A 64,002-nucleotide genomic window follows, 5' to 3' on the forward strand; every position below is an offset into this window, starting at 1 on the left:
GAAGGTATGAGAGCAGAATTGATTAGAGTGGACTGGGAAAATAGATTAAAGAGTAAGACGGTACATGATCAGTGGTGTACATTTAAGGAGTTATTTTACAACTTCCAAAAAATATATATTCCACTGAGGAAAAAAGGGTGTAAAAGAAAAGATAGCCATCCGTGGCTAAGTAAAGTAATTAAGGATAGTATCCGACTAAAAACAAGGGCATATAAGGTAGCCAAATCTAGTGGGAGGATGGAAGATTGGGAAGTCTTTAAAAGACAGCAAAAAATAACTAAAAGATTGATTAAGAAAGGGAAGATAGATTATGAAAGTAAATTAGCAAAAAATATAAAAACAGACAGTAAAAGTTTCTATAGTTATATAAAAAGAAAAAGGGTGGCTAAAGTAAATGTTGGTCCCTTAGAGGATGAGACCGGGAAATTAATGGTGGGAAACATGGAGATGGCAAAAACACTGAACAATTATTTTGTATCAGTCTTTACAGTAGAGGACACTAAGAATATCCCAACACTGGACAAACAGGGGGCTCTAGGGGGGGAGGAACTAAATACAATTAAAATCACTAAGAAAGTGGTACTTGGTAAAATAATGGGACTCAAGGCGGATAAATCCCCTGGACCTGATGGCTTGCATCCTAGGGTCTTGAGGGAAGTAGCGGTAGGGATTGTGGATGCATTGGTAATAATTTCCCAAAACTCACTGGACTCAGCAAAGGTCCCGGCAGATTGGAAAACTGCTAATGTAACACCCTTATTTAAAAAGGGTAGTAGAAGGCTGGAAACTATAGACCTGTTAGCCTAACATCTGTGGTTGGTAAAATGTTAGAGTCCATTATTAAGGAGACAGTAACGGGACATTTGGATAAACATAATTTAATAGGACAAACTCAGCATGGTTTCATGAAGGGGAAGTCATGTTTGACAAATTTGCTGGAGTTTTTTGAGGAAGTAACATACAGGGTGGATAAAGGGGAACGAGTGGACGTAGTGTATTTAGACTTCCAAAAGGCATTTGACAAGGTGCCACACAAAAGATTATTGCTCAAGATAAAAAAAATCACGGGATTGGGGGTAATATTCTGGCGTGGGTGGAGGATTGGCTCTCTAACAGAAAGCAGAGAGTTGGGATAAATGGTTCGTTCTCAGATTGGCAACCAGTAACTAGTGGTGTTCCGCAGGGGTCAGTGCTGGGTCCCCAACTCTTTACAATCTATATTAACGATTTGGAGGAGGGGACCGAGTGTAACATATCAAAGTTTGCAGATGATACAAAGATGGGACGGAAAGTAGTGAGTGAGGAGGACATAAAAAACCTGCAAAGGGACATAGACAGGCTAAGTAAGTGGGCAGAGATTTGGCAGATGGAATACAATACTGGAAAGTGTGAGGTTATGCACTTTGGCAGGAAAAATCATAGAGCAAGTTATTATCTTAATGGCAAGAAACTGGAAAGTACTGTAGTACAAAGGGATCTGGGGGTCCTGGTGCACGAAACTCAAAAAGTTAGTATGCAGGTGCAGCAAGTGATCAAGAAGACCAATGGAATGTTGGCTTTTATTGCTAGGGGGATAGAATATAAAAACAGGGAGGTACTGCTGCAGTTGTACAAGGTATTGGTGAGACCGCACCTGGAATACTGCATACAGTTTTGGTGTCCATACTTAAGAAAAGACATACTTGCTCTCGAGTCAGTACAAAGAAGGTTCACTCAGTTAATCCCGGGGATGAGGGGGTGGTCATATGAGGAAAGGTTGAGTAGATTGGGACTCTACTCATTGGAGTTCAGAAGAATGAGAGGCGATCTTATTGAAACATATAAGATTGTGAAGGGGCTTGATCGGGTGGATGCGGTGAGGATGTTCCCAATGATGGGTGAAACTAGAACTAGGGGGCATAATCTTAAAATAAGGGGCTGCTCTTTCAAAACTGAGATGAGGAGTAACTTCTTCACTCAGAGGGTGGTAGGTTTGTGGAATTTGCTGCCCCAGAAAGCTGTTGAAGCTACATCATTAAATAAATTTAAAACAGAAATAGATAGTTTCCTAGAAGTAAAGGGAATTAAGGGTTACGGGGAGCGGGCAGGAAATTGGACATGAGCCTAGGTTCGGATCGGTCATGGCCCTGTGGGTAGTGGAGTGGGCCCAGGGGCCGTGTAGCCTGGTTCTGCTCCTACTGTGTTTTAATTCTGTGTTAGATTTCAGGAGATGGTTTTATTCCTGTTCCTGGCTGGGGTGGAGATCGCCTTTACAGAAGGTAAGTACTGTAGAAAATATAGGGACAGAGTGATCTCCTGGAAGAATTTCGATCGCCTAGATGGGCCGGAGAGGAATTTCCCAGATTTTTTTCTCCCAAATTGGCCATTGGGTCTTTATCTGGTTTTTCGCCTCTCCCGGGAGATCACATGGGTTCGGGTGGATGCAGAGTGATAGAAGATTTGAGGTTAGGATCAGATCAGCCATGATCTTATTGAATGGTGGAGCAGGCTCGAGGGGCCGATTGGCCTACTCCTGCTCCTATTTCTTATGTTCTTATGTTCTTATGAGTTCCATCACCGCTGATCTCATGGATGGACCCAGAGACAGAGGGTCGACATGCTGCTGAGCCGAGCTGGCAGAGTCCTGCGCCCCCCGACTAGGACTCTCTACTGCTGTCCCTGTCTCCACAATCTGCTGATGCTCACTTGTGAGCTGTGATACACCAGGTGACAACACTACTACCCGAAGGTCCCACCGAGGTGTGAGTGTCTGCGCTGGTGCTGGGTGCGCAGAATTCTGCTGACGCTGCGCCGTCAGAGGTTGCAGCTTCCTCTGAGGAGTCTGGCTGCTCAGCCTCTTCTTCCTGGCTAGGGGGGACGGATGCTTGTGATGGTCCTGTGGGGGAGTAAAGGAAAGAGTTACAGATGTGATGCCAAGGCTACATGCACATAGCTTTTTGCAGATGCTCATAAGTCCATCTGTCACAGCTTGACAATCATTATCAGCGACTCATGCAATGTCAAAGAGAGAGATGGGAAACTTTTCTGTCACCAGCTTGCTGTGTTGCACCCGTCTGTCCCCCACATGCGAATCATCCTCAATACCAATGATTTCCAGGACGGCCTCCTCCCAGGGGGTCAGGTGGGCTATTGAGGGTGGCCCTCCTCCTGCCCTGGCTCGCTCTCTTTTGTTGTGAGCTCTCTTTTCCTGCAGTGAGGGAGACAAGTGGAGGTTGAGTGAGAATGAAGGAGTGAGTGTAGAGATTGCAAAGCATAGATACTTAGAAGGAGACAAAGATGGAGTAAGGTTGCAAGACCAAGGGCCCTCCCTGTGTGTTGTCAGTTGTGTTCAAAGCATCAGAGTGAGAGGGAGTGTGAGGGCTGCATGGTGGAATAGTTATGTGAATGTGAGCATAGAGAGAGAGGGAATGGGTAAGGGTGCATGGATGTCAGTGTCAAGTGGGATGTGGAGGAAGAGATTGCTAAAGCTGAGTGCTGGTGAGGAAAGGCAATGGGGATCAGATTGAGGGTGATGGGAAATTCATACTCACTTTTCCAGTGCGCTGAAGGTCATGAAATCTTTTCCTGCACTGTATCCAGGTTCTGCGGGTGACTCCCAAGGAGTTGACCTCCTCAGCCACCTGCACCCACACTGCCTTGGTCTGAGTGGGAGGCCTCTTCCTCCCTGATGAAGGGAACAGCACCTCCCTGTTGGCCCTAGCCACATCGACTAATGCCTGCAGTGCCACCTTGTCAAAGCGAGGAGCTGATCTTGCCCTCCCGCTTGTCATATTTGCTGCAGCTCCCTCACACTGCACAGTCAAGAAGTTTGGCAGTCTGCAGAAGAAGCAAGGCTTGCTGTGGACCTTAAATGCAGCAGGTAGTTAACAGGCAGAAAAGGGGAGTAGTGCCATTTTACCTTCACAGGTGAAGGCTTCCCGACCTTGGAGAACCCCGCCGGGTTGGAGGAGACGTGGAGGAGGTCTGCGGTGGTCGGAGGCACCTGGAAGTAAGGTGTAGAGGTGAGTGATGGGTGTAAGTGTGGAGTGGTAAGTCTGCAAGGTGAGTGATAAGTTTAAATTGTTTTTACTTCTGTAGCCTTTAGCCGTGCTGGATCGGGAGAGCGGACATCCACCTTGTCAATTTCAGGTAATGGCTGATGGACCCTCCGATCCATCAGACATCTGAAATTTACTTTTTTACAATGTTTTTTCAGTCCTCACCACAAAAACGAATCAAACTCAAGAGAATGTCAGTGTTTGACAGCTTCACAGAGCTTCACAGAGCTGTCAAACGCTGTCATTTCTTCTTTCAAGAAGTCTTGACAGATAGCACGTCTGACGTTGACGTGACCTGTCAGTGACTTCTTCCCTAATTGGCCTGCTGAGCCCGCAGGGCGGGCTTAACAAGGTCAATCAGGGGAAAATCTCTCTGAATGGTCAGGCGAGGATGGAGGCGGGACATTGACATGACAAGCAGCAGTCACGCCTCCATTGACAAAACCAAGCCCAGTGTCTCTAATATACACACACACAGTGGGGTTGATTTTAACTCAGGTGCGGGCAATTGTCGGGTTCCCCGAATTTCGTGATTCCCACACGAATCTAAATGGATGTGTGAGATTGATGCAATTTTAACTCAATTGGCCAATTGATTTCCAACGTATGGGAAGCCTTTGCAAATGGGTTTTTCATGACTGCAAGTCCCCTCCATTGACGTCATCATTGCTGCTGCATTTAAGGTCCACAGCAAGCCTTGCTTCCTCTGCAGGCTTCCAAACTTTCCCCTTATGATGGCACAGGAGCCTGCAGGAACAATGGCCAGCGGGAGGGCAAGAGCAAGAGCAAGAGCAAGAGCAAGAGCAAGAGCAAGAGCAAGAGCAAGAGCTGCGCCTAAATTTGATTACGCATCACTGCAGGCATTGTTGGATGGGGCTGGGGCCCACTGGGAGGTCCTGTTCCCTTCTTCAGGGAGTTAGAGGCCTCCCAGTCAGACCAAGGCTGTGTGGCTACAGGTGGCTGGGGAAGTCAACTACTTGGGGCTCACACGGCGCACCTGGATGCAGTGCAGGAGAAGATTCCATGACCTTCATCGCACTGGAAAAGTAAGTATGAAGTTCCCATCACCCTCAATCTGATCCCCATTGCCTTTCCTCACCAGCACTCAGCTTTAGCAATCCCTTCCTCCACATCCCACTTGACACTTACATCCATGCACCCTTAGCCATTCCCTCTCTCTCTATGCTCACATTCACATATCTATTCCACCATGCAGCCCTCACACTCCCTATCACTCTGATGCTTTGAACACAACTGACAACACACAGGGAGGGCCCTTGGTCTTCAACCTCACTCCATCTTTGTCTCCTTCTAAGTATCAATGCTGTGCAATCTCTACACTCACTCCTTCATTCTCACTCAACCTCCACTTGTCTCCCTCATTGCAGGAGAAGAGAGCTCACAACAGGAGAGAGCAAGCCAGGACAGGAGGAGGGCCACCCTCATTAGCCCAGCTCACCCCCTGGGAGGAAGCCGTCCTGGAGATTGTCAGGGCTGATACAGATGCGGAAGTTGGGGGAAGGACAGACCGGTGCATCCCCGCAAGCTGGTGACAGAATAGTTTTCCATCTCTCATTGACATTGCATGAGTCGCTGATAATGATTCTGAAGCTACATCATATGGACTTATGATCATCTGCAAAATGCAATATGCATGTAACCTTGGCCTCACATCTCTAACTTTTTCCTTCACTCCCTCACAGGACCATCGAGAGCCCCCGTGCCCACTGTGCAGGAGGAAGAGCCTGAGATTCCAGACTCCTCAGAGGAATCTGCAGCCTCTGAGGGCGCAGCGTCAGCAGAAATAAGCGCACCCAGCACCAGCGCAAACACTCACACCTCGGGGGGGACCTTCGGGACATAGAGTAGTGTTGTCACCTGGTGTATCACAGCTCACAAGTGAGCATCAGCAGATTGTGGAGACAGGGACAGCAGTGGAGAGTCCTCGTCGGAGGGCGCAGGACTCTGCCAGCTCGGCTCAGCTGCATGTCGACTCTCTGCCTCTGGGTCCATCCATAAGATCACAGGTGATGGAACTCCATGCACAGATGCAGGAGTCTCTGGCAGGTTTTGTCTCCAGGGACGCTGCGAGTGTGGAGCGAATGGAGGAGTCCATAGCGAACATGAGCAGAGCCTTTGTGGAGTCAGTGGCGCATGAACGCATCAACACAGAAAGGATGGCTACCTACGTGTAAATGATTGCTGCCTCTGTGGTAAGGCTGGCTACGGTAGAGGAGAGGAGGGCTACGGCCATGGAGGAGGTTACTCGCCAGGCTATGGAAAACATGGTGACTGTTCAGAATAGAATGACATCTCTTGAGGAGCAATGGGCATCTATTGAACAGCGAAACCAGACCTTCATGGAAGTCCTTCTGAGTAGGACTGCCATTGCAGATACGGGTCCCCATGGCTCCCCTGATGTGCAGCAAGGTGCTCTCAAGCCACTTGCAGGCGCGGAGGGGGAGCTGACCCATTAGAGGGAGGTTGGTGGCAGGCCTCAAGGAAGTGGGGGTTCCTCTCCAAGCGCTCACACTTCCATGCCACTGCAGAGCCCTCGGTCAGAGCCCCGCCGGAGTCCACACCCAAGTGAGACAGGCGTCTCAACCCCTGCACAGCTGCAGGAGCAGCAGACTGCTGGTGAGCCCTCACAGGCTCGCCACCCCAGAGGACGCCTGCCAAAGGTGTCGAGACAGGAGCAGCAGGAAAGTGAGCAAGGGGCCTCCACATCTGCTGACGCCACAGGGGAACCACCACGTAGGCGCATGCGTAAGAGGAAAATAAAGCACAAGTAGTCACAAGGGTAGTCACTTGGGTGAAATGTTGTGTATATTGTAAAAATGCCATCAGTTGGTTCTTGTGCATAAAAATTCTGATGGCAACTGTTGCAGTTCTGGCGTGTGTCATTTTGCGAATGGGGCTTTCACATTGAGGGCTTAGGATTACTTGCAGTTGTCAGGATGCTGGTCAAATAGCTAGGAATCCACAGGGTTTTGCCATTGTCGATGCTCAGGTAAGAAGCTGCGAGGCAAAAAAGTTTGATTTACTAGGCTAAGCAAATCTGGCCAAGGTGAGTGCGTTCCTTGCACCCCGGGCAGCAATGTTCTCGCGTAATGCTGCCGCTGGTTGATGGGCCTCTGCGGGATGTTCGTTTTTGCTCTCCTCCTCCTCCTCATCTGAGGAGGATATGTGAGGAGCCACTTGGGCCTCAGGAATCTGCAAGCCATGACGTTGTGCCATGTTGTGGAGTGCACAGCAAACCATGACAATTCTGGAGACCCTGGCTGCTGAGTACTGTAGGGCTCCACCTGATCTATCCAGGCATCTGAAGCGCATCTTCAGCAAGCCGATGGTTTGTTCGATTATGGATCTGGTGGAAATGTGGCTGGCGTTGTAGCGCTCCTCAGCTTCATTGGCTGGCCTCCTCATCGGCGTCATTAGCCAAGTCCTCAGGGGATAGCCCTTGTCTCCAAGTAGCCATCCGTGAAGTTGGTCTGGTGGCCTGAATAGCGGAGGCACACTAGACTGGCGCAGTATGAAGGAGTCATGGCAACTGCCAGGGTACTTGGCACAAACATGCAAAATCTCCTTCTTGTGGTCACACACCAGCTGAACGTTGAGGGAGTGGAAGCCCTTGCGGTTGACAAAAATACCTGGATTGCAATAGGGTGCCCTAAGGGCCACGTGTGCAGTCAATGACGCCCTGCACCCTTGGAAAGTCTGCCAGACTTCTACGCTTGCTACAACAGGGAGCCGGCTACCAAAGCCTTGCCACCCCCGGAAGACCAGGTGCTCACTCTGTCGACCTCCGACGTAAGGGGTGTTCTACGCGGAGTGAACACACGAAAGGCTGCTGGACCGGATAGCATCCCTGGACGGGTACTCAAGGAATGTGCTGATCAGCTGGCTGATGTCTTCACTGCCATCTTCAATCTGTCATTGGCCCAGGCAGTAGTCCCTACATGCTTCAAGACCGCTACCATTATTCCTGTGCCAAAACAAATGGCTGTGATGTGCCTGAACGACTATCGACCTGTCGCACTCACCCATCATAATGAAGTGTTTCGAGAGACTGGTCCTGGCTCACATCAAAGCCAGTGTTCCCGCCTCTCTTGACCAACACCAGTTTGCCTATCGTGCAAACAGATCAACGGAGGATGCAATCACAACTGCTCTACACTCGGCACTGAATCACTTAGATGGTAGAGACCTACATCAGAATGCTGTTCATAGTGTTGAATGCTGAGCTGTAGTCTATCATCCCCAACAAGCTGGCCACCAAACTCCAAACTCTTGGCCTGAACACTTCCCTCTGCAACTGGACCCTGGACTTCCTAACAAACAGACCCCAGTCTGTCAAATTAGGTAACCACACCTTTTTTCCCCCCCCCCCCCCCACCCCCGACCCTGAACACGGGGGCCCCACAAGGATGTGTGCTGAGCCCCCTCCTCTACTCCCTCTTCACCCACGACTGTGTGGCTGTTAATGGTTCCAACACCATCAAGTTTGCGGATGATACCACGGTAGTAGGCCAGATCACCAACAACGATGAGTCAGCCTACAGGGAGGAGGTCCAGCATCTCGTGAAGTGGTGCGCCGATAACAACCTGGCCCTTAACACCAAGAAATCATTGTGGACTTCAGGAAGTCTAAAGGCGGAAGTCACACCCCCATCCACATCAATGGGGTTGTGGTGGAAAGGGTGGACAGCTTTAAGTTCCTTGGAGTCCACATCACGGAAGACCTCTCCTGGTCCCTCAATACCTCCTCTCTGGTGAAGAAGGCCCAGCAGTGCCTATATTTCCTAAGGAGGCTGAAGGGATGTAACCTGTCACCCCTGATCCTCTCTAACTTTTACCACTGCACAATAGAGAGCATCCTGACGAACTGTATCACAGTATGGTATGGCAGCTGTAGCTACTATGACCGGAAAGCCCTGCAGCGGGTAGTCAAAACTGCCCAACGCATTACCGGCACCCGGCTACCGACCATAGAGCACATATACCAGAAACGCTGTCTACGGAGGTCACGGTCCATCATCAAAGACCCTACCCACCCCAGCCACAGTCTGTTCGCCCTCCTGCCATCTGGGAGACGCTACAGATGCATTCGCACCCGTACGACCAGATTTAGGAACAGCTTCTTTCCCAGGGCTGTCATCCTACTGAACTCCACAAATAAACTCTAAAGCCTGCACATCTGCCAATGCACTTTATTATGGTTATGTTTATGTTAATGTATTACAAGACAAATGTATGTTGAATGTTTAAATGTCTTAATCTAAATGTATACCCTCGGGAGCCGCAAGCCTACATTGCGTTGTACTGCACTTGTGCACTAACAATGACAATAAAAGTTGATTTGATTTGATTTGATGAGCTAATCCAACCACTCGCGCTATCACATTTGCGCGATCCCTGGTGAAATGGATGTGATTGTGCGCGAGGGCAAAGAGGGCATCGGTTACCTGCGTGATGCAAGTGTGTGCGGCCGACTGGGAGATGCTGCTGATGTTTGCTGCTGATCCCTGGAATGAGCCTGAGGCAAAAAAAGTTGAGTGCGGTGGTGACTTTGATGGCCACTGGTAAGGAGTGTCCACCTGGTCCTCTGGGCAGCAGGTCTTGCTGTATCATTGCGCAGATGTCAGTCACTACCTATCGCGAAAGTCGGAGCCACCTTTGGCACTGCTGCTCAGTCATGTTGAGGTAGCTGACCCTGTGTCTGTAGACCCTGTTTGGGGGGTATCTCCTGCGCCGACGGGCTTCCAGGCACTGGCCCCTTCTGGCCTGTGCTGCCTCAGGTGGGTGAGCAGCAGCCTGGCGCTCCTGCTGTTGTTTCTGGTTCTGCTGCTGCTACGCCTGGTGCTCGAGTTCCTCTAATGCCAAAAAGGGAAGGAGAAAAATGGCTCCCATGCTTCTGGCATATGCCTCCACTGAGGAAGCGCTGAGTGAGGGTAGCGAGAGGGGTTTCCTAGGAGTTCACACTGGAGATGTGTGTGAGGCTCCAACCTTCCACAGGTGTGGTTAAGCCTGGTAAAAGTTGCCCCAGGCCTGAAACAACAAAGTCCTGCCACCTGCAAATGATGACTGATCAAATCTCCTTCAATGGTTGACCTGCAGCTGATAGTCAACAAGCCAATAGTGCTCCCGCCAGGTTTCACAGGCGTGATCTCCACCAGGCGTGTTTTACGTGGGAAAAGGGTTACAAATGCAAGGGCCTGTTAAAATGGCATTATAAAGGCCAATTATTGCTGATTAAGGGCCTTAACGACCAGTCCCGCCTGTTGGAGGCAGGACTGATTCGGGACCATCAGACACGCCTGGGTTAAAATGGCTCGGGGTCGGGAACCAGGTGGGGGGGTCCCGCATCGCCAGTTTTAGCGATTTTAACCCCCCGCACGCCTCAAAGCCCGCCTCACGGCTCAGTTAAAATCGACCCCAGTGTCTCTAATATACTCTCACACACTGGCCTAGAAATTGAGTTTTGGCGCAGCCAGGGCTTTAGCGCCGGAAGTTAGTGCCGGAGCTAAGTCGCGCTGGTCGGGCCCAAAATTCAATAGTTCTGGGCCCAAACGGCTGCCGGCGCTGCTGAGAGGTGTTTGCGCCTGAAAACTGGCGCTACGCGCTGAATATCGGCGCTATTCCGGCGCTGCGGCGCCCGCTGCGGTGCGGCAGGTTCGGGAAGTGCAGGCCTCCTCCTTCCCTTAAGGAGGAGCTGCCTGCAACCGGCCGCGGCCTGCGAAAATCGTTTTAAAAATGAGCCCGGCACCTCGGACAAGTGCCGGGCTTGCTTCTGTTCCGGGGGGGGGGAAGTCCGGGGAGGGAGCTGCGGCCAGGCGGCCGGCGGGAAAGCGGCCGGCCGCCGCGGGGCCTTTAATGCGCTGGCGCAAAGTCAGGTAAGACTCTGTTGCCAGAGTCTTAGTTGCGGCTGCCACGGGCGAGGCGGCCGCAACTGAATTTCGGCGCTGGGGCCCGTCGCCATGGCAACCGGGACGCTGCGCACACCGATGACGTCATCGGCGCAGCGCTACCGGTCTACCGCGGCGGAAGGGCCCCAGGCAATTTCGGCGCCGGCGCCAATTGCAGCGCTAGGCCCTCTAGCGCCGCAAAATCGGCGCTAAGGGCACTGAATTTCTAGGCCAGTGTCTCTAATATACTCACACACTGTCTCCAATATACACACACACAGTGTCTCTAATATACACACACACAGTGTCTCTAATATACACACACACAGTGTCTCTAATATACTCACACACAGTGTCTCTAATATACTCACACAGTGTCTCTAATATACTCACACACACTGTCTCTAATATACTCTCACACAGTGTCTCTAATATACTCACACACACTGTCTCTAATATACTCACACACAGTGTCTCTAATATACTCACACACAGTGTCTCTAATATACACACACACACTGTCTCTAATATACTCACACACAGTGTCTCTAATATACTCACACACACTGTCTCTAATATACTCACACACAGTGTCTCTAATATACTCACACACAGTGTCTCTAATATACTCACACACAGTGTCTCTAATATACTCACACACACTGTCTAATATATTCACACACAGTGTCTCTAATATACACACACAGTGTCTCTAATATACTCACACACTGTGTCTCTAATATACTCACACAGTGTCTCTAATATACTCACACTGTGTCTCTAATACTCAGTGTCTCTAATATACTCACACACTGTCCCTAATATACTCACACAGTGTCTCTAATATACTCACACAGTGTCTCTAATATACTCACACACTGTGTCTCTAATATACTCAGTGTCTCTAATATACTCAGTGTCTCTAATATACTCACACACTGTGTCTCTAATATACACACACACTGTGTCTCTAATATACTCACACACACTGTCTCTAATATACTCAGTGTCTCTAATATACTCAGTGTCTCTAATATACTCACACACTGTGTCTCTAATATACACACACACTGTGTCTCTAATATACTCACACACTGTCTCTAACATACTCACACACTGTCTCTAATATACTCACACACTGTCTCTAATATACTCACACACTGTCTCTAATATACTCACACACAGTGTCTCTAATATACTCACACACTGTCTCTAATATACTCAGTGTCTCTAATATACTCACACACAGTGTCTAATATACTCACACACTGTCTCTAATATACTCACACTGTCTCTAATATACACACACACAGTGTCTCTAATATACTCAGTGTCTCTAATATACTCACACACACTGTCTCTAATATACTCACACTGTGTCTCTAATATACTCAGTGTCTCTAATATACTCACACACTGTGTCTATAATATAAACACACACTGTGTCTCTAATATACTCACACTGTGTCTCTAATATACTCACACACTGTCTCTAATATACTCACACTGTGTCTCTAATATACTCACACACAGTGTCTCTAATATACTCTCACACTGTCTCTAATATACACACACACACTGTCTCTAATATACTCACACACACTGTCTCTAATATACTCACACACTGTCTCTAATATACTCACACACTGTCTCTAATATACACACACACTGTGTCTCTAATATACACACACACAGTGTCTCTAATATACACTCACAGTGTCTCTAATATACTCACACTGTGTCTCTAATATACTCACACACTGTCTCTAATATACTCACACACAGTGTCTCTAATATACTCTCACACTGTCTCTAATATACACACACACACAGTGTCTCTAATATACTCACACACACTGTCTCTAATATACTCACACACTGTCTCTAATATACACACACACTGTGTCTCTAATATACACACACACAGTGTCTCTAATATACTCACACACAGTGTCTCTAATATACTCACACACAGTGTCTCTAATATACTCACACACTGTCTCTAATATACTCACACACAGTGTCTCTAATATACTCACACACTGTCTCTAATATATCTGGCAGCCATTGTTTCAGTGCCATGCCTTCAGCTTCCAGCTCAAACTACTTTGAAAGTTAGTATCTCTTTCTTTTAAAAATAACATAAGATTTACCAAAAACGTTTTATAAGTACTTTCACTTTCATCTTTCAAGGTATTAAGTGTGTGTGTGGGCGGGACTAATCGTTTTCATCTCAGGGATCTGCCAGCCATTCTTTCACTGCTTGCAGCTCAAACTACTCTCCTTATCCAGATTTGAAAAAGTTAGTTTCTCTTTTAAAAATAACATAAGATTTACCAAAAACGTTTTATAAGTACTTTCACTTTCATCTTTCAAGGTATTAAAAGGTAGAAATCTTGCCCGGCAGCAGATTCACAAAGGGTCACAGACAGGGCCCTAAAGCCTGGCACTCAATTTAAAATGTTGCCCGGCACCAGATTCATAAAGGGACACAGACAGGGCCCCAAAGCCTGGCACTCAATTTAAACCACCCGCCCCAAAACAGCCCTGGCAAAGCCGGGCTCCCCCAGCTAGTATCTATATATATAAAAGGATCTTTGAAGAAGGGTTCGACCCGAAACGTCAACTCAAATTTCTCTCCACGGATGTTGCCTGACCTGCTGAGTTTTTCCAGCATTTTCTGTTGTTATTTTGGATTTCCAACATCTGCAGTATTTTGCTATTGTATATAAAAGGATCGTTCTGTCTCTGTCTGTCTGTCCTCCGGTGTGCGTCTGTCCGGCTATGCAGTCGAAAGTTATAGAGCGTACCTACGCGTGCGTTACCTCCAAAGAAAGCTTACGGTTCCGGGACGGTCGTAAGCGTATTTACTTCTCGGTCGGACGAAAATTGTTCGCGCCTTATGCAAAAAACCTTCAAAATTAAACTCATTATCTGCTAATTAGCATTGATTGACTGACGTCATGGTTCGACCAATCCTGTGCCGTCACCATTGACCAATCCTACAGTTCAGTCGCCTGATGGTTGGCCAATCGCTGCGTCTGTGGGCGGGACTAATCGTTTTCACCTCAGGGATGTGGCCGCCATTGCCTCAAGCTAAAAACCCCATTTACTTGCAGCTCAAAATCTGCTGATCCGGCTTCGAAAAAGTTAGTATCTCTTATGTTATTTTTAAAAGATTTACCAAAAACGTTTTATAAGTACTTTCACTTTCATCTTTCAAGGTATTAAAAGGTAGAAATGTTGCCCGGCAGCAGATTGAGAGAGGGACACAGAGACAGGGCCCAAAAGCCTGGGACTCGATTTAAAATGTTGCCCGGCACCAGATTCACAGAGGGACACAGAGAGGCCCCAAAGCCTGGGACTCGATTTAAACCGCCCGGCCCAAAACAGCCCTGGCAAAGCCGGGCTCCCCCAGCTTACTTATTAGATCCGTGTATAATTGAGACACGGACTGCAGGAGTTGATTTAACAAGTCTTTACTGAATGGAGACAATCGGGAACTGAAACTACAGAAGGCTGTTAGCGCCTTTTATACAGGGGTGGTCACTGCCGGTACTGCAGTCTGAGACCAGTTATTCTCTTAAAGGCACATACACAACAATTCCTCCCCTTTTAGATAAACAGTACATAACATTCATTTAACAACTAAATGATAACTAATTACAATCACAATTACAGTTGCCAGTTACATTGGTTGAGGTTGAGCAATTATAAGTTCAGTCTTTGAGGAGGCTTCCTGATTCTGTCTGGATAACGCCTCTTTGGGATATCAGGTTCTTCTGGCAAGGTTGAGTCGGGATCAATGTCGTTGTTTGGTTCATCTGCTTCCAATATCACCGATTCTGCGGTAGCTGCAATTGGTACGTCGATTTCATCGCCAGGTGTATCAGATCGTGATGTGGAGTTGACGTTTTCCTGTGACTCTAGAATCTGGTCAGCATGGCGTCTTACAATGCTCTCTCCAACGTCCACGGTATACATGAGAGGTCCTTGCCGTGTACAGAACGTTCCTGGCTGCCATTTCTCTGTGTGGTAGTCTCGGGCCAAAACTGGTTGACCTATCTTAAAACTCCTGGTCGGCTTTTCATTCATATTCTGAAACTGCCTGTTCTCCACATCTCTTCTGATGTTCGGCTTAACCAAATCCAAGCGGCATCGTAGTCTTCGATTAAAGAACATCATGGCTGCAGTTTGGTTGGTAACCGCATGTGTCGCATTCCGGTAGGCAAACAAGAAGTTGTCCACCTTGTGTTGTAGGGGTATATCTTCATTACACATTGCCTTGATAGCCTTCTTGAATGTTTGAACAAACCTCTTGGCCAATCCATTAGTGGCTGGATGATATGGGGCGGATGTGTAATGCTTAACACCATTGTTCTTTAAGAACCTCCGGAACTCTTCAGACACAAACTGTGGTCCATTGTCAGAGCAAATCTGTTCAGGCAGCCCATTCCTGGCGAATATGGTTCGTAAGACTGTGATAGTTTTTTCTGTAGTGGTTGAGGACATTTTTATTACCTCTGGCCACTTTGAATGTGCATCCACCGCAATTAAAAACATCAAGTCCATAAAGGGACCAGCAAAATCAATGTGCACCCTTTGCCATGGAGATGAGGGCCACTCCCATGGATGTAGAGGGGCTTGTGCTGGGGCGTTTTGGACCTTCTGGCATCCTGTATAGCTCTTGGTCATCTCTTCGATTTCTCTATCGATCCCCGGCCACCACACAAACGCTCTAGCTAAGTTCTTCATTTTTACCCCTCCCAGATGACACTCATGAAGCTCATTGAGCACTCTATCCTTCAATTTGGGTGGAATTACTACTCTGGATCCACACATCAAGGTTCCTCTGCACACTGACAGCTGTTCTCTTCTCGGCGAGAATGCTGGCAGCAGTGGTTCGCCATGTGCTGGCCATCCCTTCACCGTTAAATCATAGACCCGGGATAGTGTCGGGTCATTTCGTGTTTCCTTTTCTATGTTTGCATTCGTCACAGGGAGACATTCGACTATGGTTGAGTGGAATATCTCCATTGGATCCACTGCAAGTTCTTCTTCCACCGTCGGCAACGGTAGGCGCGACAATCCATCAGCATTCCCATGCTGTTTAGTTCCTTTGTACTCGATGTCATATTGGTGTGCCCCTAGGAAAAGGGACCGCCTCTGTAGCTGTTGTGCTGTCATTATCGGTACGCCCTTCTGAGGGTTGAAAATAGAGGCAAGAGGTTGATGATCAGTTATTAGAGTAAATTTTTGACCGTGCAGGTAATGATTGAACTTCTTCACCCCCCACACTAGGCTGAGGGCCTCTCTGTCAATCTGGGCGTAGTTACGCTCGGCTGAAGTTAACGAGCGTGACGCAAAAGCTATCGGCCTCTCTAAACCATCAAGGAATTTATGTGACAGTACCGCCCCAATGCCGTAGGGAGACGCATCACACGCCAGTCTTATCGGTAGTGATGGGTTGTAGTGAGCCAATACTTCTCTTGAAGTGATTAAGTCCTTACTCTTCTGAAAGGCCCGCTTACAGTCATTGCTCCATTTCCATGCTACTCACGTTCATAGGGCGTTCAGTGGGTGCAGAATTATGGACAAATTCGGTAAAAACTTATGGTAGTAATTCACCAATCCGAGGAATGACCTCAGTTGCGACACATTTTCAGGCGTTGGGGCCTTAACAACCGCTTCAATTTTGTCAGGGGACTTATGTAACCCCTCTTCATCAATCACGTGGCCACAATACGATATCTGTTTCTTTAAAAACTCGCACTTGGCTCGTAGCCCATGTTCACGTAGTCTAGTGAGCACCTGTTCTAGGTTGTTAAGGTGTTCACTGTCATCTTCACCTGTCACTAGGATGTTGTCCAAGTAACACGGAGTCCCCGGAATCCCTTGCAGGACTTGTTCCATTGCTCTTTGCCATATCGCTGGAGCTGATGCTACTCCGAATACCAATTGATGATACTGGTAAAGACCTTTGTGAGTGTTTATCGTGAGATACTTCCTAGAGGATTCTTCAACCTCCATCTGTAAATATGCCTGTGCTAGGTCAATTTTTGTAAAACGCTTCCCTCCAGATAGTGAGGCGAAGATGTCTTCTATCCTTGGAAGAGGATATTGTACTGTGTGAAGGACTGGGTTCACCGTCACCTTGAAGTACCCACAGATGCGAACCTTCCTTGGCTCCTCAGACTTATTACTTAACGTTTTCTTCATGACAGGAACGATGGGTGTTGCCCACTCGCTCCAGTCTACCTTAGACAATACGCCTGCATTCTCCAGATTCTCCAGCTCTGCCTCGACGGCTGGGCGAATTGCATATGGTACCGGTCTTGCTTTGAAAAACTTGGGAATTGCATTCTCTTCTATTTTTATCAAGGCGGTTACGCCTTTAAGAGTGCCCAGTTCTTGTTGAAATACCTCTTTGGCGTTAGCTAAGATTGTTGACAATCGTCCAGGAGTGACGTCGTCATCTTTTTTACCAGCCACCGTCATTGCCTGAATGGAGTGCCAGTCTAAGCTTATCTTTCTGATCCATTCACGTCCCAATAACGGTGGTCCACCATCTTGCAGTATGTAGAGATACAATTTCTGTATTTTCTTGCCGTTGTATTCGACAGGCACCCTTATTTTTCCTCTGGGGTATACTTTTTGCCCCATATACGTCGTCAAGATGATGGATGTCTCTCTCAAGGGTATGTGTGAGAATAGCCGCTCGTAGTCTCGTCGATTCATGACGGTTAGAGCTGATCCTGTATCCAATTCCATTTTAACTTGGGACCCTGCTATCGTGAGGGTGACCCAAATGGTTCGGTGATCCTCTTTTGTGATTACGTTGTGAAGTTTGAGACAGCTTAGTCTCTTGTTCCCGGATTCACTATCGCTCATCTGGTCTTTGGAACTACTGTCCGTCATCTTTTGTACTTTCCTGTACGGTTCCTTAGTAGCCTTTTTGTTGTCGTTGGTCTTCTTCCCAGACCTGCAAACTCGTGCAATGTGTCCCATCTTTCCGCATTGCCTGCATATTTTGTCCTTGGACCAGCAGTTCTTTTGGTCATGGTTTGTTCTGCCGCAGCGATAACATTTTGCAAATCCCCGTGTCATTTCGTGGGTGCCGTATTCCTGTGGCTTTTGTTGTATTTCCACAGCTCCCCTTGCTGCTGCTTCGTACGATACTGCCACGCTGAAAGCCTTATCTAGCGTCAGCTCTTTCTCTGAGAGTAACCTCTTCTGGGTTCCTTCACTCAGGAGTCCACAGACAAATTTGTCCCGTAAGGTATCTGCCAGTCCTGCTCCGAACTGACAGTGCTTTGATAGCTTGCATAGTTCCGTAAGGTAATCAGCATTGCTCTCATCTTTATGCTGATTTCTCCTGTGGAATTTAAATCTTTCTGCTATCAGCAGCGGTGCAGGGTTTAGGTGTTCCTGTAGGACAGCAACAATTTCGTTAAAACTCTTCGCCTTCGGTTTGGCTGGAGTAATCGGGTCCCGCAATAGGCCGTACGTTCTTGCGCCCATTAAATTTAGCAATACCGATGCCTTTTTCTCATCGGCTATTTCGTTTGCCTCGCAATATACCTCGACTCTTTCCACATATGTGGTCCAGTCTTCTATTGCCTTATCGAAGGCAGTGATATCGCCAGTCTTTGGCATCTTAAAAATCTAAAATGGCGCCTCCCGCGCTTTGCCTTCTTCCCCGCCGAGTTAAGATAGCGCCTCCCGCGCTTTGCCTTCTTCCCCGCCGAGTTACGATGGCGCCTCCCGCGCTTTCCCGCCGCTGCCACTGCTGTCAATTTTTCTATCGCGCTTCAATATTTGCTCCGTTAATTGAAGAACCATTCCCGTCATGGAGCGGACCCTCTGGGACACTTCCCTCCCTCTTCTTAGGTCCGAATGCTGCCTGGCTGCGAAGCACCGGCCGCGCCCTGTGTGCTCCACCCTCTCTCTCTCCCTTTGCTTCCCGACTCGCTGCCCGGCCCCGTTGCAGAGCCACCCGATCGAGCTCCAGCCCGCCGCAGCCCAGGAAAGATCAGTGCACTACCTGCCACCAGCCCGATTAGCTGGGAAACCACAGACTGGGGAACCAAGCCTGGCTCTTGACAGTCTCTCCTGCAAGTTTTCAATCCGATGATTTGGAGGGCGGTTGCCCACGGTCGACGCCCGTTTCTCGAGTTTCTTTGGATTATTTTTTTTCTTCTTTCTTCTGGCTTCGACCTTCAATAACGTCGTCTGAGGTGCTGCCGAGTTGCAGGAAAGTTCGTTTCTTACTCGTCGCCAGTATTAGATCTGTGTGTTAATGGAGACACGGACAGCAGGAGTTGATTTAACAAGTCTTTACTGAATGGAGACAATCGGGCACTGAAACTACAGAAGGCTGTTAGCGCCTTTTATACAGGGGTGGTCACTGCCGGTACTGCGGTCTGAGACCAGTTATTCTCTTAAAGGCACATACACAACAATACTCACACACAGTGTCTCTAATATACACACACACAGTGTCTCTAATATACTCACACACAGTGTCTCTAATATACTCACACACAGTGTCTCTAATATACTCACACACTGTGTCTCTAATATACTCACACACAGTGTCTCTAATATACTCACACACAGTGTCTCTAATATACTCACACACTGTGTCTCTAATATACTCACACACTGTCTCTAATATACACACACACAATGTCTCTAATATACTCACACACTGTCTCTAATATACTCACACACTGTGTCTCTAATATACACACACACAGTGTCTCTAATATACTCACACACTGTGTCTCTAATATACTCACACACAGTGTCTCTAATATACACACACACAGTGTCTCTAATATACTCACACACTGTGTCTCTAATATACTCACACACTGTCTCTAATATACACACACACAGTGTCTCTAATATACTCACACACTGTCTCTAATATACTCACAGTGTCTCTAATATACTCACACACAGTGTCTCTAATATACTCACACAGTGTCTCTAATATACTCACACACAGTGTCTCTAATATACTCACACACAGTGTCTCTAATATACTCACACACTGTGTCTCTAATATACACACACACAGTGTCTCTAATATACACACACACAGTGCCTCTAATATACTCACACACAGTGTCTCTAATATACTCACACACTGTGTCTCTAATATACTCACACACTGTGTCTCTAATATACTCACACACTGTGTCTCTAATATACTCACACACTGTGTCTCTAATATACTCACACACTGTGTCTCTAATATACTCACACACACTGTCTCTAATATACACACACACAGTGTCTCGAATATACTCACACACTGTCTCTAATATACTCACACACACTGTCTCTAATATACACACACTGTGTCTCTAATATACTCACACACAGTGTCTCTAATATACTCACACACACTGTCTCTAATACACACACACTGTGTCTCTAATATACTCACACACTGTCTCTAATATACTCACACACAGTGTCTCTAATATACTCACACACTGTGTCTCTAATATACACACAGTGTCTCTAATATACTCACACACTGTGTCTCTAATATACTCACACACTGTGTGTGAGTATATTAGAGACACTGTGTGTGAGTATATTAGAGACACAGTGTGAGTATATTAGAGACACAGTGTGAGTATATTAGAGACACAGTGTGAGTATATTAGAGACACAGTGTGAGTATATTAGAGACACAGTGTGAGTATATTAGAGACACAGTGTGTGAGTATATTAGAGACACTGTGTGTGAGTATATTAGAGACAGCGTGTGAGTATATTAGTGACACTGTGTGTGAGTATATTAGAGACACTGTGTCACTAATATACTCACACGCTGTCTCTAATATACTCACACACAGTGTCTCTAATATACTCACACACTGTGTCTCTAATATACTCACACTGTGTCTCTAATATACTCACACTGTGTCTCTAATATACTCACACACCGTGTCTCTAATATACTCACACACAGCGTCTCTAATATACTCACACACAGTGTCTCTAATATACACACACGGTGTCTCTAATATACTCACACACAGTGTCTCTAACATACACACACACAGTGTCTCTAATATACACACACACAGTGTCTCTAATATACACACACACTGTGTCTCTAATATACTCACACACAGTGTCTCTAATATACTCACACACTGTGTCTCTAATATACTCACACACTGTGTCTCTAATATACTCACACACAGTGTCTCTAATATACTCACACACAGTGTCTCTAATATACTCTCACACACTGTCTCTAATATACTCACACACAGTGTCTCTAATATACTCACACACTGTGTCTCTAATATACTCACACACAGTGTCTCTAATATACTCACACACTGTGTCTCTAATATACTCACACACTGTGTCTCTAATATACTCACACACAGTGTCTCTAATATACTCACACACTGTCTCTAATATACTCACACACACTGTCTCTAATATACACACACACAGTGTCTCTAATATACTCACACACTGTCTCTAATATACTCACACACAGTGTCTCTAATATACACACACTGTGTCTCTAATATACTCACACACACTGTCTCTAATACACTCACACACTGTGTCTCTAATATACACACACACTGTGTCTCTAATATACTCACACACTGTGTCTCTAATATAAACACACACAGTGTCTCTAATATACTCACACACAGTGTCTCTAATATACTCACACACACTGTCTCTAATATACACACACACTGTGTCTCTAATATACTCACACACTGTGTCTCTAATATACTCACACACTGTGTCTCTAATATAAACACACACAGTGTCTCTAATATACTCACACACACTGTCTCTAATACACTCACACTGTGTCTCTAATATACTCACACACTGTCTCTAATATACTCACACACAGTGTCTCTATTATACTCACACACTGTGTCTCTAATATACTCACACACTGTGTCTCTAATATACTCACACACTGTGTCTCTAATATACTCACACACAGTGTCTCTAATATACACACACAGTGTCTCTAATATACTCACACACAGTGCCTCTAATATACACACACACTGTGTCTCTAATATACACACACAGTGTCTCTAATATACTCACACACAGTGTCTCTAATATACTCACACACAGTGTCTCTAATATACTCACACACAGTGGCCTAGAAATCCACTGGCCTTAGCGCCGCTTTTGAGGCGCTAGAGGGCCTAGCGCCGAAGTTATGGCCAGTTTAGAAATTGACAGGGGCCCTAAATCGGCGTTAGGCCGGTAGCGCTGCGCCGGCACCGATGACGTCATCGGTGTGCGCAGCGTCCCGGTTGCCATGGTAACCCGCCCGAACTCGGAAATTGAGTTGCGGCCGCCTCGCCCGTGGCAGCCGCAAGCAACGTTCTGGCAGAGGTGCCTTACAGAACTTTGCGCCGGCGCATTAAAGGCCCCGCGGCGGCCGGCCGCTTTCCCGCCGGCCGCCTGGCCGCAGCTCCCTCCCCGGACTTCCCCCCCCACCCCCCCCCCCCGGAACAGAAGCAAGCCCGGCACTTGTCCGAGGTGCCGGGCTCATTTTTAAAAAGATTATCGCGGGCCGCGGCCGGGTGCAGGCAGCTCCTCCTTAACGGAAGGAGGAGGCCTGCACTTCCCGAGCCTGCCGCACTGCAGCAAGCGCCGCAGCGCCGGAATAGCGCCGCAATGCGGCGCATGGCGCCAGTTTTGAGGCGCTGAGACCCCTCAGTAGCGCCGGCAGCCGTTTGGGCGCGGTGCTACTGAATTTTTGGCGCGTGCAGGGGAACTTAGCGCCGGCACTAACTTCCGGCGCTAAAGCCCTCGCTGCGCCAAAACCGAATTTCTAGGCCAGTGTCTCTAATATACACATACAGTGGCCTAGAAATTGGGTTTTGGCTTAGCCAGGGCTTTAGCGCCGGAAGTTAGTGCCGGCGCTAAGTCCCCTGCGCGCGCCAAAAATTCAGTGGCGCCGCGCCCAAACGGCTGCCGGCGCTACTGAAGGGTCTTTGCGGCGGTACATCGGTGCTAACTGCCGTTTCGCGCCGCAATTCCGGCGCTGCGGCACCCGATGCGGTGCGGCAGGCTGGGGACGTGCAGGCCTCCTCCTCCCGTTAAGGAGGAGCTGCCTGCACCCGGCCGCGGCCCGCGCAAATCAGCTTAAAAATGAGCCCGGCACCTCGGACAAGTGCCGGGCTTGCATCTGTTCCGGTGGGGGGGGGTGGAGAAGTCCGGGGAGGGAGCTGCGGGCAGGCGGCCGGCGGGAAAGTGGCCGGCCGCCGCGGGGCCTTTAATGCGCCGGCGCAAACTGGAGTAAGGCACCTCTGCCAGAACGTTGCTTGCGGCTGCCACGGGCGAGGCGGCCGCAACTCAATTTCGGAGTTCGGGCGGGTTACCACGGCAACCGGGACGCTGCGCACACCGATGACGTCATCGGTGCCGGCGCAGCGCTACCGGTGCAACGCCGATTTAGGGCCCCAGGGAATTTTTAAACTGGCCATAACTCTGGCGCTAGTCCCTCTAGCGCCTCAAAAGCGGCGCTAAGGCCAGTGAATTTCTAGGCCAGTGTCTCTAATATACTCACACACAGCGTCTCTAATATACTCACACACTGTGGCCTAGAAATTCAGTTTGGGGCGCCCAGCTCGCCTGGGCGCCGGAATTACCGCTGCGCGCGGAGCCACTTGCGCCTGCGGGAAATTCAGTTTCAGCGCCCCAAGTTGAAGCCGGCCGCTAAACAAGGGTTTCGGCGCCCCGACAAAGCGGCCGGCCGCACCTCCACCTTAAATCGCCCCACTACCGGCACAGGTAGGCCCCGTGTACCGGTCGCTGTTTGCGGCCGGCGCGGGCGAGGCGGCAGCAACCAAATATGGCCAGCGGGGCGATAGCGGGGCGCTGCGCATACCGATGACGTCATCGGTGGCGGCGCAGCGCTAATGGCTAACGCCGCCATTAGCGCCCCGCTAAATATCGTGGTAGGTTTGCACAGTGGCGCAAAAGCCCTCTTTGGGCGCAAACTGGTGGCGCAGGCCACTGAATTTCTAGGCCTGTGTCTCTAATATACACACACACTGTGTCTCTAATATACTCACACACAGTGTCTCTAATATACTCACACACTGTGTCTCTAATATACTCACACACTGTGTCTCTAATATACTCACACACTGTGTCTCTAATATACACACACACTGTGTCTCTAATATACACACACACTGTGTCTCTAATATACTCACACACAGTGTCTCTAATATACTCACACACTGTGTCTCTAATATACTCACACACTGTGTCTCTAATATACACACACACTGTGTCTCTAATATACTCACACACAGTGTCTCTAATATACACACACACTGTGTCTCTAATATACTCACACACTGTGTCTCTAATATACTCACACACTGTGTCTCTAATATACACACACACAGTGTCTCTAATATACACACACAGTGTCTCTAATATACTCACACACTGTCTCTAATATACTCACACACTGTGTCTCTAATATACTCACACACAGTGTCTCTAATATACTCACACACTGTCTCTAATATACTCACACACTGTGTCTCTAATATACTCACACACTGTGTCTCTAATATACACACACACACTGTGTCTCTAATATACTCACACACTGTGTCTCTAATATACACACACACAGTGTCTCTAATATACACACACACAGTGTCTCTAATATACTCACACACTCTCTAATATACTCACACACTGTGTCTCTAATATACTCACACACTGTGTCTCTAATATACTCACACACTGTGTCTCTAATATACACACACACTGTGTCTCTAATATACACACACACAGTGTCTCTAATATACACACACACAGTGTCTCTAATATACTCACACACACTGTCTCTAATATACTCACACACTGTGTCTCTAATATACTCACACACTGTGTCTCTAATATACTCACACACTGTGTCTCTAATATACACACACACTGTGTCTCTAATATACACACACACAGTGTCTCTAATATACACACACAGTGTCTCTAATATACTCACACACACTGTCTCTAATATACTCACACACTGTGTCTCTAATATACTCACACACTGTCTCTAATATACTCACACACTGTGTCTCTAATATACACACACACTGTGTCTCTAATATACACACACACAGTGTCTCTAATATACTCACACAGTGTCTCTAATATACTCACACACTGTGTCTCTAATATACACACACACTGTGTCTCTAATATACTCACACACTGTGTCTCTAATATACTCACACACTGTGTCTCTAATATACTCACACACTGTGTCTCTAATATACTCACACACTGTGTCTCTAATATACTCACACACTGTGTCTCTAATATACTCACACACTGTGTCTCTAATATACACACACACTGTGTCTCTAATATACTCACACACTGTGTCTCTAATATACTCACACACTGTGTCTCTAATATACACACACACTGTGTCTCTAATATACTCACACACTGTGTCTCTAATATACACACACACTGTGTCTCTAATATACTCACACACAGTGTCTCTAATATACTCACACACAGTGTCTCTAATATACACACACACTGTGTCTCTAATATACTCACACACTGTGTCTCTAATATACTCACACACTGTGTCTCTAATATACACACACACAGTGTCTCTAATACACAAACTGTGTCTCTAATATACTCACACACTGTGTCTCTAATATACACACACACAGTGTCTCTAATACACAAACTGTGTCTCTAATATACTCACACACTGTGTCTCTAATATACTCACACATAGTGTCTCTAATATACTCACACTGGGGCAGTAATTCGGGTCGGTGGCTTGCCGCGCGTGCAAGCCGCCGATCTGCACTTCCCCGACGCGCCTGCCGTTCACCTCCAGGGACGTCTGGAATTCCATTTTGAAACAGAAGAATCCTGGGCAGCGTTTGACGTCACGCCGCCCAGGAGTGCAGCCAGCGCGAAGCCTGGAGCGCGCTGTGCAAGTGAGACACGCCCCTTAAGGTCTCATTGTAGTAGGACATGCCCCCAATTTCTCCAAGCAGCTGCAGAGGACTTTGTAGTTACACAGCTGCAGGGAAAGTAAGTTATCTGCTATTTTATGAATGTTTTGTGAACTTTTATAAAATTTTTAAAACGTTTACATTATTTTGAAGAATCTGAAGTAGTTTTAAACAGAATTAAAGCAATTTAAAGACTTTTAAAAGCCCTAAAAGAATTTTTTTTATTCCATTTATTTATTTAGCAATGTCGTCGTCATACGTGTCTTCACACTGTTCCCTTTGGGGAACTGTATGAAGTGGTGGAAGGATTTATGGCCGTGATTAATGCTCATTCCGTGACCGTAACCATCTTTGAACCAGCCATTAGGGTGGTTAGTCCTATGGCGGGAGGGTTTTACGGGCTCCCACAAGCTATACAAGGAGGGGGGGCCACCCACACCCACGGACGCAAATATCCCGCTGGATGTCAACCCAGAATTTAGAGCCGGAGCTCTGACTCCACTTGCCGGGACTGTCTGGAGCGGGGTTCGAAACCCTACCCTGTCTGGCCCAGCGGCGGGGATCCTACTGCTACGCCAAAGGCCCAATCTGATTAGCAACGTGAAATGGCTGGAATGAGCACAATTCACGGCATTAAAAGAACTCACAATTGAACTGATGATGACCTCAGCAATCTCCTCAACGAGGTGGAGGCGCAGCGCCTGCTCATCATTGGTAATGAGAAGTCAAAGGCGCCGCAAAAAGGACAGATGATAGCTTGGTCTTTCAAGTGGCAGCATAGGGCTCCAGTCATGGGGAGGGAAAAGGCGCAGGAAACGTATGGGTGTCACCTTTTGCGCGGAGTGGGCCTTTTGTGTAGCGGTAAGCATCCCCGCCGCTGGGCCAGAAGGAGTAGGGTTTCGAACCCCACTCCAGACTGTCCCGGCAAGTGGAGTCGGAGCTCCAACTATAAATTCTGGGTGGACATCCAGCGGGATACTTGCGTCCGCGGGTGTGGGTGGCCCCCCCCTCAGATGGGTTGTGGGAGCCCGTAAAACCCTCACACCATAGGACTAACCACCCTAATGGCTGGTATGAAGATGGTTATGGTCACGGAAGGAGTGTTAATGTGGCCAGAAATCCTTCCACCACTTCATACAGTTCCCGAAAGGGAACAGTGTGAGGATACGTATGATGATGACCTCTTGCGCAATGCACCTCCTTGGACCCTCAGTCGCAGATGCGAGGGGGCAAATCGTGCAATTGTTAAATTTTTCATTTTATTGACATGTAAAATGTTGGCCCAGTAATTCCCTTCCAAACGCACGAGTACGGTCGGGGTACTTACGCGTCTGGCTGGAGGAAATGCCGGTTTTCAGCATGCACAGCGCATGCGGGGAAAACCGGCATTTCCTGTCCTCTGAACGAAGGGGTTCAGAGGCAGAACGCGTGCGACTGTACAGGCAGCGCGTGCACAGTAAAATTCGCCGCTTTCATTCATGCTTTCAGTGAGGTCAAGTCCTTACAACTTACACATGAAAAAAGCATGAGTACAGTTGCTCCAGAGGCTGCGGAGGAAGATATTTCTTATCGTGGAGCTTCTGAAAGGCAATATTTTTGTTTGGGAAAGGGAGGAAAGTTATTTTAAGAAATGCTGAGGTAAGTTTTAAAGTTTATTTTTGTTTTTTAAAACGGGTTTTCAGTACTGTAGGTAGAAGGATCAATTGTGGCTATGTGAATTGGATTTGCTGTGTTTATTAAATGTAAAAATGACTCCAACATTTTTAAGAAAGAAACTTTTCATCAGTAATATATTCTTTTAAGTAATTATGTATGTATGTCTGTATATATTCCTTTGCGTGTATGTATATATTCCTTTACTTATGTGTATGAATGTATGTATTTAATTATGACTTTCAGAGAAAGTAACTTATTGGAAAATCATAATTAAAATTATACATTCATACACATAAGTAAAGGAATATAAAACATACATACATATACGTAAAGGAATATATGCGGACATACATACATAATTACTTATTACTGATGAAAAGTTTCTTTCTTAAAAGTGTTGGAAATGTTACATTACTCATTTTAGAACACTCATTTTCACATTCAATTCACACAGCCACAATTGCTCCTTCTACCTACCGTACTGAAAACCCGTTTAAAAAAAAAAATTTAAACTTTAAAACTTACCTCATCATTTCTTAAAATAACTTTCCTCCCTTTCCCTAACAAAAATGTTGCCTTTCAGAAGCTCCACGATAAAATATATCTTCCTCCGCAGCCTTGGAGCAACTTTACACATGCTTTTTTCAAGTGTAACTTGTAAGGACTTACCCTCACTGAATCCATGAATGAAATCGACGAAGTTCACTGCGCAAGCGCTGCCTGTGCAGTCGCCCGCGCTGTGCCTCTGAACCCCTTCGTTCAGAGGACTGGAAATGCCGGTTTTCTCCGCATGCGCTGTGCATGCTGAACGCCGGCATTTCCTCCGGCCAGACGCGTGAGTACACCGACCGTACTCACGCGTTCAGAGAGGAATTACTGGGCCACTGTGTCTTTAATATACACACACACAGTGTCTCTAATATACACACACACAGTGTCTTTAATATACACACACACAGTGTCTCTAATATACACACACACAGTGTCTCTAATATACACACACACAGTGTCTCTAATATACTCACACACTGTCTTTAATATACTCACACACAGTGTCTCTAATATACTCACACACTGTGTCTCTAATATACTCACACACTGTCTTTAATATACTCACACACAGTGTCTCTAATATACACACACACAGTGTCTCTAATATACACACACACAGTGTCTCTAATATACTCACACACTGTGTCTCTAATATACTCACACACTGTCTTTAATATACTCACACACAGTGTCTCTAATATACACACACACAGTGTCTCTAATATACTCACACTGTCTTTAATATACTCACACACAGTGTCTCTAATATACACACACACAGTGTCTCTAATATACACACACACAGTGTCTCTAATATACACACACACAGTGTCTCTAATATACTCACACACTGTGTCTCTAATATACTCACACACTGTCTTTAATATACTCACACACAGTGTCTCTAATATACACACACACAGTGTCTCTAATATACTCACACACTGTCTTTAATATACTCACACACAGTGTCTCTAATATACACACACACAGTGTCTCTAATATACACACACACAGTGGCCTAGAAATTGAGTTTTGGCTTAGCCAGGGCTTTAGCGCCGGAAGTTAGTGCCGGCGCTAAGTCCCCCTGCGCGCGCCAAAAATTCAGCAGGGCCGCGCCCAAACGGCTGCCGGCGCTACTGAAGGGTCTTTGCGGCGGTAAATCGGCGCTAACTGCCGTTTCGCGCCGCAATTCCGGCGCTGCGGCACCCGATGCGGTGCGGCAGGCTCGGGAAGTGCAGGCCTCCTCCTTCCCTTAAGGAGGAGCTGCCTGCACCCGGCCGCGGCCCGCGAAAATCTTTTTAAAAATGAGCCCGGCACCTCGGACAAGTGCCGGGCTTGCTTCTGTTCCGGGGGGGAAGTCCGGGGAGGGAGCTGCGGCCAGGCGGCCGGCGGGAAAGCGGCCGGCCGCCGCGGGGCCTTTAATGCGCCGGCGCAAAGACTTGTAAGACTCTGTTGCCAGAGTCTTAGTTGCGGCTGCCACGGGCGAGGCGGCCGCAACTGAATTTCGGCGCTGGGGCCCATCGGCATGGCAACCGGGACGCTGCGCACACCGATGACGTCATCGGTGCCAGCGCAGCGCTACCGGTCTACCGCGGCGGAAGGGCCCCAGGCAATTTCGGCGCCGGCGCCAATTGCAGCGCTAGGCCCTCTAGCGCCGCAAAATCGGCGCTAAGGGCACTCAATTTCTAGGCCAGTGTCTCTAATATACTCACACACTGTGTCTCTAATATACTCACACATAGTGGCCTAGAAATTCAGTCTGGACACTTTTGGGGCGCTAAAGTCGGGCGTTCGCTAAAGTTAGCGCCCGCCGGAAAGTGTAGGTCACATCGCCGAAATTCAGTAGAGTTGGCCAAGAGTTTGGCCGAGCGCTGAAACTGGCGTTGCAATGCTCTCTTCAGGCGCTAAGCCGACGATGCGGCCTGATAACGCCGAGGCCGGGCGCAGCGCAGGTGCGGTCATGTTTTGATTGACAGCAGACACCCTGACGCCGGCCAGCTCTTAAAGGGGGAAGGGTCGACTTTGACTGCTGCCACGCCCTGCATACTGGAGCCCTGCAGCTAGGCCTCAACACTGCTGGTGGGCCAAAATAGCGCCTGGAGCCATGGAGAGGGCCCGTGAACGAGCGCAGCGCTTCTCAGAGCATGCTCTGAGGGTGCTGATTAATGGTGTCGAAAACAAAAGAGAGATCTTGTGCCCGGACAGTGGCAAGAAGGCTCCCAGGAGCCAGTACAGGAAAGCCTGGAGGAAAATCGCCCGCAGGGTGTCATCCACCTGCGATGTCCCCAGGAGTGCGGACCAATGCCGCAAGAAGTACAACGACCTCACTCGGACGGTGAAGGTGAGTACCCTTTCCAGTGTCCTCCTCATCCTTGCATGTGCACCTCACATTATGGGCAAAGGGACCTCAAAGGACTAATGGGCAGCCCTCCTCCCGCAGCAATGGCACTGGCATGATCATTAATAGCACTTTCTGCACTTAACACACTGGCCAAGCTATTCGACCATGGGAGGCAGTGCACACAGCAACAGGGCACCACACTGTACTTAGAGGCCGTCCTTTCTCTTGCAGGCCAAGCTGGCGCGGAATTTGAGGAGCCAGTCTGTCACCGGTGGAGGCCGTCCCGAGTACCAGGCGCTCAGTGAGCTGGAGGAGAGCGTGGCTCGACTCATGCGTGCCCGGGTGACTGGCCCTGTTGCGATCGGAGATGCGGACCCTGTACTGGGACCCACTGGTAAGGACATGACCAGTTGGACCTCTGTCGTTGCCCTTGCGCTTCAGATCTACATCCTTTCGCACTGACCGACAAATGCGCATAATGCCACCACTCAGGCCTCCCTCGCTGGCGCCCTGTCCTCACTCTAAAGCTACTCTTGTGCCTTCCTGCTTTCAGCTGGTGAGGAGGAGGTGGTCCCTGAAGCTCAGAGTGCCAGGCCCTTGGAGGAGGAGGACGACGAGGACCAGGAGGAAGGCGGCACATCGGGGGAACCCTCATCCGCTCCAGGGGATGGCAATGGAGGGGAGACGTCTGGCCTGCAGGAGAGCCAGGGGGAAGTGTTGCAGGGGAGGGCAGATCCTGGGCCCAGTGGGCTCGAGGCACACGGGAAGGGTCCGGCAGCACGCCGGCCTTCTCCCCAGAGGGGGGAGGTGTTGCAGGGGAGGGCAGATCCTGGGCCCAGTGGGCTCGAGGCACGCGGGAAGGGTCCGGCAGCACGCCGGCCTTCTCCCCAGAGGGGGGAGGTGTTGCAGGGGAGGGCAGATCCTGGGCCCAGTGGGCTCGAGGCATGCGGGAAGAGTCGGCCAGCTCGGCGGCCTTCTCCCCAGAGGGAGAGTCCGCCCTCCAGTCCGGAGACGGTCCTCGCCCAGGAGGTGCGCCTCCTCGATGAGATGTCGGCGGCGTCTGAGCGGTGCCACCAGGAGTTCATGGGGGTTGTGCAACAGATGCCTCAGGCCATTGAGTCCCTGGCTCATAGTGTGGTCGCTTTCGGGGAATCACAGGCCAGGGGGGTCGAACAACTCGCGGCAGCGCACGACAGGGGTGTCCAGCAACTCGCGGCAGCCCAGGACGCGACTCGCGAGATGAGTGGTGCCGTCCAGACACTGGCAGAGCTGATGCGGGCACATACCAGGGCAGTTCGGGCACTCACTTCTGCCACACTCGCTGTGGCGCGGAAGCATCGCCAGGGCACCCGCCGCCCTGCTGCAGCACAGCGGTCTGGCCTCCACCAGATTGCTGCGCTTGCTGCACTGCCAGCCCGGCCGAGTGCCAGTGTCTCTGGCGAGCAGCGCGCGCCTGCCATCAGCCAGCTTGCCCCCATTGGTGCAGCCGACACTGCCACTCCCCCAGCCAAGGTGCGACGAGCTGCTGCTGAGACTGATGCTGGCCAGCCACAGCTGCAGCAGTCAGCAGCCGGCCCCTCCCGGGCCGGGCCTCGTCTCGGCCGACCCCCAAGGGCATCTGCCGACACGCATTGTGGCCCTCATGAGCCTTCCCCCAGCCTTGCCACACCCGCAGGGCCCAGGTTGAGGCGGAGCAGCAGGTCGGGCAGGGGCCAGAGAAGCCTGTCTAAGGACTCGCCCTCTCGGCACACCCATTAGAGTGTGGTGATAGCGGTTTTTTTTATATTGTGGGGGGCTTGTGTTCTGGGGGGGCATTATTTTGGTAAGGCCGAGGATCAAGGCATTTTTTGTTTTTATGGGGGTGTTTGTGTTGTGGAGGGGGGGGGGCTTATTTTTGTAAGGCCGATGATGAAGGCCATTTGGATGGGCAAGTTTTGTTAGTCCTCCCCAGGTTTTGGGAGTGACAGATGTTTTTGACTGTTTTTTGGGGGTCTTGTCTGTTTTTCTGTTTCATGTGGGAAGGGCCCTGAGTTTGTGAAATAAAGCTTTTTATTTATTCAGCATGTCCACGTCTCAAGTTTCAAGTGGTTGTTGCGTTAACCGGCTGAGGGCTTGCGGTGCGGCTGCCTTCAGGTGCGTTCATTGCCACAGCCCATTCCCTGACAGGGGGCCTAGAAGTGTCGATCAATAAGCCCCCGGTGGACGGCCCTTGGACCTTGTGGCTCCCTCCTGGGCTGGTACTCCTCCTCCTCCTCCTCATGGTCCTCCTGAGGTGGTGGTGCAATGTCAGGTGGCAGTGCCTGAGTCCTGCGGATAGCCAGGTTGTGCAGCATGCAGCACACGACGACGAACTGGGAGACTCTATCCGGCGAATACTGTAGAGATCCGCCGGAACGATCCAGGCAGCGGAACCGTTGCTTGAGGACGCCTATCGTTTGCTCTATGATGTTCCTTGTGGCTTGATGGCTTTCATTGTATGCCTCCTCCGCTGGGGTCCTGGGCGCGCGGAGCGGGGTCATGAGCCATGTACACAAAGGGTAGCCCTTGTCCCCGATAAGCCATCCCCTTGGTGGAGGCTGTGCCTCGAACATGTCAGCCACAGTAGTCTGGCGCAGGATAAATGCATCGTGGCTGCTTCCTGGGAAGCGGGCATTGACAGCTAGGATGCGCTGCCTGTGGTCACACACCAGCTGTACATTTAGGGAATGGTAGCCCTTCCGGTTGCGGTAATCCTCGGCATTGTGGATAGGTGCCCGCATAGCCACATGCGTGCAGTCAATGGCGCCCTGCACCATGGGGAAGCGCGCGATCCTGGCAAATCCGACTGCACGCTGCTCCTGCCTCTGTCGGGTCATGGGGAAGGAGATAAATTGGTGTCTCCTCGCGAAAAGTGCATCGGTGACCTGCCGGATGCAGCGATGCGCGGCGAACTGGGAGATGTTCGCTATGTCCCCAGCAGCGGCTTGGAAGGAGCCGCTTGCATAAAAGTTCAGAGCCACCGTGACCTTCACTTCCACCGAGAGAGACGTCCTGCACATCAGCTGTGGACGCAGATCTCTGTGAAGCAGCTGGCAGATCTCTGCAACCACCTCCCTTCTGAAGCGCAGCCTCTTAACACAATGCGCTGCAGTCATGGTGAGATAGGATACCTGCTGCCGGTATTGCCTGAGTGGGTAAGGCCTACGTTGCCGACGCCTGATGGCCCCTCTGCGTCTAGGCATGGCTGGCCCTCTCTCACAGCGTCTGCGAGCCCTTCGCACATAATGCTGCAACTGAGGGTTGGACCCCCATACAGCCCCCATAATAAAGTTGAAAACAGTGAAATCAAATGAATCAAATGTCAAAGCACTGGCCAGAAGCCAAAAATACCTCTCCTATGTTGTCCCAAATCAGTAAGCTCTGTCCCTTGGTCTCTGTCCAGAAATCCAAAGCAGTAAAGTCATTGCAGCAAAATGGCTGGGCTTTATAGGTCAGTGTAAGTGCCCTTTAATTAGCACTCCCCGAGGCCCACAGGGCCTCTGTTGCGTTCCACTTCACAGTTCTTAGCAGCGCCATGCCCACATTGGGCGGGCGCCACTGAATTTCCGGTTTGGGGCGCACAAACAGCGTTGCACGACGAGATGACGTCATAAGCTGTGCGCGCAGCTGAGCGGGCGCAAACACTTGGCGCCGGCGCTAAATGTCAACTGAATTTGGGCGTTGGCGCAGATCGGCCTGCGCCCGGGCGCTAAGTGCCTAGCGCTGGAAATATACCCCTCTTATGGCGTTACCGGCTGGCGCAACCAACTGAATTTCTAGGCCAGTGTCTCTAACATACTCACACTGTGTCTCTAATATACACACACACAGTGTCTCTAATATACTCACACACAGTGTCTCTAATATACTCACACACACTGTCTCTAATATACTCACACACTGTGTCTCTAATATACTCACACACACTGTCTCTAATATACTCACACACAGTGTCTCTAATATACTCACACACTGTCTCTAATATACTCACACACAGTGTCTCTAATATACTCACACACTGTGTCTCTAATATACTCACACACACTGTCTCTAATATACTCACACACAGTGTCTCTAATATACTCACACACAGTGTCTCTAATATACTCACACACTCTCTAATATACTCACACACTGTGTCTCTAATATACTCACACACTGTGTCTCTAATATACTCACACACTGTGTCTCTAATATACACACACACTGTGTCTCTAATATACACACACACAGTGTCTCTAATATACACACACACAGTGTCTCTAATATACTCACACACACTGTCTCTAATATACTCACACACTGTGTCTCTAATATACTCACACACTGTGTCTCTAATATACTCACACACTGTGTCTCTAATATACACACACACTGTGTCTCTAATATACACACACACAGTGTCTCTAATATACACACACAGTGTCTCTAATATACTCACACACACTGTCTCTAATATACTCACACACTGTGTCTCTAATATACTCACACACTGTCTCTAATATACTCACACACTGTGTCTCTAATATACACACACACTGTGTCTCTAATATACACACACACAGTGTCTCTAATATACTCACACAGTGTCTCTAATATACTCACACACTGTGTCTCTAATATACACACACACTGTGTCTCTAATATACTCACACACTGTGTCTCTAATATACTCACACACTGTGTCTCTAATATACTCACACACTGTGTCTCTAATATACTCACACACTGTGTCTCTAATATACTCACACACTGTGTCTCTAATATACTCACACACTGTGTCTCTAATATACACACACACTGTGTCTCTAATATACTCACACACTGTGTCTCTAATATACTCACACACTGTGTCTCTAATATACACACACACTGTGTCTCTAATATACTCACACACTGTGTCTCTAATATACACACACACTGTGTCTCTAATATACTCACACACAGTGTCTCTAATATACTCACACACAGTGTCTCTAATATACACACACACTGTGTCTCTAATATACTCACACACTGTGTCTCTAATATACTCACACACTGTGTCTCTAATATACACACACACAGTGTCTCTAATACACAAACTGTGTCTCTAATATACTCACACACTGTGTCTCTAATATACACACACACAGTGTCTCTAATACACAAACTGTGTCTCTAATATACTCACACACTGTGTCTCTAATATACTCACACATAGTGTCTCTAATATACTCACACTGGGGCAGTAATTCGGGTCGGTGGCTTGCCGCGCGTGCAAGCCGCCGATCTGCACTTCCCCGACGCGCCTGCCGTTCACCTCCAGGGACGTCTGGAATTCCATTTTGAAACAGAAGAATCCTGGGCAGCGTTTGACGTCACGCCGCCCAGGAGTGCAGCCAGCGCGAAGCCTGGAGCGCGCTGTGCAAGTGAGACACGCCCCTTAAGGTCTCATTGTAGTAGGACATGCCCCCAATTTCTCCAAGCAGCTGCAGAGGACTTTGTAGTTACACAGCTGCAGGGAAAGTAAGTTATCTGCTATTTTATGAATGTTTTGTGAACTTTTATAAAATTTTTAAAACGTTTACATTATTTTGAAGAATCTGAAGTAGTTTTAAACAGAATTAAAGCAATTTAAAGACTTTTAAAAGCCCTAAAAGAATTTTTTTTATTCCATTTATTTATTTAGCAATGTCGTCGTCATACGTGTCTTCACACTGTTCCCTTTGGGGAACTGTATGAAGTGGTGGAAGGATTTATGGCCGTGATTAATGCTCATTCCGTGACCGTAACCATCTTTGAACCAGCCATTAGGGTGGTTAGTCCTATGGCGGGAGGGTTTTACGGGCTCCCACAAGCTATACAAGGAGGGGGGGCCACCCACACCCACGGACGCAAATATCCCGCTGGATGTCAACCCAGAATTTAGAGCCGGAGCTCTGACTCCACTTGCCGGGACTGTCTGGAGCGGGGTTCGAAACCCTACCCTGTCTGGCCCAGCGGCGGGGATCCTACTGCTACGCCAAAGGCCCAATCTGATTAGCAACGTGAAATGGCTGGAATGAGCACAATTCACGGCATTAAAAGAACTCACAATTGAACTGATGATGACCTCAGCAATCTCCTCAACGAGGTGGAGGCGCAGCGCCTGCTCATCATTGGTAATGAGAAGTCAAAGGCGCCGCAAAAAGGACAGATGATAGCTTGGTCTTTCAAGTGGCAGCATAGGGCTCCAGTCATGGGGAGGGAAAAGGCGCAGGAAACGTATGGGTGTCACCTTTTGCGCGGAGTGGGCCTTTTGTGTAGCGGTAAGCATCCCCGCCGCTGGGCCAGAAGGAGTAGGGTTTCGAACCCCACTCCAGACTGTCCCGGCAAGTGGAGTCGGAGCTCCAACTATAAATTCTGGGTGGACATCCAGCGGGATACTTGCGTCCGCGGGTGTGGGTGGCCCCCCCCTCAGATGGGTTGTGGGAGCCCGTAAAACCCTCACACCATAGGACTAACCACCCTAATGGCTGGTATGAAGATGGTTATGGTCACGGAAGGAGTGTTAATGTGGCCAGAAATCCTTCCACCACTTCATACAGTTCCCGAAAGGGAACAGTGTGAGGATACGTATGATGATGACCTCTTGCGCAATGCACCTCCTTGGACCCTCAGTCGCAGATGCGAGGGGGCAAATCGTGCAATTGTTAAATTTTTCATTTTATTGACATGTAAAATGTTGGCCCAGTAATTCCCTTCCAAACGCACGAGTACGGTCGGGGTACTTACGCGTCTGGCTGGAGGAAATGCCGGTTTTCAGCATGCACAGCGCATGCGGGGAAAACCGGCATTTCCTGTCCTCTGAACGAAGGGGTTCAGAGGCAGAACGCGTGCGACTGTACAGGCAGCGCGTGCACAGTAAAATTCGCCGCTTTCATTCATGCTTTCAGTGAGGTCAAGTCCTTACAACTTACACATGAAAAAAGCATGAGTACAGTTGCTCCAGAGGCTGCGGAGGAAGATATTTCTTATCGTGGAGCTTCTGAAAGGCAATATTTTTGTTTGGGAAAGGGAGGAAAGTTATTTTAAGAAATGCTGAGGTAAGTTTTAAAGTTTATTTTTGTTTTTTAAAACGGGTTTTCAGTACTGTAGGTAGAAGGATCAATTGTGGCTATGTGAATTGGATTTGCTGTGTTTATTAAATGTAAAAATGACTCCAACATTTTTAAGAAAGAAACTTTTCATCAGTAATATATTCTTTTAAGTAATTATGTATGTATGTCTGTATATATTCCTTTGCGTGTATGTATATATTCCTTTACTTATGTGTATGAATGTATGTATTTAATTATGACTTTCAGAGAAAGTAACTTATTGGAAAATCATAATTAAAATTATACATTCATACACATAAGTAAAGGAATATAAAACATACATACATATACGTAAAGGAATATATGCGGACATACATACATAATTACTTATTACTGATGAAAAGTTTCTTTCTTAAAAGTGTTGGAAATGTTACATTACTCATTTTAGAACACTCATTTTCACATTCAATTCACACAGCCACAATTGCTCCTTCTACCTACCGTACTGAAAACCCGTTTAAAAAAAAAAATTTAAACTTTAAAACTTACCTCATCATTTCTTAAAATAACTTTCCTCCCTTTCCCTAACAAAAATGTTGCCTTTCAGAAGCTCCACGATAAAATATATCTTCCTCCGCAGCCTTGGAGCAACTTTACACATGCTTTTTTCAAGTGTAACTTGTAAGGACTTACCCTCACTGAATCCATGAATGAAATCGACGAAGTTCACTGCGCAAGCGCTGCCTGTGCAGTCGCCCGCGCTGTGCCTCTGAACCCCTTCGTTCAGAGGACTGGAAATGCCGGTTTTCTCCGCATGCGCTGTGCATGCTGAACGCCGGCATTTCCTCCGGCCAGACGCGTGAGTACACCGACCGTACTCACGCGTTCAGAGAGGAATTACTGGGCCACTGTGTCTTTAATATACACACACACAGTGTCTCTAATATACACACACACAGTGTCTTTAATATACACACACACAGTGTCTCTAATATACACACACACAGTGTCTCTAATATACACACACACAGTGTCTCTAATATACTCACACACTGTCTTTAATATACTCACACACAGTGTCTCTAATATACTCACACACTGTGTCTCTAATATACTCACACACTGTCTTTAATATACTCACACACAGTGTCTCTAATATACACACACACAGTGTCTCTAATATACACACACACAGTGTCTCTAATATACTCACACACTGTGTCTCTAATATACTCACACACTGTCTTTAATATACTCACACACAGTGTCTCTAATATACACACACACAGTGTCTCTAATATACTCACACTGTCTTTAATATACTCACACACAGTGTCTCTAATATACACACACACAGTGTCTCTAATATACACACACACAGTGTCTCTAATATACACACACACAGTGTCTCTAATATACTCACACACTGTGTCTCTAATATACTCACACACTGTCTTTAATATACTCACACACAGTGTCTCTAATATACACACACACAGTGTCTCTAATATACTCACACACTGTCTTTAATATACTCACACACAGTGTCTCTAATATACACACACACAGTGTCTCTAATATACACACACACAGTGGCCTAGAAATTGAGTTTTGGCTTAGCCAGGGCTTTAGCGCCGGAAGTTAGTGCCGGCGCTAAGTCCCCCTGCGCGCGCCAAAAATTCAGCAGGGCCGCGCCCAAACGGCTGCCGGCGCTACTGAAGGGTCTTTGCGGCGGTAAATCGGCGCTAACTGCCGTTTCGCGCCGCAATTCCGGCGCTGCGGCACCCGATGCGGTGCGGCAGGCTCGGGAAGTGCAGGCCTCCTCCTTCCCTTAAGGAGGAGCTGCCTGCACCCGGCCGCGGCCCGCGAAAATCTTTTTAAAAATGAGCCCGGCACCTCGGACAAGTGCCGGGCTTGCTTCTGTTCCGGGGGGGAAGTCCGGGGAGGGAGCTGCGGCCAGGCGGCCGGCGGGAAAGCGGCCGGCCGCCGCGGGGCCTTTAATGCGCCGGCGCAAAGACTTGTAAGACTCTGTTGCCAGAGTCTTAGTTGCGGCTGCCACGGGCGAGGCGGCCGCAACTGAATTTCGGCGCTGGGGCCCATCGGCATGGCAACCGGGACGCTGCGCACACCGATGACGTCATCGGTGCCAGCGCAGCGCTACCGGTCTACCGCGGCGGAAGGGCCCCAGGCAATTTCGGCGCCGGCGCCAATTGCAGCGCTAGGCCCTCTAGCGCCGCAAAATCGGCGCTAAGGGCACTCAATTTCTAGGCCAGTGTCTCTAATATACTCACACACTGTGTCTCTAATATACTCACACATAGTGGCCTAGAAATTCAGTCTGGACACTTTTGGGGCGCTAAAGTCGGGCGTTCGCTAAAGTTAGCGCCCGCCGGAAAGTGTAGGTCACATCGCCGAAATTCAGTAGAGTTGGCCAAGAGTTTGGCCGAGCGCTGAAACTGGCGTTGCAATGCTCTCTTCAGGCGCTAAGCCGACGATGCGGCCTGATAACGCCGAGGCCGGGCGCAGCGCAGGTGCGGTCATGTTTTGATTGACAGCAGACACCCTGACGCCGGCCAGCTCTTAAAGGGGGAAGGGTCGACTTTGACTGCTGCCACGCCCTGCATACTGGAGCCCTGCAGCTAGGCCTCAACACTGCTGGTGGGCCAAAATAGCGCCTGGAGCCATGGAGAGGGCCCGTGAACGAGCGCAGCGCTTCTCAGAGCATGCTCTGAGGGTGCTGATTAATGGTGTCGAAAACAAAAGAGAGATCTTGTGCCCGGACAGTGGCAAGAAGGCTCCCAGGAGCCAGTACAGGAAAGCCTGGAGGAAAATCGCCCGCAGGGTGTCATCCACCTGCGATGTCCCCAGGAGTGCGGACCAATGCCGCAAGAAGTACAACGACCTCACTCGGACGGTGAAGGTGAGTACCCTTTCCAGTGTCCTCCTCATCCTTGCATGTGCACCTCACATTATGGGCAAAGGGACCTCAAAGGACTAATGGGCAGCCCTCCTCCCGCAGCAATGGCACTGGCATGATCATTAATAGCACTTTCTGCACTTAACACACTGGCCAAGCTATTCGACCATGGGAGGCAGTGCACACAGCAACAGGGCACCACACTGTACTTAGAGGCCGTCCTTTCTCTTGCAGGCCAAGCTGGCGCGGAATTTGAGGAGCCAGTCTGTCACCGGTGGAGGCCGTCCCGAGTACCAGGCGCTCAGTGAGCTGGAGGAGAGCGTGGCTCGACTCATGCGTGCCCGGGTGACTGGCCCTGTTGCGATCGGAGATGCGGACCCTGTACTGGGACCCACTGGTAAGGACATGACCAGTTGGACCTCTGTCGTTGCCCTTGCGCTTCAGATCTACATCCTTTCGCACTGACCGACAAATGCGCATAATGCCACCACTCAGGCCTCCCTCGCTGGCGCCCTGTCCTCACTCTAAAGCTACTCTTGTGCCTTCCTGCTTTCAGCTGGTGAGGAGGAGGTGGTCCCTGAAGCTCAGAGTGCCAGGCCCTTGGAGGAGGAGGACGACGAGGACCAGGAGGAAGGCGGCACATCGGGGGAACCCTCATCCGCTCCAGGGGATGGCAATGGAGGGGAGACGTCTGGCCTGCAGGAGAGCCAGGGGGAAGTGTTGCAGGGGAGGGCAGATCCTGGGCCCAGTGGGCTCGAGGCACACGGGAAGGGTCCGGCAGCACGCCGGCCTTCTCCCCAGAGGGGGGAGGTGTTGCAGGGGAGGGCAGATCCTGGGCCCAGTGGGCTCGAGGCACGCGGGAAGGGTCCGGCAGCACGCCGGCCTTCTCCCCAGAGGGGGGAGGTGTTGCAGGGGAGGGCAGATCCTGGGCCCAGTGGGCTCGAGGCATGCGGGAAGAGTCGGCCAGCTCGGCGGCCTTCTCCCCAGAGGGAGAGTCCGCCCTCCAGTCCGGAGACGGTCCTCGCCCAGGAGGTGCGCCTCCTCGATGAGATGTCGGCGGCGTCTGAGCGGTGCCACCAGGAGTTCATGGGGGTTGTGCAACAGATGCCTCAGGCCATTGAGTCCCTGGCTCATAGTGTGGTCGCTTTCGGGGAATCACAGGCCAGGGGGGTCGAACAACTCGCGGCAGCGCACGACAGGGGTGTCCAGCAACTCGCGGCAGCCCAGGACGCGACTCGCGAGATGAGTGGTGCCGTCCAGACACTGGCAGAGCTGATGCGGGCACATACCAGGGCAGTTCGGGCACTCACTTCTGCCACACTCGCTGTGGCGCGGAAGCATCGCCAGGGCACCCGCCGCCCTGCTGCAGCACAGCGGTCTGGCCTCCACCAGATTGCTGCGCTTGCTGCACTGCCAGCCCGGCCGAGTGCCAGTGTCTCTGGCGAGCAGCGCGCGCCTGCCATCAGCCAGCTTGCCCCCATTGGTGCAGCCGACACTGCCACTCCCCCAGCCAAGGTGCGACGAGCTGCTGCTGAGACTGATGCTGGCCAGCCACAGCTGCAGCAGTCAGCAGCCGGCCCCTCCCGGGCCGGGCCTCGTCTCGGCCGACCCCCAAGGGCATCTGCCGACACGCATTGTGGCCCTCATGAGCCTTCCCCCAGCCTTGCCACACCCGCAGGGCCCAGGTTGAGGCGGAGCAGCAGGTCGGGCAGGGGCCAGAGAAGCCTGTCTAAGGACTCGCCCTCTCGGCACACCCATTAGAGTGTGGTGATAGCGGTTTTTTTTATATTGTGGGGGGCTTGTGTTCTGGGGGGGCATTATTTTGGTAAGGCCGAGGATCAAGGCATTTTTTGTTTTTATGGGGGTGTTTGTGTTGTGGAGGGGGGGGGGCTTATTTTTGTAAGGCCGATGATGAAGGCCATTTGGATGGGCAAGTTTTGTTAGTCCTCCCCAGGTTTTGGGAGTGACAGATGTTTTTGACTGTTTTTTGGGGGTCTTGTCTGTTTTTCTGTTTCATGTGGGAAGGGCCCTGAGTTTGTGAAATAAAGCTTTTTATTTATTCAGCATGTCCACGTCTCAAGTTTCAAGTGGTTGTTGCGTTAACCGGCTGAGGGCTTGCGGTGCGGCTGCCTTCAGGTGCGTTCATTGCCACAGCCCATTCCCTGACAGGGGGCCTAGAAGTGTCGATCAATAAGCCCCCGGTGGACGGCCCTTGGACCTTGTGGCTCCCTCCTGGGCTGGTACTCCTCCTCCTCCTCCTCATGGTCCTCCTGAGGTGGTGGTGCAATGTCAGGTGGCAGTGCCTGAGTCCTGCGGATAGCCAGGTTGTGCAGCATGCAGCACACGACGACGAACTGGGAGACTCTATCCGGCGAATACTGTAGAGATCCGCCGGAACGATCCAGGCAGCGGAACCGTTGCTTGAGGACGCCTATCGTTTGCTCTATGATGTTCCTTGTGGCTTGATGGCTTTCATTGTATGCCTCCTCCGCTGGGGTCCTGGGCGCGCGGAGCGGGGTCATGAGCCATGTACACAAAGGGTAGCCCTTGTCCCCGATAAGCCATCCCCTTGGTGGAGGCTGTGCCTCGAACATGTCAGCCACAGTAGTCTGGCGCAGGATAAATGCATCGTGGCTGCTTCCTGGGAAGCGGGCATTGACAGCTAGGATGCGCTGCCTGTGGTCACACACCAGCTGTACATTTAGGGAATGGTAGCCCTTCCGGTTGCGGTAATCCTCGGCATTGTGGATAGGTGCCCGCATAGCCACATGCGTGCAGTCAATGGCGCCCTGCACCATGGGGAAGCGCGCGATCCTGGCAAATCCGACTGCACGCTGCTCCTGCCTCTGTCGGGTCATGGGGAAGGAGATAAATTGGTGTCTCCTCGCGAAAAGTGCATCGGTGACCTGCCGGATGCAGCGATGCGCGGCGAACTGGGAGATGTTCGCTATGTCCCCAGCAGCGGCTTGGAAGGAGCCGCTTGCATAAAAGTTCAGAGCCACCGTGACCTTCACTTCCACCGAGAGAGACGTCCTGCACATCAGCTGTGGACGCAGATCTCTGTGAAGCAGCTGGCAGATCTCTGCAACCACCTCCCTTCTGAAGCGCAGCCTCTTAACACAATGCGCTGCAGTCATGGTGAGATAGGATACCTGCTGCCGGTATTGCCTGAGTGGGTAAGGCCTACGTTGCCGACGCCTGATGGCCCCTCTGCGTCTAGGCATGGCTGGCCCTCTCTCACAGCGTCTGCGAGCCCTTCGCACATAATGCTGCAACTGAGGGTTGGACCCCCATACAGCCCCCATAATAAAGTTGAAAACAGTGAAATCAAATGAATCAAATGTCAAAGCACTGGCCAGAAGCCAAAAATACCTCTCCTATGTTGTCCCAAATCAGTAAGCTCTGTCCCTTGGTCTCTGTCCAGAAATCCAAAGCAGTAAAGTCATTGCAGCAAAATGGCTGGGCTTTATAGGTCAGTGTAAGTGCCCTTTAATTAGCACTCCCCGAGGCCCACAGGGCCTCTGTTGCGTTCCACTTCACAGTTCTTAGCAGCGCCATGCCCACATTGGGCGGGCGCCACTGAATTTCCGGTTTGGGGCGCACAAACAGCGTTGCACGACGAGATGACGTCATAAGCTGTGCGCGCAGCTGAGCGGGCGCAAACACTTGGCGCCGGCGCTAAATGTCAACTGAATTTGGGCGTTGGCGCAGATCGGCCTGCGCCCGGGCGCTAAGTGCCTAGCGCTGGAAATATACCCCTCTTATGGCGTTACCGGCTGGCGCAACCAACTGAATTTCTAGGCCAGTGTCTCTAACATACTCACACTGTGTCTCTAATATACACACACACAGTGTCTCTAATATACTCACACACAGTGTCTCTAATATACTCACACACACTGTCTCTAATATACTCACACACTGTGTCTCTAATATACTCACACACACTGTCTCTAATATACTCACACACAGTGTCTCTAATATACTCACACACTGTCTCTAATATACTCACACACAGTGTCTCTAATATACTCACACACTGTGTCTCTAATATACTCACACACACTGTCTCTAATATACTCACACACAGTGTCTCTAATATACTCACACACAGTGTCTCTAATATACTCACACACAGTGTCTCTAATATACTCACACACTGTGTCTCTAATATACTCACACACTGTGTCTCTAATACACACACACACTGTGTCTCTAATACACACACACACAGTGTCTCTAATACACACACACACAGTGTCTCTAATATACTCACACACAGTGTCTCTAATATACTCACACACTGTGTCTCTAATATACACACACACAGTGTCTCTAATATACACACACACTGTGTCTCTAATATACTCACACACAGTGTCTCTAATATACTCACACACAGTGTCTCTAATATACACACACACAGTGTCTCTAATATACTCACAGGGCTCGATTTTGCCAGCGTGGGCGGGCTGAGGCATGTCAGGTGTTTTTCGAGTCCTGAACCCGACTCGTGTGATGTGGAGAAAAAGAGCGATTTTCCCCTAATTGGGCAATTGATTCCCAGTGTGTGGGAACCCCGTAGCCCAATTAATCTTTCCATCCTGAAAGTCACCTCCAGTGATGTCCTCAGTGCTGCTGGATTTAAGGCCTGCAAGCAGCCTTGCTTCTTCTGCAGACTGCAAACCTTATGCCCTTTACTGTGATAGATTCCTCCAGCCATTATGTCCAGCAGTAGGCCAAAGTGTGCTCCAAGGTTCGATGACGCCGCCCTGCAAGCTCTGGTGGAGGGAGCAAGCGGAAATAAGGAGGTGCTCTTCCCTTCCTCAGGGAGGAAGAAGCCTCCCCAGTAGACGAAAGCTGTGTGGATGCAAGTGGCCCAGGAGGTCAACTCTTTGTCTATGTGCCGCAGAACCTGGCTGCAGTGCAGGAAGAGGTTTCATGACCTTCTGCGCACTGGAAAAGTGAGTATGACTTTCCCATCACCCTCAATCAGATCCCCATTGCCTCTCCTCACCAGCACTCAGCTTTAGCAACCTCTTCCTCCACATCCCACTTGACACTGACATCCCTGCACCCTTACCCATTCCCTCTCTACGGTCACATTCACCTAACTATTCGACTATGCAGCCCTCACACTCCCTATCACTGTGATGCTATGAAAACAACTTACAACACACAGGGAGGGCCCTTGGTCTAGCCACCTCACTCCATCTTTGTCTTCTTCTAACCATCAATGATATGGATTCTCTACACTCACTCCTTCATTCTCACTAAAACACCACTTGTCTCCCTCATTGCAAGAAAAGAGAGCCCACAATAAGAGGGAAAGAGCGAGGGCAGGAGGAGGGCCACCCTCAGTAGCCCAGCTCACCCCCTGGGAGGAAGCGGCCCTGGAGGTCGTGGGAGTGGAGGAGGATGCGCAAGTGGGGGATGGACAGACGGGCGCATCAGAGCAAGCTGGTGACAGAATAGTTTATCATCTCTCTCATTGACATTGCATGAGTCACTGATAATGATTCTGATGCTCTAACTGATTGACTTTTGATCATCTGCAATATTCAATGTGCATGTAACCTTTACCTCACATCTCTGACTCTTTCCTTTACTCCCCCACAGGACCATCGAAAGCCCTCGTCCCCACTATCCAGGAGGAACAGCCTGAGCCTCCAGCCTCCTCAGAGGAAGCTGCAACCTCTGAGGGCGCAGCATCAGCAGAATTCAGCGCACCCAGCACCTGCGCAGACACTCGCACCTCGGTGGGACCTTCAGGACATAGAGTAGAATTGTCACCTGGTGTATCACAGCTCACAAGTGAGCATCAGCAAATGGTGGAGACAGAGACAGCAGTGGAGGGTCCTCGTCGGAGGGCGCAGGACGCTCCCAGCTCGGCTCCGCTGCATGTTGACCCTGTGCCTCCGAGTCCATCCAGAGGACAGCGGTGCTGGAATTCCAGGAACAGGTGCAGGAGTCTCTGGCAGGTTTTGTCTCCAGGGTCGCTGCGAGTGTGGAGCGAATGGAGGAGTCCATCGCTAACATGAGTAGAGCCTTTGTGGAGGCGTTGGCGCATGAACGCATCACCACGGAAAGGATGGCAACCTCCCTGGAAAGGATGGCTACCGTAGAGGAGAGGATGGCTACCGTAGAGAGGATGGCTACGGCCATGGAGGAGCTTAGTCGCCAGGGTCTTGAAAACATGGTCATTGTTCACAATAGACTGACATCTCTTGAGGAGCGATGGTCAGCTATTGAGCATACAAACCAGACATTCATGCAAGTCCTCTGGAGTAGGACTTCCAATGCAGAAACGGGTCTTCATGGCCCCCCTGAAGTGCAGCAAGGTGCTGTCAAGCCACTTGCTAGCTCTGAAGTGGGGCTGACCCATGAGAGGGATGTTGGTGGCAGACAGCAAGGAAGTGGGGGCTCCTCTCCAAGCGCTCACACGACCATGCCACTGTAAAGCCCTCGGTCAGAGCCCCACCAGAGTCCTCACCCAACTGAGATCGGCATCTCAACCCCTGCACAGCCGCAGGAGCAGCAGACTGTTGCCGAGCCCTCACAGGTTCACAACCCCAGAGGACGCCCGCCAAAGGTGTCGAGACAGGAGCAGCAGGAGAGTGAGCAAGGGGCTTCCACATCTGCTGAACCCACAGGGGAAGCACCACGTAGGAGCACGCGTAAGAGGAAGATAATGCACAAGTAGTCACAAGGGTAGTCACTTGGGTGTAATGTTATGTTTATTTTTTAAATGCCATCACTTGCTTATTAAAAAATTCTGTTGGCAGACTGTTGCAGTTGTGGTGTGTGTCATTTCGCAAATGGGACTTCCACATTGAGGGCTTAGGGCAACTTACAATTGTCAGTATGGTGGTCAGATTGATAGGAATCCGCAGGTTCTTGGCCATTGTCGATGGTCTGATAAGAATGTGCAAGGCAAAAGTGTTTGATTGTGCAGGCTAAGCAAATCTGGTCAAGATGAGTGCGTCCCTTGCACCCCGGGCAGCAATGTGGTCGCGCGCTGGCGCCTTCTGGCCTGTGCAGCTTCAGGTGGGTGAGCAGCAGCTTGGAGCTCCTGCTATTGGTGCTGCTGTTGTTCAGGGTTCTGCTGCTGCCACGGCTGGTCTTCATCCGAATCTGATGTCCAGGAGGAAAGGAAATAAATGGTTCCCATTCTTCTGGTATATGCCTCAGTTGAGGAAGCGCTCATTCAAGGTGGGGAGAGGGGTTTTCCAGGAGGTCACACTGGAGATGGGTGTCAGGCTCCAAACTTCCACAACAATGAGTAGGCCTGCTAAAAGTTCGCCCAGACCTGAGACAACAAAGTTCTGCCACCTGCAAATGAAGATTGCTGAAAACTCCTTTGTAATGGTGGAGCTGCAGCTGTTAGTAAGCAATCCACTTGTGAGGCCGCCAGGATTAACTGGCGTGTTCCAGAGGAGACGTGCAGCATGTGGGAAAACTGTTAAAATCAGAAAGGCCTCTCAAAATGGTCAAAGCTTCGATGCTGGCCTGAGCGAGAACACTGACGTTGGTGCGCCTATCCTGCCAATGGATTTGCAGGATCTTGTGGAGGCAGCATTGGTGGTACCTCTCCAGTGCTTTGTGATGCCTGCTGTACATGGTCCATGTCTCTGAACATACAGGAGGGCGGGTATCACTGCTGCTCTTTAGACCATGAGCTTGGTGCCGGGTTTGAGGTCCTGGTCTTCAAACACTCTCTTCCTCAGGTGACCGAAGGCTGCACTGGCACACTGAAGGCGGTGTTGTGCTTCGTCATCGACGTCTGCCCTTGTTGACAGTAGGCTCCCGAGGTATGGAAAGTGGTCCACGTTGTCCAAGGCCTTGTCGTGGATTTTGATAATCGGGGAGCAGTACAGTGTGGCGGGTGCAGGTTGGTAGAGGACCTTTGTCTTACGGATGTTTAGTGTAGGCCCATGCTCTCGTACGCTTCGGTGAAGGTGTTAACGATGGTTTGGAGTTCGACCTCCGAGTGAGCGCAGACGCTAATATACACACAGTGTCTCTAATAATACACACCGTGTCTCTAATATACACACAGACAGTGTCTCTAATATACAGTGTCTCTAATATACAGTGTCTCTAATATACAGTGGGGGAGAAATTGGGTGGAGCCGCAAACGGGGCGCCAAGCTCGCCTGGGCGCCGGATTTAGCGCAGCGTTTGGAGCAGTAGCGACCGCCGGAAATTCAGCTTGAGCGCCCCAAGAGGGACACGGGGCGAGGCTCGAGGCGCTCCACGTTCCTCTTAGGGCGCTGAAACTGAATATCGCTGCGCAACGTGCCGCAGAGCCACACGCTGCGGCACGGCGCGCTGCGGTACTGCAGGCCTTCCTCCCGTTCTTAAGGGGGAGGGGCCTGCACCAGTGCGATCCCCGATCATGAGTGCCGGCAAAAGAGCCCGGCACCGAGGAGAAGTGCCGGGCACTCGGGAAACAGCCGGCAATGCCCGGGGGGGGGGGGTTCAGGAGGCCGGGGACGGAGTTGCTGGCAGGCGGCCGCCGGAAAAAACGGCCGCCCCGCACCTCCACCTTAATTTGCGCCACTGCCGCCATAGGAAGGCCCCGTGAACCGGGCGCGATTAGCGAGCGGCGCTACAGAGGCGTTCGCTGCCAAATATCGAGATCGGGGCGGTAGCGGGGCGCTGCGCACACCGATGAGGCGGCGCAGCGCAACAGGTTAACGCCGCCATTAGCGCCCCGCTAAATATCGTGGGAGGCGCGGCCAGTGGCGCTAAAGCCACTGAGTGCCCTCTTTAGGCGCTAACTGGTGGCGCAGCCCACCGAATTTCTAGGCCAGTGTCTCTAATATACACAGTGTAATATACAGTGTCTCTAATATACAGTGTCTCTAATATACACACAGTGTCTCTAATATACAGTGTCTCTAATATATACACAGTGTCTCTAATATACAGTGTCTCTAATATACACATAGTGTCTCTAATATACAGTGTCTGTAATATACACACAGTGTCTCTAATATACACACAGTGTCTCTAATATACAGTGTCTCTAATATATACACAGTGTCTCTAATATACAGTGTCTCTAATATACACATAGTGTCTCTAATATACAGTGTCTGTAATATACACACAGTGTCTCTAATATACAGTGTCTCTAATATACAGTGTCTCTAATATACAGTGTCTGTAATATATACACAGTGTCTCTAATATACAGTGTCTCTAATATACACATAGTGTCTCTAATATACAGTGTCTGTAATATACACACAGTGTCTCTAAACATAGAAACATAGAAACTAGGAGCAGGAGTAGGCCATTCGGCCCTTCGAGCCTGCTCCGCCATTCAACGAGATCATGGCTGATCATCCAAACCCTAGCACCCGGTCCCTACACCGACAGCCATCCCACCCAAGCCCTATCTCCGTAACCCCGTAACCCCACATATTTAATCCCCCCTAACACTAAGGGCCAATTTTTTTTTATCATGGCCAATCAACCTAACCCGCACATCTTTGGACTGTGGGAGGAAACCGGAGCACCCGGAGGAAACCCACGCAAACACGGGGAGAATGTGCAAACTCCTTTTTCAAAAGCAATATACAGTGTCTGTAATATACACACAGTCTCTAATATACAGTGTCTGTAATATACACAGAGTCTCTAATACAGTGTCTGTAATATACACACAGAGTCTCTAATACACAGTGTCTGTAATATACACACAGTCTCTAATATACAGTGTCTGTAATATACACACAGTCTCTAATATACAGTGTCTGTAATATACACACAGTCTCTAATATACTCAGTCTCTCTCTGATATACCATTGAAGGATATTCCTCTAATAGATTTATATATAGACAATAAAAACAGAAAATGCTGAAAATACTCAGCAGGTCAGGCAGCATCTGAGAGCGAAACACAGTTAACGTTTCAGGTCGATGACCCTTCGTCACCCAGCATTTTCTGTTTTTATTTCCAGTATTTGTCTTTTGTTTCTATCGATATCTCTCTGACACAGTTTCACCTCAATCAATAGGCCCGGCTCTCCAAAACTGTTAATCCCAAGGAATCTCCAATCTGCCCCACACTCCACAATCCTGAATGATGTTCCATCCTAAACCTCATTAGAGTTTTGTGGACGAGGAAAAAATAAACTTTCATTACAAAGGAGGTGAAATAAAGTGTAACGTGTTAGACAACCCGCCCTTTATTTCTCAGACGGAGACACAAAGCTTTATTTATTATTGAGAATAACTCTGCTCCAGGGAGGGGATGAGAGAAAGGGAATCTTTGGTTTATGAGCTTGTGGGCGGCTGCACACTGGGAGCCTATGCTTTCTGCCTTCTCTCGGCCCCACTCAGTCTGTGGGCCAGGGCAGGACAGGCCCGCCGTCTCCCGCCGCTCTCAGCAGCAACTGCGCACACAAATAATCAAAGGGCTTGTAAATATTTGGGACGGCTCTTTCTGGGTGCCTGGAATGCACTGTGTGTTTCCATTCCGTGGGGCGGAGAGGCTGATTACATAAGGCCGAAATAGCAGAATTGGATCAGATGGAGCGGTAATAGCGGGGTTTGCGCTGGTGTCTGGAGTCCCTCGATCACACGCTAATGTTTCCACCCTGTCTGTCCCTGAAATCTGGCGGCTGCCCCCAATTAAATTAAATTGTGATTTGAAACAATTCCTGTTTAGAAAATAAACCATCGCCTCTATTTTTAAAAGTTAAACTATTGTGTCTGGGATTGTTGTCAATAAACATGAAAGTGTGATTGTCACTCCCGCGGAGTTCAGCTCAGTCTGGATCGAGACCTTGTATTAAGATTAGGCACTCTGCAGCCTTCCGGACTCAATATCGAGTTCAACAATTTCAGATCATAAGCTCGGCCCCCATTTCATTTTTTCTTGTAATTGTTCCACTCCTTCCCCCCCCACCCCCCCCCCGCCTTTCCTTTTGTTTCTCTCTCACACCTGGCAGCTATCTTTTGCCCTGCCAGTACACTTTACACCTAATCCCAGCCTATTACCATCTCGTCTAGCTTCTAATCTCTTTTACTTCTTTTGTTTCTTTTATTCTTTTGTCCGATCGCAGCCCTGCCTTCGATCTAGTTTCTTTTCTTTCCAGTTTTGAAGAAGGGTCCGACCCGAAACGTCAACTCAAATTTCTCTCCACGGATGTTGCCTGACCTGCTGAGTTTTTCCAGCATTTTCTGTTGTTATTTCTTGTATTAAGATTGTTTATTAAACTTTGTACAGAGAGGACTGTGTCCCCATTCGGGCAAATCCGGCTCCGAGGAAATTGGGTCTCCTTTACATTTGCTGCTAAGTGTTAATTCGCAGCGAGAAGTGTCCCGGTGCTCGTGTCCTGTCACTGTGGAGCAGGCGTTAATACCGCGATATCGTCACTTCATTCGCCGCACCGCGGCGCTCCCATCGCCTTGTTATCATTGCCCGAGAACATCTCCACACACATCCCTAAACACCGGGCTCCTCCCGCCTCCCACAGCCCAAATAAACACACCCGCTTTATAAAGTGAGAGCTTAATACCTTCTCATATTAGTAACTTCCCCTCCCTCACTCACTCACTCACTCACTCTCTCTCTCTCCCTGTTTCACTCTCTCTCAATTTAATTCAATTCAATTCAAATTGCTTTATTGGCATGACAAGATACATCTTATGTTGCCAAAGCACAGAAAAATATGTATGATTGAACACGTAAACGCAGATCTAGACATACAGTGTATAGACAAATATACCCATGTATACATAAATATACACACATATAATATGCATATAATCTTTTCTTAGATTCACTGGTCACTGGTTGTCCCTCTGCTTATGGCAAGCTGTAACATAGTTTGCCGCTAATGTTACGCATTTTCTCTGTTCCCCTAATAGATATGGGAGTTTTTGGTGGTCATTCAAATTTTTGAATTCAGGGCATATTTTTATGAATTTTGGGTAGAAATTCCCCCTTATGTCCTGATAGTTTCCACAAGTTGTGAGGAAGTGCATCTCTGTCTCCACCACTCCCTGACTGCAGTGAGAGCATATCCTGTCCTCTCTGGGCAGCCAGGTCTGCCTGTGTCTGCCTTTTTCGATGGCCTCTCCCTGTTTCACTCCCTCTCTCTCCATTTCTCTCTCTCTCGCCTTCTCTCCCTCTTTCACTCTCTCTGTCTCCCTGTTTCCCTCTCTCCCTCTTTCGCTCTCCCTCTCCCTGTTTCACTCTCTCTCTGTTTCACTCTCTCTCTCCCCCACTGCTGTTATTGCACCGATCTTGGTATCAGTGAATTCCTTCACTGGGAATGTTTGTGGAGATGTGGCTCTCGGTGGGACTGGACACGGCGGTGGGTTCGAGAGGCGCAGCTCAGACCCTCAGGAAACACTTTGCTCAAAGCGCTGATCGCTGGCTCGCCAATCAAAGTGCTGGAGTTTTACAATGACCAGGTCCCAGGGCGGGGAATGGAAAGTGTTTGATGGTCATTTTCGGGCTGCTTTTATTTATTTTTTTAGGGGGGGTCCCGATCGGGAGCCGGTCCTCGGTCAAGGCTCCAGGGAGACTCCGGGGGGTTAAAGTCAATTTAACCCCCTGTTCCCCAGCACAGGCTCCGATCAGCGAACACTCGGTACCGGCAGCAGATAGTCGCTGGCTTCGGACTTTCCGCTCACTGTATTTTCTGTTTTGATGGATGGGGCCGTTTTGTGCTGTTCGGAGTGTCTCTGGTTTGGGGTCCGCAGACCTGTCACCCCGGAGTGGGGCCCAGGCTGACGCAGTCAATTACTGGCCAGGGCGAGGGGTGGGGACCACCCGCACTCTTAAAATGGCCAAACCCAAACTTAGCGGAGGCGACACTAAATTCCGTCAACACCCCCTCCCTCCCCCTCCCCTCACTCATCCTCTCCCTCACCCCCCCCCTCACTCTCCCCTCCCCTCTCTCCCCTCCCCTCTCTCCCTTACTCACCACCTCCCCCTCACTCATCCCCTCCCTCACACTCCCTCCCCCTCCCTCACTTTCCCCCTCCCTCCCCCTCACTTTCCCCCTCCCTCCCCTCTCCCCCTCCCTCCCCTCTCCCTCACTCTCCCCCTCCCTGCTCACTCACCCCTCTCCCTCACTCAGCCATGGCTCAGTTGATAGCACACTTGCCTCTGAGTCAGAAGGTTGTGGGTTCAAGTCCCACTCCCGGGACTTGAGCACATAAAGCTAGGCTGACACTCCAGTGCAGTGCTGAGGAAGCACTACACTATCGGAGGGGCAGTACTGAGGGAGAGCTGCACTGTCTGAGGGGCAGTACTGAGGGAGTGCTGCACTGTCTGAGGTGCTGTCTTTCAGATGAGACGTTAAACCGAGGCCCCGTCTGCCCGCTCAGGTGGACGTAAAAGATCCCATGGCACTGTTTAAAAAAGAGCAAGGGAGTTCTCCCCGGTGTCCTGGACAATATTAATCCCTCAATCAACATCACTAAAACAGATTATCTGGTCATTATCCCATTGCCGTTTGTTGGATCTTGCTGTGCGTAAATTGGCTGCCACATTTCCTACATTACAACAGTGACACCACTTCAAAAAGTATTGGCTGTAAAGCGCTTTGAGACGTCCGGTGGTCGTGAAAGGTGCTATATAAGTGCAAGTCTTTCTTTCTCCCCCTCCCTCACTCATCTCCTCTGCCCCTCCCTCACTCACTGCCCTGTTTACTGCAGGTATATCTACTAAATCTCCTCTTAGCCTTCTCTGCTCTAAGGAAAACAATCCCAGCTTCTCCAGTCTCTCCACATAACTGAAGTCCCTCATCCCTGGAACCAAAATCTCTTCTGCACCCTCTCCAAGGCCTTGACATCCTTCCTAAAGTGCGGTGCCCAGAATTAGCCACAATCCTCCAGCTGGGGCCCAACCAGTGATTTATAAAGGTTTAGCACGACTTCCTTGCTATTGTACTCTGTGCCTCTATGAATAAAGCCAAGGATCCCGTGTGCTTTTTAACAGCCTTCTCAACTTGTCCCGTCACCTTCAATGATTTGTGTACGTTCACCCCCGGGTCTCTCTGTTCCTGCACCCCCTTTAAATTGTCCCCTTTAGTTTATATTGTCCCTCCTCATTCTTCTGACCAGAATGTATCACTTCACACTTCTGTGTTAAATTGCATCTGCCGCATGTCTGCCCATTTCACCAGTCTGGCTGTGTCCTCCTGAAGTCTGTTACTATCCTCCTCACTGTTTACTACATTTGAGTTTCGTATCACCTGCAGACTCTGAAATTATGCCCTGTATACCCAAATCCAGGTCATTAATATACATCAAAAAGAGCAGTGGTCCTAATACCAACCCCTGGGAAACACCACTGTACACTTCCCTCCAGTCTGAGAAACAACCGTTCACCACTACTCTCTGCTTTCTGTCCCTTAGCCAGTTTCTTGTTCACACTGCCTCTGTCCCTTTAATCCCATGGGCGTTAATTTTGTGAACAAGTCTATTGTGGTATTTTGACAATCGCCTTTTGAAAGTCCATATACACAACATCAACTGCACTACCCTTATCAACCCTCTCCGCTACTTCATCAAAGAACTCCATCAAGTTCGTCAAACACAATTTTTCCTTCAATAAATCTGTGCCGACTTTCATTTATTAACCCATACTTTCCCAAGTGACAAGTAATTTTATCCCAGATTAATGCCTTTAAAAGTCCCGGTCTCGGTGAGTCCCGGTCCCGGTGAGTTCCGTTCTTGGTGAGTCCCGGTCCCTGTGAGTCCTGGTCTCAGTGAGTCTTGGTGAGTCCCGGTCCTGATGTGTCCCAGTCTCGGTGAGCCCCGGTGTCGGTGAGTCTCGGTCTCGGTGAGTCCCGGTCCCGGTGAGTTCCGTTCTTGGTGAGTCCCGGTCCCTGTGAGTCCTGGTCTCAGTGAGTCTTGGTGAGTCCCGGTCCTGATGTGTCCCAGTCTCGGTGAGCCCCGGTGTCGGTGAGTCTCGGTCTCGGTGAGTCTCGGTCTCGGTGGGTCTCGGTCCCGGTGAGTCTCGGTCCCGGTGAGTCTCGGTCCCGGTGAGTCCTGGTCCCGGTGAGTCTCTGTCCCGGTGAGTCTCGGTCCCGGTGAGTCTCGGTCCCGGTGAGTCCTGGTCCCGGTGAGTCTCGGTCTCGGTGAGTCTCGGTCCCAGTGAGTCTTGGTCCCAGTGAGTCCTGGTCCCGGTGAGTCTCAGTCCCGGTGAGTCCTGGTCCCGGTGAGTCTCGGTCCCGGTGAGTCCTGGTCCTGTTGAGTCTCGGTCCCGGTGAGTCTCGGTCCTGGTGAGTCTCGGTCCCGGTGAGTCCCGGTCCCGGTGAGTCTCGGTCCCGGTGAGTCCTGGTCTCGGTGAGTCTCGGTCCCATTGAGTCCCGGTCCCGGTGAGTCTCGGTCCCGGTGAGTCCTGGTCTCGGTGAGTCTCGGTCCCGGTGAGTCCCGGTCTCGGTGAGTCTCGGTCTCGGTGAGTCTCGGTCTCGGTGAGTCTCGGTCTCGGTGAGTCTCGGTCTCGGTGAGTCTCGGTCTCGGTGAGTCTCGGTCTCGGTGAGTCTCGGTCCCGGTGAGTCCCGGTCTCGGTGAGTCTCGGTCTCGGTGAGTCTCGGTCTCGGTGAGTCCCGGTCTCGGTGAGTCCCGGTCTCGGTGAGTCTCGGTCCCGGTGAGTCCCGGTCTCGGTGAGTCTCGGTCTCGGTGAGTCCCGGTCCCGGTGAGTCTCGGTCCCGGTGAGTCCTGGTCTCGGTGAGTCTCGGTCCCGGTGAGTCCCGGTCTCGGTGAGTCTCGGTCTCGGTGAGTCCCGGTCTCGGTGAGTCCCGGTCCCGGTGAGTCCCGGTCTCGGTGAGTCCCGGTCTCGGTGAGTCCCGGTCCCGTTACTGACTGGAATTTGGGGATCCCTGTTCCACACACAATTGATGAGGGATAGGGTTCTCTGCTTGGGATGGGCCAGTAGGGAGGTGGTCCCCAGGACAAGGAGGGGTCCTCCGAAGGAGGGGAGCAGAGGAGAGGAGAGGGGTTGGGAGGGGAGGGGGAATGGAAGGGTAGGATGAGGAGGGGATGAAAGGGGTGGGGATAGGGAGGGGAGGGGAGAGGAGGGGAGGGGAGGGGAGAGGAGGGGAGGGGAGGGGAGAGGAGGGGAGGGGAGGGGAGAGGAGGGGAGGGAGGGGAGGGAGGGGAGAGGAGGGAGGGGAGGGGAGGAGGAGAGGGGAGGGCAGGATGAGGAGGGGATGAAAGGGGTGGGGATAGGGAGGGGAGGGGAGGGGAGAGGAGAGGAGGGGAGGGGAGGGGAGGGGAGAGGAGGGGAGGGGAGGGGAGAGGAGAGGAGGGGAGGGGAGGGGAGGGGAGGGGAGGGGAGAGGAGGGGAGGGGGAATGGAAGGGTAGGATGAGGAGGGGATGAAAGGGGTGGGGATAGGGAGGGAGGGGAGGGGAGGGGAGGGGAGAGGAGGGGAGGGGAGAGGAGGGGAGGGAGGGGAGGGGAGGGGAGAGGAGGGGAGGGGAGGGGAGAGGAGGGGAGGGGAGGGGAGAGGAGGGGAGGGGAGAGGAGGGGAGGGAGGGGAGGGGAGAGGAGGGGAGGGGAGAGGAGGGGAGGGAGGGGAGGGGAGAGGAGGGGAGGGGAGGGGAGAGGAGGGGAGGGGAGGGCAGGTCCCTGTTTCTTCCTGCCCGCTGTCCCCCACTTGTTGCCAGAATTGCAGCAGAGGTTGGTTTGCTGCCGCGGAGCCGGTTTGGAGTTTGACGGCGGGGTCTCCAGGACAAGATGCGGCCCCAGGACACCGGGCGGGGGCTGCGGTCTCGCCTGAGCGGCTCCAGACAATCAGAGGTTCTGCAATGGGACCGGCTCCGCCGATAAAAGCTCCGAGTGAAACCGCCTGGTCGCAGTTTGCCTCCGGCTGGGAGCGGAGCCAGTGTCCCGGCCCCGAGATTCTCCGCACCCGCCCAGGACACGGCTGCGCTCGGGGGGGCTGGAGACCCGCGGAACCCCGCAGAGACCATCGGGACCCGCAGAGACTCTCGGAACCCCGCAGAGACCATCGGGACCCCGCAGAGACTCTCGGAACCCCGCAAGAGCCATCGGGACCCCGCGCAGAGACCATCGGAAACCCGCAGAGACCATCGGGACCCCGCAGAGACCATCGGAAACCCGCAGAGACCCGCGGAACCCCGCAGAGACTCTCGGAACCCCGCAGAGACCATCGGAACCCCGCAGAGACTCTCGAACCCCGCAGAGACCATCGGGACCCCGCAGAGACTCTCGGAACCCCGCAGAGACCATCGGAACCCCGCAGAGACCATCGGAACCCCGCAGAGACCATCGGAACCCCGCAGAGACCATCGGAAACCCGCAGAGACTCTCGGAGACCCGCAGAGACCATCGGAAACCCGCAGAGACTCTCGGAGACCCGCAGAGACCCGCGGAACCCCGCAGAGACCCGCGGAACCCCGCAGAGACTCTCGGAACCCCGCAGAGACCATCGGAAACCCGCAGAGACCATCGGAAACCCGCAGAGACTCTCGGAGACCCGCAGAGACCCGCGGAACCCCGCAGAGACTCTCGGAACCCCGCAGAGACCATCGGAAACCCGCAGAGACCATCGGAAACCCGCAGAGACCATCGGGACCCCGCAGAGACCATCGGAAACCCGCAGAGACTCTCGGAGACCCGCAGAGACCATCGGAAACCCGCAGAGACTCTCGGAGACCCGCAGAGATTCCCGGAGACCAGCAGAGATTCCCGGACTCTCGCCCTTGGATGCCGGATTGATGATGGATCGCTCCCCCTACCTGCTGCCTCTCTACCTCGGGCTGTGGGGCCAGCTGGTATTCGGACAGCATTACCTGCTCCTCCGGCCCTCGCCCAGTGACCACCTGCCGCTGCTGGAGCTGCTGGAGCTGCCGGACCCCGAGCTGGACCCCAAGGAAAGCGACCTGGACGAGGCGACCCTCCGCCAGAAGCTGGCGTCAGATTTCGACCCCGACTTCATGTCGCTGACACCCCCCGAGGGCGGGCGGACTGTCCCGGACCCCGGGCCCGTCCCGCGGGTCGAGCTGGGCCCCCGGCAGCGGCTGAAGGGGAAGGGGCGGCGGCTGCGGCAGTGGCTGTGGGGCCGGACTCGCTGCCCGGTCACTCACCGCTGGCGGGACCTGGGCCGCCGCTTCTGGCCTCGCTTCATCAAAGAGGGCCGCTGCTCCCGGCGCCGCTCCTGCTCCTTCCCGCAGGGGATGAGCTGCAAGAAAACCAAGTCCGCCAGCAAGACCGTGCTGAGGTGGCGCTGCCCGCACCGGGACCGGGACCGGGAGCAGCACCGGGAGCGGGTCTGGGAATCGCACCGGGAGCGGGTCTGTCGCTGGGTCCCGGTGCGATATTCCATCATCTCCGGCTGTAGCTGCTCCTGTTGAGCGGCCCCCCGGGACCGGGACCGGGACAAGTCCCCGATACTCGGGGTCCCGGGAATGCGGATCCGCTGTAACTGCCGCAGGTTGAAATGTTCACCTTTTCCAAGCTCTGGGAAGCTGTGAGTGAAACTGAGCGGGGAAACCAGCCCCGGGACAGAGCGAGACTTCACCTCAGTATTGAGAGAATGTGAAGGGTTAATCTTGTCACCAATCTGCGATTTATTCCTGTTCTGTAAACTGATAACAAACCACTAGCGGAGCCGCTGTCCCGGTCTTCCTCCGGGAGCCTGGCCGCACTGAGTGGTCGTGGGCCCAGAAACTGCCCACTTCTCAATTAAAATGTTATTTTTAGCAACTGGACCAGCGGAAGAATTTATTTAAAAATAGAATTACACAACATCTCAGAGGGGAGGGGGGGAGAGTCAGCACCTTCAGGGGAGGGGGGAAGAGAGTCAGCACCTTCAGGGGAGGGGGGAGAGAGTCAGCACCTTCAGGGGAGGGGGGGAGAGTCAGCACCTTCAGGGGAGGGGGAGGAGAGTCAGCACCTTCGGGGGGGGGGGGGAGAGAGTCAGCACCTTCAGGGGAGGGGGGAGAGAGTCAGCACCTTCGGGGGAGGGGGGAGAGAGTCAGCACCTTCAGGGGAGGGGGGAGAGAGTCAGCACCTTCAGGGGAGGGGGGGAGAGTCAGCACCTTCAGGGGAGGGGGGAGAGAGTCAGCACCTTCAGGGGAGGGGGGGAGAGTCAGCACCTTCAGGGGAGGGAGGAGAGTCAGCACCTTCGGGGGGGGGGGGAGAGAGTCAGCACCTTCAGGGGAGGGGGGAGAGAGTCAGCACCTTCGGGGGAGGGGGGGGGAGAGTCAGCACCTTCAGGGGAGGGGGGAGAGAGTCAGCACCTTCAGGGGAGGGGGGGAGAGTCAGCACCTTCAGGGGAGGGGGGAGAGAGTCAGCACCTTCAGGGGAGGGGGGGAGAGTCAGCACCTTCAGGGGAGGGGGAGGAGAGTCAGCACCTTCGGGGGGGGGGGGAGAGAGTCAGCACCTTCAGGGGAGGGGGGAGAGAGTCAGCACCTTCGGGGGAGGGGGGGGGAGAGTCAGCACCTTCAGGGGAGGGGGGAGAGAGTCAGCACCTTCAGGGGAGGGGGGAGAGAGTCAGCACCTTCAGGAGGGGGGAGAGAGTCAGCACCTTCAGGAGAGGGGGGAGAGAGTCAGCACCTTCGGGGGAGGGGGGAGAGAGTCAGCACCTTCAGGGGAGGGGGGAGAGAGTCAGCACCTTCAGGGGAGGGGGGAGAGAGTCAGCACCTTCAGGGGAGGGGGGAGAGAGTCAGCACCTTCAGGGAGGGGGGGAGAGAGTCAGCACCTTCAGGGGAGGGGGGAGAGAGTCAGCACCTTCAGGGGAGGGGGGAGAGAGTCAGCACCTTCAGGGGAGGGGGGGAGAGAGTCAGCACCTTCAGGGGAGGGGGGAGAGAGTCAGCACCTTCAGGGGAGGGGGGAGAGAGTCAGCACCTTCAGGGGAGGGGGGAGAGAGTCAGCACCTTCAGGGGAGGGGGGAGAGAGTCAGCACCTTCAGGGGAGGGGGGAGAGAGTCAGCACCTTCAGGGGAGGGGGAGAGAGTCAGCACCTTCAGGGGAGGGGGAGCGAGAGAGTCAGCACCTTCAGGGAGGGGGAGAGAGTCAGCACCTTCAGGGGAGGGGGGAGAGTCAGCACCTTCAGGGGAGGGGGGAGAGAGTCAGCACCTTCAGGGGAGGGGGGAGAGAGTCAGCACCTTCAGGGGAGGGGGGGAGAGTCAGCACCTTCAGGGGAGGGGGGAGAGAGTCAGCACCTTCAGAATCAGGGGAGGGGGGAGAGAGTCAGCACCTTCAGGGGAGGGGGGAGAGAGTCAGCACCTTCAGGGGAGGGGGGGAGAGAGTCAGCACCTTCAGGGGAGGGGGGAGAGAGTCAGCACCTTCAGGGGAGGGGGGAGAGAGTCAGCACCTTCAGGGGAGGGGGGGAGAGTCAGCACCTTCAGGGGAGGGGGGGAGAGAGTCAGCACCTTCAGGGGAGGGGGGGAGAGAGTCAGCACCTTCAGGGGAGGGGGGAGAGAGTCAGCACCTTCAGGGGAGGGGGGAGGGAGTCAGCACCTTCAGGGGAGGGGGGAGAGTCAGCACCTTCAGGGGAGGGGGGAGAGAGTCAGCACCTTCAGGGGAGGGGGGGGAGAGTCAGCACCTTCAGGGGAGGGGGGAGAGAGTCAGCACCTTCAGGGGAGGGGGGAGGGAGTCAGCACCTTCAGGGGAGGGGGAGAGAGTCAGCACCTTCAGGGGAGGGGGGAGAGAGTCAGCACCTTCAGGGGAGGGGGGAGGAGAGTCAGCACCTTCAGGGGAGGGGGAGAGAGTCAGCACCTTCAGGGGAGGGGGGAGAGAGTCAGCACCTTCAGGGGAGGGGGAGAGAGTCAGCACCTTCAGGGGAGGGGGAGAGAGTCAGCACCTTCAGGGGAGGGGGGAGAGAGTCAGCACCTTCAGGGGAGGGGGGAGAGAGTCAGCACCTTCAGGGGAGGGGGGAGAGAGTCAGCACCTTCAGGGGAGGGGGGGGAGAGTCAGCACCTTCAGGGGAGGGGGGAGAGAGTCAGCACCTTCAGGGGAGGGGGGAGAGAGTCAGCACCTTCAGGGAGGGGGGAGAGAGTCAGCACCTTCAGGGGAGGGGGAGAGAGTCAGCACCTTCAGGGGAGGGGGGGAGAGAGTCAGCACCTTCAGGGGAGGGGGGAGAGAGTCAGCACCTTCAGGGGAGGGGAGAGAGTCAGCACCTTCAGGGGAGGGGGGAGAGAGTCAGCACCTTCAGGGGAGGGGGAGAGAGTCAGCACCTTCAGGGAGGGGGAGAGAGTCAGCACCTTCAGGGGAGGGGGGAGAGAGTCAGCACCTTCAGGGGAGGGGGGAGAGAGTCAGCACCTTCAGGGGAGGGGGGAGAGAGTCAGCACCTTCAGGGAGGGGGAGAGAGTCAGCACCTTCAGGGAGGGGGGAGAGAGTCAGCACCTTCAGGGGAGGGGGGAGAGAGTCAGCACCTTCAGGGGAGGGGGGAGAGAGTCAGCACCTTCAGGGGAGGGGGGAGAGAGTCAGCACCTTCAGGGGAGGGGGGGAGAGAGTCAGCACCTTCAGGGGAGGGGGGAGAGAGTCAGCACCTTCAGGGGAGGGGGGAGAGAGTCAGCACCTTCAGGGGAGGGGGGAGAGAGTCAGCACCTTCAGGGGAGGGGGGAGAGAGTCAGCACCTTCAGGGGAGGGGGGAGAGAGTCAGCACCTTCAGGGGAGGGGGGAGAGAGTCAGCACCTTCAGGGGAGGGGGGGGAGAGTCAGCACCTTCAGGGGAGGGGGGAGAGAGTCAGCACCTTCAGGGGAGGGGGAGAGAGTCAGCACCTTCAGGGGAGGGGGGAAGAGAGTCAGCACCTTCAGGGGAGGGGGGAGAGAGTCAGCACCTTCAGGGGAGGGGGGAGAGAGTCAGCACCTTCAGGGGAGGGGGGGAGAGAGTCAGCACCTTCAGGGGAGGGGGGAGAGAGTCAGCACCTTCAGGGGAGGGGGGAGAGAGTCAGCACCTTCAGGGGAGGGGGGAGAGAGTCAGCACCTTCAGGGAGGGGGGGAGAGAGTCAGCACCTTCAGGGGAGGGGGGAGAGAGTCAGCACCTTCAGGGGAGGGGGGAGAGAGTCAGCACCTTCAGGGGAGGGGGAGAGAGTCAGCACCTTCAGGGGAGGGGGAGAGAGAGTCAGCACCTTCAGGGGAGGGGGGAGAGAGTCAGCACCTTCAGGGGAGGGGGGAGAGAGAGTCAGCACCTTCAGGGGAGGGGGAGAGAGTCAGCACCTTCAGGGGAGGGGGGAGAGAGTCAGCACCTTCAGGGGAGGGGGGAGAGAGTCAGCACCTTCAGGGGAGGGGGGGAGAGAGTCAGCACCTTCAGGGAGGGGGGAGAGAGTCAGCACCTTCAGGGGAGGGGGGAAGAGAGTCAGCACCTTCAGGGGGAGGGGGGAGAGAGTCAGCACCTTCAGGGAGGGGGGAGAGAGTCAGCACCTTCAGGGAGGGAGAGCAGCCTGGGGAGAGAGTCAGCACCTTCAGGGGAGGGGGGAGAGAGTCAGCACCTTCAGGGGAGGGGGTGAGAGAGTCAGCACCTTCAGGGGAGGGGGGAGAGAGTCAGCACCTTCAGGGGAGGGGGGAGAGAGTCAGCACCTTCAGGGGAGGGGGAGAGAGTCAGCACCTTCAGGGGAGGGGGGAGAGAGTCAGCACCTTCAGGGGAGGGGGGAGAGAGTCAGCACCTTCAGGGGAGGGGGGAGAGAGTCAGCACCTTCAGGGGAGGGGGGAGAGAGTCAGCACCTTCAGGGGAGGGGGAGAGAGTCAGCACCTTCAGGGGAGGGGGAGAGAGTCAGCACCTTCAGGGGAGGGGGGAGAGAGTCAGCACCTTCAGGGGAGGGGGAGAGAGTCAGCACCTTCAGGGGAGGGGGGAGAGAGTCAGCACCTTCAGGGGAGGGGGGAGAGAGTCAGCAGCCTTCAGGGGAGGGGGGAGAGAGTCAGCACCTTCAGGGGAGGGGGGAGAGAGTCAGCACCTTCAGGGGAGGGGGAGAGAGTCAGCACCTTCAGGGGAGGGGGGAGAGAGTCAGCACTTCAGGGGAGGGGGGAGAGAGTCAGCACCTTCAGGGGAGGGGGGAGAGAGTCAGCACCTTCAGGGGAGGGGGGAGAGAGTCAGCACCTTCAGGGAGGGGGGAGAGAGTCAGCACCTTCAGGGGAGGGGGGAGAGAGTCAGCACCTTCAGGGGAGGGGGGGAGAGAGAGTCAGCACCTTCAGGGGAGGGGGGAGAGAGTCAGCACTTCAGGGGAGGGGGGAGAGAGTCAGCACCTTCAGGGGAGGGGGGAAGAGAGTCAGCACCTTCAGGGGAGGGGGGAAGAGAGTCAGACTTCAGGAGAGGGGGGAGAGAGTCAGCACCTTCAGGGGAGGGGGGAGAGAGTCAGCACTTCAGGGGAGGGGGGAAGAGAGTCAGCACCTTCAGGGGAGGGGGGAAGAGAGTCAGCACCTTCAGGGAGGGTGAGGAATCCGGCAATAACAAAACCACTTCTCTTTATATGGCGCCTTTAATGTTGTCAACTGTCGACGGTGCTTCACAGGAGCGATGATCAAAC

General features: G+C 51.6%; 2 protein-coding genes across 2 annotated transcripts; both read left to right on the top strand.

Moving 5' to 3' along the window:
- The first annotated feature begins 30,755 nt into the window (after nt 1-30,755).
- Nucleotides 30,756-58,254, top strand: LOC147103006 (uncharacterized). Its single transcript, XM_085964050.1, has 5 exons — nt 30,756-30,932; nt 31,092-31,831; nt 40,748-40,931; nt 41,091-41,830; nt 57,346-58,254. The coding sequence occupies exons 1-5, from the start codon at nt 30,869-30,871 to the stop codon at nt 58,252-58,254; spliced, it is 2,637 nt and encodes an 878-aa protein (XP_085820176.1). The 5' UTR covers nt 30,756-30,868.
- On the top strand, nt 57,603-59,274 carry LOC147103007 (noggin-like). The gene has a single exon (XM_085964027.1). It carries the CDS (start codon nt 58,254-58,256, stop codon nt 58,887-58,889), a length of 636 nt encoding a protein of 211 aa, XP_085820153.1. The 5' UTR covers nt 57,603-58,253; the 3' UTR covers nt 58,890-59,274.
- The last annotated feature ends 4,728 nt before the right edge of the window (nt 59,275-64,002 follow it).

The sequence above is a fragment of the Somniosus microcephalus genome, chromosome 21 (assembly GCF_052327205.1).
Source record: "Somniosus microcephalus isolate GS21.2 chromosome 21, FLI_Smic_1.0, whole genome shotgun sequence".
NCBI classification, from domain to species: Eukaryota; Metazoa; Chordata; class Chondrichthyes; order Squaliformes; family Somniosidae; genus Somniosus; species Somniosus microcephalus.

What these genes read in the sequence shown, in the direction of transcription:
- LOC147103006 (XM_085964050.1), top strand. Translation starts at nt 30,869, where the DNA reads ATGCGTGCCCGGGTGACTGGCCCTGTTGCGATCGGAGATGCGGACCCT. An exon ending in CCCTGTACTGGGACCCACTG is followed by an intron (nt 40,932 to 41,090) that starts GTAAGGACATGA and finishes TCCTGCTTTCAG; the next exon opens with CTGGTGAGGAGGAGGTGGTC. An exon ending in TGCGGGCACATACCAGGGCA is followed by an intron (nt 41,831 to 57,345) that starts GTTCGGGCACTC and finishes CGCCGATAAAAG; the next exon opens with CTCCGAGTGAAACCGCCTGG.
- LOC147103007 (XM_085964027.1), top strand. Translation starts at nt 58,254, where the DNA reads ATGATGGATCGCTCCCCCTACCTGCTGCCTCTCTACCTCGGGCTGTGG.